General features: G+C 40.5%; 1 protein-coding gene across 1 annotated transcript; it reads left to right on the top strand.

Moving 5' to 3' along the window:
• Window positions 1–22,180: 22,180 nt before the first annotated feature.
• Window positions 22,181–30,792, top strand: FAM110C (family with sequence similarity 110 member C). The gene is made up of 3 exons (XM_040552952.1): window positions 22,181–22,284; window positions 22,414–23,586; window positions 26,930–30,792. The coding sequence occupies exon 2, from the start codon at window positions 22,443–22,445 to the stop codon at window positions 23,544–23,546; it is 1,104 nt and encodes a 367-aa protein (XP_040408886.1). The 5' UTR covers window positions 22,181–22,284; window positions 22,414–22,442; the 3' UTR covers window positions 23,547–23,586; window positions 26,930–30,792.
• Window positions 30,793–72,089: the final 41,297 nt, after the last annotated feature.

A 72,089-nucleotide genomic window follows, 5' to 3' on the forward strand; every position in this document is an offset into this window, starting at 1 on the left:
TTGCTGAGGAGGGGGAGTGAGAGAGTGACAGGATGGGCACCCGGAAGTTAGCCCAGGTCAGACCACCAAAATCATTTTATTTCTGAACATGTTCATTAGTAGAACATACATTTTCCTGGTCAATGGTAAATTTTCCTGGTCAATTTTCCTGAATAAAATGCAAGGCCCTGGTGTTGAATAACAATTTACTGGAAAGATCTCTCCAAATAAACAAATCCAATGAGCACAGTAAAGTACAATTTTGGTTAGCTGAATAAATTTGTACATACCAGTTACATTTTTCCTTTGTTTGCTTCTTAAAAGAGCTACTCTCTCAAAATTTGTTTCAGTAAGAAAAGGATTTAATTCTCAAATCCTAGGCTATATTGCAGATATATAGGGATACTTGACCAAGACACAGCTATTATTTTGAGAAAAAATTCATCTTCTACAGTACTTAGCATTCTTGTACTTGTAGCAGGTTCTTTCCTGTCCTTCTCTCCCTCTTTCCCTAAACACAGCTTCTTCCCTTAAAACATCACTAATCATTTTAATTAAGTTGCCAAGGTTTTCCTTTTCTTTTCTCTAAACTCTGCTATGCGAATCAGCTCACACAGGATCAGATTAAGCAGCAGAATGTTTTAGTAAACAGAATTTATTCTTGACCTTCAGCTCCCCATCCACTGTTACAAAACCAATTCTTCATTCCCTTAAGGCAGCATCTGAGCAAAAAGCCTCTGTATAAAAGACTTTCAGCTCATGCATACTCCAAGGGATAAGCTGTCAAAACAATGCACTGAAGAGGTTACATCCCATAATACTCATGCCTGTTCACACCACAGCAAAGTTTAGATTCTACACACAGCTCACATGCCAATTCTGAATGTTTTTTTTGTTTGTTTTGTTTTGTTTTTTCTTTTAAAAAGCAGAATTTAGCTATTTTAACTCATTACTTGATGACACTTTAGGATATAATTTTAGCTACCAGGAAAAATGAATTGGTATAAGCACCCATAAATTCAATAAGAGGTTCAGAGACTGCTGTGATATCCTTTATCATGCTCAGCAGATCAAGCAGTTATCTGCACTGAACTCTGACTCCTTTGCACCTCAAAGATCAATAGGTCTGTTCACCCATGTTTAACAGCAAGAGTTTGGCCTTGTTCCCTTCTTACCACCATAAGCTGTGCACTGTCTTTTATGTGCTATCATAATGGGGACAAATTGCCAAAAAAAAAAAAAAACAAATAGAAGCCAGGTCAACTAATAACATTTTTATGAGCTAGCACAGTGTAGGGGCATTCTGCCCTGATTTTGTATGTATCTGTGGTTTTTCTACAAGACAGGATGGGAAGTTATCCTTTGCTTGATTAACTTCTGAAAACCAAACAGAACCAACTCTAACTCATCAGAGACACTAGCAAGTTAATCTATTACGGTCATATACAGACCAAAGTACCTTAGCATTGCCCTCCACCGGAGCCCTTTCCCAAATACATACTTTGGTTATCAATACCACAAATGTGGCAAATTATGAATGTGGTCCTTGTGGCTGGGAGGACAGCAAGTTCAGCTCCATGCATATGTGCTGCCTTAGCTGGTCAGCCTCGATGCTGGAAATAGGACACGTTTAGTTTACTGGAATAGATGAAGCCCGTGAGTCTAAATCTCTTCTCCTTGGTTTTATATCCATATAACTCAATATATGAGATTATGATACGACACACAGAAAGTTCAGATTCTTCCAGCCCACTGGAACAACTCCAGTGTCTCACTTCCATGTAACAGTTCAACCATGTGCACAGGGAAGTTGTATGCCGAAAACTCGTTAGCCCGAGCCACTAAAATATTCTGCAGCTGTTCTACTTTGTCTTGTAGGGTTAGACAACTTCCAACAACAATGGGTATAAAAACAGCATCACTCCCAGGCTGTACAAAACTAATCCCTTATGCAGACCACAATTTAGGCTCAAAACTTCAATGAATGATTCATATTGATACATACAAATGGAACTGAGAAGGAGGAGGGCCTCTCCCTTTAATATTCCTCACAACACTTATTATTACTTATAATATTCCTTACAACTCTGGGGAATCCAGAGTGAAGAAGCCATCAAAGGAAAGGATGTAGTAACCTGTTTCATGTAGTAACCTCAGCTGCCTTGTTCCACTGAACACTGGGCCCAGGACAACTGGTTGTGCTCTGATCCACAGGACCTGCTGAAACAGACCTAGACCCGTAACTCCCCCATGCCAGCACTGCCCATCTCTCCACACCCCAGCATCCTCACTGAAGGTGGTAAATCTGTTTCCTGTAATGTCAATCTTCTCCTTTCACAGCTCTTCAGAAAGATATATATATATTTTTAATCCTGAAGTTTTTATTTATTTATACAAAGAAAGATGATCTCATTGAGCTGTAGAGTTCCTGAGGGCATGTAATGATATACTGATGACTGCAACCTGTGAAAGTGCCTATACTTGTTTGACTTCAACCACATGAACTGTCCTGCTGAAGTCAACAGGACTACACTGTAGGTAAATTTAAGTTAATCTGTTTTTTTCAGGGAGAGGTAATACATTTGGAGCATGCACACTCATTTAGATGAGAGAAAATTAATATTTTTCCTGCCATAGAGCAAAATATCTTGTGTGCCCAGGTACAATAAAGCCATTGTTTTTGTAATGAGTATTTTCAGTTGATCTTTAAAGCTGGTTGTTCAATATAATACAAAAGTTCAAAACGGGTGGGCAGCAAGTTATATAACACTAGGGAAGAAAGCAGAAGACAAGCATAGCCCTTCTACCATTACTCATTTTGGAGTCACCACACCCAGAGAGGTGGACCTGAGGACATTTTTCCAGAATCAGAGGAGTGCAGAGATTATAATTGTTCCTGCAGCCTCTTAAAAAATAATAATAATAATTTTAAAAAATAATAATTAAAAAAAATCCGTAAAATTTAGGACAGGTTAGTTTAATTCAGTGGGTGCAAACTGACTAAAAATAAGAACCCTGAGGTGTGGGCACTTCCAAATTTCCTAAAGCAAATAACTTTTTCTCCCTGTGCATTGGTATCACATCCAGATATGGAAAATAATACAACACCTTCTTTGAATGCAGCAAAGATGGCAACAAAAATACATTGGCTCCTCAACCCAGACATCATTGTATATTGCACAGATTTTGTTCTCTGTATAAGCTCTGAGAAAGCTGAGAAAGCTTACTCAAGTAAGCTACAGTGGTACTTTTTGTTGTCATATACTGTTGTCCAGATCTTCTGGATGTCATGTAAATATAGTTTGAGTTATTCATTCCAGCTTTTCATTTAAATAGTGTAGAAATTGAGTACTGTAGGCATTTTTTTACAGTAGCAACTGTAAAATGACAACATCTTGCTATATATTGTTATTGCTCCATTTACCATCCTCAAAATGATTTCCAGTTTTATACAATCATTCAAGTTTTATGACCCTGGTGCCATTGTAAAACACACTGGTTTTTTCTCATATGCATTATTTCTAGAAAATGAAATAACCAGCAGTTAGGTGGTCCTTTTCCTGTGTTGGTCCTTTCTTATAAATTGTTTCTAAAATTCTACAGCAAAAAAAAAAATCCTGTTAAGTACTTAATTACATCCCAGAAAGTAGTGTTGGTCTAGTTAAAGGTACTACACACTTAGAAGTGTTAGTAATAGACAACAGTCAGTAAACATACATGCCACTTTTGCGGCAGAAATTTCATGCTGTACTAATACATATTTCATTAAAGCTCACAGATAAAATTTCACATCTTAAGTGTCAAATTATGGAATTCTATATTAATGTCAAATCCCTACCATCCTACACTCCACAGCATAAAGACCTTGCCTTCTGCAATCTTTATGTGCATCCCATAAGACTTTCTCTAAAATCTCTATTTAAGGAGTTATTACATATATTTCTCACCTATCGTTACATTGTTGTTTTGTTTTTCCCCCCTCATATATGTATATATATAATTATTTTTGCTCATCTGATTAAAAATAGTGCTCCCTGGAAGAATTTATGAAAGTTTGCGTTAAAATAATAAATAATAAATAAATAAATAGATCCAGTTAAAGAAAAGCACAATGTGGGCAATCTGGAAATTAAGAAAATGACCTATCCCAGCATCTGTGCCAGGTTCCTATGTGTGCTCTCTAAGCATCCATTACTGGCCCCTGCCACCAGCAGGACACTGGGTTACTTGGATATTTTTTTTCCAATCGAGTACTGTCCTTCATATGTTTGTATTATTTATTTATATATATATATATATATAATTTATTATTTATATTTTATGTAATTTCCAACTGCTGCTTCTCCTACAACCCATCCTCCTCCTGTATTCATTAAATGAAGCCTCCTACTTTCATGCAAATTATCACTTATGTGTAACTTATATCACCATTATACCATTGTATATAACACCTATGAATTTGGCTGAGAAAGAAGCCTGGTTTTCATCCTACTTAATTATGAGATATATCATACCTCAATTTTAAGAAACTTCTAGGAAACATAGGGAAAGCTCTTTAAATATCTGACATCACGATATGATTTATGTATCTGCACCCTATTTAAAGGTGTATTTTGCGTTTGTATGTAAGAAAAGAATAAATGGATTCTCAGCGGTCATATCTAGTTAGGCTTCAGCTAAAGTAAAGTGAGGAATTAACTACCCAAAGAATGTCATTAACAATGCTGCTCAAATAAACCACGATTAGCAAACTGACAGCTCCTGGCATTCTTCTTTACTTTCTTGTGGTGTACATTCATTCAAAATGTCTAGAAAGATATTAATTACCTCGGCCTTTTACCACCCAAATCTAAATTCAAAGAACAGTGGAGAGTTGCAAATGGTATGGTATGCGAAGAAAAGGACACCATGCTGACAGCACTTTAGGATCATTAACACATCATTACGAGACCCAGCTAAACAAATGGCCAGACATAAAGGATCAGCTATCTTGTTGAGAAATATAATTTCTCTTATATAGAGAAACCATGAAGACAGGAAATAATAGCTTAAGGAAGCAAGATGTAATAATGCATTTTATATCACATAGTACATATTGTAATCAGTATGATATGGACTTCTGAAAGAGTTTTAGCAGTATCTAGGATCAAACTAGCCTGAAGAGAAAATGTTATGCTTGAGCTTAAGGCAAAAGGTAAAATTATCATTGACTGTCCAAACACTCAGCATATTCAGGCAGCTATAATCTATCCTGTATTAAAGAGTAGAGTCCTATTAGGTATATGAGCAAACCTGTGACATGTAGCATTGCTGTAACAAGGGGAAGTTGCAATAGTTATTGCTCAGTAATGTCAGCCACAATATTTGCTTTGGTTCTGATGTATTTATCCTGTGCTACTGGCACTTGCTGTTAGGAATATCCCAAGTTTCTCAGCTAGGTTACTGATAAGAAGTGCTAGATTTAGGCTGTACTGTACTGCACTCCCAAATCTCAAACCTTTAATAATTACCAGTGATCTGTATAAGTATATATATTATATAAAAATATAATTCTCCTGTGTTTGAAAACATGAGCACCAAATCATGGCAATCTATCCCTTTCTGGGTAGATTATTAAATCAGTTGAGGTGTTTCAGCCCTAAAATAATAATTAATTAATTATTATTATTAATAATAATGATAATAATGATAATAATAATTATTATGGTTATTGTTATTATTATTCTCTTTCATGTGCACAAAACTAAGTAGTGACACAATTAAAAGCAATAGCCCCTGGACTCTCACTTCCTCCAACTACCGATTTTAATTTTTTTTTTAATGTATTTGAAGCAAACGTGGATGAGTACACTATGCCACTATAACTGCCATGTGGATAATACCACAAGCAAGAAAATTGCTGGTCACTCAGTAGATGAAAGAGGAATGGCCGATGGGGCCATCATAGTGTTAGCAGCACCACTTTGTGAGGTTAAGTAGCCCTGCTGCTCTTGAACCCATCTCATGATGAAACTGAATAAGAAGGTGGAAGAAAGCCCATTCAGCATACTAGGGCAAAGAGAAAGAAATTAAGTCTTGGTGGTGGAGACGTAACAGACAGAAGAGAGATAGTTCTGTACTCACTGTTAGCGCAACATATCTAAAAATATGCGTAACCCAAATACACACCGAGATTGTGATTCTTCAAAGCCTGCCATAGGTCTAGGCAGAGGAACACAAACTTCTCTTACATTTGCTGTCAGGCCCTCGCAATGAATAAGAAGGAATACCTCAAGCCCTTTTTCATGTTCACAAAATCATTGACCATGGATCAGTTAGTCCTAAAGAAAAGTTATGCAGGAGCAGTCTTTGACTGCCCCTTCATTTCTGAGACAGACACTGAATAAAGAAAACAAAATAGAAAATTTTCTTTGAAAAATTTTGATTTGGCCACTCAGGTTTTTGTCGTTGTAGTTTCTTTCTTTCCTTCTTTCTTTGTTTTTCCAATGACCTTGGCTTCTTGTTATTCCTACAAAAAGAGCATAATCCTTATAAATTCTCAAACACAGTTTTATTTTCTCTGAGGAGTTCTGTATGTCACTGACCACTAAGCAGAGTGGCAGATATCTTGCAGAAGCACAAAGCCTGAAGATTTCTTAGAGCACCCCCCTTTATGAGGAGGTGGTCCAGAGTGATGTATTTGTGCAGATTCTCAGGTGGACAATTAGCTCAAAAAGTTCTTTGTCTCATTTAGCATAGTGAATTTTGGAAATGAGTGAATGTGTGCAAAGCTCACAGGATACATCCACACAGACTGGCACCTTAGCTCAGGCTCAGTACCTCAATAACGTGCTTACACAAATTCCAGAGAAGAGCTAGTCTATGTCTGCCCAAGCAAGTACAGACAGAGGGAACGAGGTGCCCACTGATCCCATCAGTTCAGACATGCACAGCATAGGGAACAAAATTGTGCAAATGGAGACACCCTTACTGTGCTATTCACACTCTAAATTCACACCTTGGTTTTCTATAGATAGCCTTTTCCATGCAGGCATAACCTTTAGATGGAGAAAAAAAAAACAACACTCGAGGACTTCTATGCTGGTCAGCCATGGCTGGAAACACAGGGTGGAGAAGGATGTAGGCAGTAGATTTGAAAGGCCTCAGCTAAACATTACTATTTTAATACTGACAAAGTCCATGGGCTGCAAGACTGTGTAAGAACTCAAATTGTCACTTCTTCTGTTTTAAACTCTGGATAACCCAGGACAAATATATATATATATATATATATATATATATATATATATCCTCAACTATCATAATACTGTTGTTATGGTTATGTGCTGAATCTTACAGTCCCTGAATATATATATATATATATTTTTTTTTTTTTTCAGCAATTCATGGCAGGAGTGTACTAACCATGCCTGTGCCACACCCTGAGTGAACTTGGCAGCATTATTAGTTGAGGACATGCAACAAAATTGCTAAAAGTCCTGGCCAAAGGGCAAAGTGTGGTTACATTACAGGAGAGTAGTGTGGGAGCAGGGTGTGACTCTGAGAGACTTCCTGGCATAACACCAGGGCTGCACCCAGCATTACCTTCTGCAGATTTCTGCACACATTCTTCTAAAGCAGGCGTATTCACACAAAAAGCTGCAGATATTTGCATACAAGCCCATCACCTGGGCACCAGTGTTGCAATGAAAGAGGTATTCCAAAATACATGCACTAATCAATTGTTTCAGACTATCCCACTCTGTCTGAAGGCTCACTGGAATACCATGGAGATATAGACAAAGACTATGGTATGTATTCCCCCTTAGTTTACATGCCAAGTTTTGCAGATCTAAGATCAAACACGCATCCCCTGTTCAGAAAGAGCTAGTTTGCACATCTGGCTTGACAACACAATATACCTTAAGTGGGTTTTGCACAAGTCCATCAGATATTACTTCTACTGGTTGCATTCCAGCAGAGCATACCACATGGATAATAATGCATTGTTCAAAAGAGAATTAAGCACTTTCTGCTAACCTCAGCTATTTTGATAACAGTTAAGTGATAATCTAAATAAATCCAATTGCAATATTTTAATGTTAAAAAACAGAAAACAACAACAAACAACAACAAAAAGTGGCAGCAGACTTTTACACTTACTCCCTCTTTTACACTTAGTCCTTTCCAACCCCCACCCTTGGGACAACTCTTTGTATGTGACAAAAATGCATTGTTTCTTCTGGCTCACAAGGAAGCTGGGACTGGGCCATAATGCAAAGCGTCGAGAGAACCTGTGTCTGTTGTCCTTGGTGACCACAGAGCAAATGGCCCCCATGTGCTCTACAAACTGCACTAGAGGCCAAGGATGATCAACTTAAATATCCTCTGCTTGATGGTTGGACTTGATGATCTTATGGATCTTTTCCAACTTAAGTTAACTCTATAATTCTAAAACTTCCCATGCCATGTTTTTATACCAGATCTGTTCCCTGGAATGAATAACCTGACAGAACTGAGTAAAGAAACCATCTTGAGGATGAACTCCATTGCAGTTGCCTTGAATGAGATGTTCCTGGCAGCATCCATCAAGTAGAGTTGGAACTGAGCTGCGGTGGTGTCTGGGAAGAATCTAAGATGCACACATACACAAACACATGTTTGGACAAAAGAGGACAAGCTCTGTCAGGAAGCCTGAAGTTAGAGGCTGAAATTCATTTTTTTACTACCATCTTGGGGAAAGTCAGGCTAAGAACGTGCTGCTCCAGGGCACATTAGGGTAAGGTTAGTGGATAGAACATATACGGACCTGCCATCTACGCTGGACCCGGTACCATTGTCTTCCCATTAGTAGCTGGGATGTATTGTGGTCAAGTCTAGTTTTATCAAAAAGGATCCAGTCAGGAAATCTAAGATCACTCTGCAATGCATATCAATGTGCAATAAAAGGACATGATCAGGAGGAGATTTGGCTGAAAACCTATATCTGAACTGCGTTAAAATTGATGTAGACGCAGCAAAGCATTAGCACTGTTAACTGAGTTGTATGGGCATGTGAGGGCACTAGCAAGAGGATATGGCTCTTTTCAGTCTGTGTGTTGCTATTTAAAAATGAAAAAGCCATTTTCGTAGCTGTCTTAGTTCTTTGCACTATTCTGCATATATTTTTCGATATAGTTATTGTCTGTTCCTTGAGGGTTCCTGTTTCAGACACCACAACCAGGACACATCTGTGTGTTTTTGTTCCGAGAGACACAATGCAGGACGACACTCTCCCTGCAAAGAAGGATTCAGGTCAAGGACTCCAAGCGTCCCGGCCGGTTGGCACTGAGCACAAGCTGCTCCGTGACATGGCAGCGATAACGGCTGGCTCTTCTCCACAGGGGAGCTGGATGAACATCTGCTCTCCTCCTGGAAAGAGCCAAGAGACATGGAAACGGGAGAGCGAGCCAGAGTCCCAGCTGGGAAGCCATACGCCGCAGGAGAGCACGGAGGGGAAAGCAAATGCCTCTCATCAGGCCCCAATTAGCACAAGTGTGATGGGGGAGGCTGCTGGCCCTGTGGGTTCCTAAAGGCTTGGCAAAGGACAGTGGAGAGGCAGCGGCAGGGGGAAGAGAGAGAAAGCGTCAACAGAGAGGGGGAGAAGAGACAGAGAAGGGAGTGGGAAAGATGGACAGTGCGGTTTATGTGCTCTGACAGAGATAAAATCACCAGTGGCAGTAAAAGCATTTCAGCCTTCCCTGGCGCAAAGCTGTCATCCAATGACATTGCCAATAATCTAATAGTCCTTACCTCTGTCTGCAGCCACACAGTGCAAACCCAGGGATGAATAGTGTTACTGGCAAAGAAAGCAAAACCCCGCTGCTGTTGTGTTAGTGAATGCAGCCCCCATTTCCATGAGCACTGCCATCATTTCTCGTGTTGAGCTACAAAGAACTATGCACTGTGTAAACTGTGGTCTCAGTCCAGGTTTCCAGCATGTGCCGTGTACACCATGGCTCTCAGTTAGGACGGAAATATTTCATGTATAGGGTCTGGGTATAAAGTGAAGGGGAAGGAAAATTCACATTCATGTTGGAGAAAATGCATTCTTCAGTGTAGAGGTCAGAGGTGCAGAGGTGGTTTTGGTGGCATTTAAGCCCAGTTTGGAAAGTAAGGTGGGACTGATGTGTTTCAGTGCCTTCATGTTCTGCCCTTCTCAAAGAGGTGATTTTCATTAACGCTGTATTTATACACACTGACTGCAAATAACGAGATCCGAACTAGATAAAAGCATTTGACAGCAGAAGGATTTGGAACTGTCACCACTTCAGATTATGTGTAAAATGATTTAAGTGTTCATTAAGAACATCGCCTATTATCTTACTTCTTTGTCTGGAAAAGGAAAGATTTTGTATCTTTTTATTCTTTGCATACTCTGTGCAGCAGTATGGAATTGAAAGTTGATCTTGCCAGCAGACATCCTTGCCAATCACCCCTTTTCAATCCCCAAAATCCTTTAAATCATGTTAGGACAACTAGGTGAATGATGTCTAATCTCAGCCTTTTCAAAGAATATCATGGAAGCATGAAAGAAAGAAAGTTGACATTAAAGCTCTGAGAGGTAACCTAACTCTTTGATATCCATTTACATATTCAGTGTTAGAAATGCTTAGATAATATTTTCAAAATACAGACATCTCTCAAATAAGACAACAGTAAACCAATGTGTGCATTCTTTGTATACAATATTTTAAAGCTTCTAAAAGGTTACCTTGAGATTAAATTATTCTTTAATAATTCATTTAGTTTATTTTAGAATATAAAATAATTACAATTAGTTAAGTGATAAATTAAGCTCTTTACAATACTGGTCTCCTTCCAAGCACCTTTGTAAAGGTTCAATGGGCATTGATATTTTTGGATAGCTTAACAGGATGCAAGTTATTTTTATTTCTGGAGTGATTGTATCTCTGAGCAAACAAACTGGCATGGTGCTACACGTCCTTATCTCTGACTGAAGACAGTAGGGAATGGAGATGTTGATAACATAAGAGCATGAAACAATACTTCGCAAAGTCCTCATTTTTAGATGAAAAGCTATGAGGAGAACACACTGTAATTTTACACCACCTATAGCCTTTCTCTTCATCCCTGCCATGATCATATATTTTAACTTGGCTGAAGCAGCAGGCCCAAGAAGGAAGGAAAAGAAAACCCAGGAACATTTTGATCTTGCAGATGACTTTGTGTTCTCAGCAAGTCTGTGCAAGTGTCAAGTGATTCACAAATGGTTCACCAAATGCTGGCTCTGCCGCAATCAGATCAGAGGGCAGTTCCAAGCGCCACAAGGAAGCACATGAAGCAAGAGCCAGGGCTGGATTTGCAGGACTCTTCCTTCCTCCTGTACTCTGCAGGTGCCTGGCCCTGCAGCCCTGCTGACACGTACCCTGGGCAGCAGTCACGTTCCCCTTCCTGACAGCTAGCACCCTCTGAGAAAATGGGTGCAACTGTTGGACTTTGCTGTTCCATCCTCAAAGGGGTTAAGCTCTGGAAAAGAGATGTTGCTAACCTGAGTACTGCACCATGCATCAGGAGCTACAGCGGACGACGCAAAGGGACACTCAAATGTTGCATGATCAAGTATGTCAGCACCCATCTACACACCATCTCTCCCCCTTGGGAAAATGCTTTAGTTCAGTGTGGGTGGATGCTCTGACATTGATACAAGACTGGGAGGATCAAATTTGCTCTGTAAGTAGGGGTCATTGGGAGAATCCCACACAATGTGCATGAAGATCACAGAATCACAGAAAAATCACAGAATCAGAGTGGTTGAGGTTGGCAGGACCTCTGGAGGCATCTGGTCCAACCCCTGCTCAAGCAGGGCCACCCAGAGCAGGCTGCCCAGGCCCATGTCCAGGTGGCTTTTGAAGATCTCCAAGGAGGAGACTCCACAGCCCCTCTGGGAAACTTATGCCATTGGTTTGTCACCTACACAGCACAGAAATGCTGCCTGGTGTTCAGGTGGAACCTCCTGTGTTACAGCTTGTGCCCATTGCTTCTTGGCTAGGAAATTTAATTCAGGGCTTCGGGATTTTTTATTTTTTCCCCCTGATAATCTGAAATTCAAATAATGAGAAGGTTGGACATGGTGGTCTTTCAAGGTCCCTTCCAACATGGGCTGTTCTGTGATTCTATGAAAACTGCCAGTTCATTTATTACTTAGTACTGGTCTTAAACCAAAGGATTAAGAATTTTTCTATAACATGCTACATCAGATGAGCTTGTTTATTAATCCTTATTTTCTTCACTTTCCTAAGAAGTTAGACACAGATTCTGAACAAGTGATTGGATTAATTAAAATTTATTCTTGTTGTGTGAGAGGAAAAAAACAGTTTAATCATTACAGTACTTTAATGTGGTTTCCTTAGGGGGGTGAGTTTTTTGAGAGGGTTAGAAAATGTACTTATGGAAGCTATTTTTGAAGAAGAAGAAATTTTGTAATTTGCAGTTACTCTTTAACTTTTAATAGCAAGAAATGAGTTCTGCTTGGCCTACATTACGGATCTCCTTAACTTCAGTTGATACTAAAATAATTGAGATTTTCTATTCAAAACCAAAGAACAATAAACAGAGGTTATTTTTCTCTCCAGTGAAGGCTGACTTGCACTGGGGACAAATAATTACTTTAGACTGTGAAAGTGGTATATCACATTTCTTTGAAAGTCAGTTGATTTTGATATTGCTATCATTTCTTTATTTTATGCCGAAAGACATTTTAGGTATTTTGCAAACCAATTTAGTATACAAAGCAGAAACCTATAATTAAATTTAGAAAAATATAGGAAAAAAAAAAAAGGATCATGGTAAAATGAAAATGAAAAAGGAGCTCTTCAAGACCATCTCAAGTTATCAGGTATCAACTTTTTTTTGACTTATCCTTATTTTTCTGCAAAATCTGAATGGTCTTTATATAATCTTCCCTTGCAATACTATTTTTATTTCTAGGCCATGACCTGCTCTGATCTCACAGCTGCCCCTGCTTTGAGCAAGAGCTTGGACTAGAGACCTCCTGACGTCACTTCCAAACTGAATTTTCCTGCAATCCTATGATCTGTGCAAATTCCACTCTTTCTCCTTTTTTGAGCCTCTGCATGCCTGTAGGCTACATCTCTGCCAGTGAATCCCTCAGTTCACGGGGTTGTCCCCAGCAGACAAGGCAAGAAGGTCTGTGCACCACCGAGTGCAAGGCAGACCTCCTGCACCCCCACTACAGCTAAAGGCAGACAATCTATGCCTATGCCACGTCCTCCACTCATTTGTGTGAGCAGAAGAGGGGTCATTTAGTCCAAAATATCTGAAAAGTGAGGGTCGTACTGTAGTCCCCCATGGTGAACTACCCCTGCTTGACAGCACACCTCCAAGGGTGCAACATGCAGGGCACCGAAGCCAGAGGGCAGAAGGAACCAGACCTGGTGCAACCCTGGCTGTGCACCCTCTAGCCAGCCTCTGGGAGTGAAATCTCCTTAGCAGCATCCAGGAGAAACGCCAGTCCTGGAGAAGAGCAGCTGTAGGCCCCTGAGGTGAAGCCAATGTGGGGATGAGGCTTGAGCCAGCAGGTCACAACACATCCCTTGTTCTACCTCTCCACTACCTTCAGCCTCTGTAATATTAGCTCATCATGCTGTGGGGCACATGCCTGCCCATAGCCCTTCCTCCTACACAGCAGCCTTCACAGAAATCACTCCGTATCTGAGGCTTGATGCAGTGAAATTTCACTCAGTTTTAGATTAAGAGATTCAACAGACTTTCCCCCTGTGCCCTCTCTAACATGCAGCTCAGAATCTAGTAAGACTCCAAAAGCCTTTGGCATCTACTTTAGAAAACTAGAAAGCTTTTCACTTTTTGCTTTTCTCTAAAAATATGTATCTTAGAAACTCTTAAACATATGGGCTTTTTATAGAAAGAATGCCATAAGTAAAGCTCCTGTGCCAACGGCACTTGCAAAGATAGAAAACGATAAGAAATAGGTAGAAGTCTATTTCCTGGCAGGTAAATTCCTGGTTGGATACTGAATAGTCACATGGGATAAACAATTTAAATCTCTAATGCTTCCAGTTCCTTTCTGTGTATTGAATCTTCCGTCTCGGGGAAGGAGATAAGGTTCATGTGTGAATCCTCACAGCTCAGCAGTCCCCAGGCTTGCAGGACCTGCACTTTCCGTGAACTTTGGTCGTTATCACTCATGCTCACCGGGCAGCACGGGAGTGTTACAGGAGGAAGTAGCAGCCAGGTGTTTGCCTAACTTTCCCAGAGAAGTGCTTTCCTTTTGTTCCTGCCAGAAATCTGAAGTAGACATATCCCAGCTTAAGCCAGGGCTGAACATCTTGATACCACATGAGTTAATGTTTGTGGGTTAGGGGTGGATCTGTTTGCTAAATAAATTTGGACCACTGATTCCCACAAAACCCCTGCTGTATGAATAACTGTGTGAGCCTGTCCAGAGCAGTTGCTTCGACACCAGCATGATAAGAGCTGACTGAATCTGTAATTTTGTTTAATGTGGCTGTTACAACATAAACCTAATGAAGCTTGAATACTGGGGCTTATGTTTACTTGTTTTGTATAGCTTTGGAATTAATATAATTATACAGAACGGCTAAGCCATTTTGCTTTCATTATCCAAGATGTTATTTAATCTTCAATCAGATTAGAAGAAATCTGTTATTGCTTTCAAGATAAATTCCTGTAAATCAAGACTCTGTAGTCAGGTCATTTCAAGAGTGTTGGGAATCTTCTTCTGTTATTATTCAGAGCTCAGCTGATGCTGGATTGTATTTAGAAGGACTCTGAAATGCAAAGGGAAGGGCATTCATGAGCTTTGTTGCACATGGCCTGATTTCACAATGTGAAAAACTGTGTCAGAGAGCCCAATTACATCTATGGTCTCAGATTGATTGTCTGCTTACAAGACTAAAACAGACATGATTTGACCAAATCTACACTGTTTATCTCTCTTGTTAGCCAAACAAGATAGTTGGGAATGGTAAATTGCCTGTACTAACTCCCAAAGTTAGGCAAAGGAAACACAGCCTATATATCGTCTCTGTACATACATACAGATCAGACTGCAGGCTCCCCTTTAAGCTTGGAAAATATTTGGCCGTTACGTCTGAACTGAACAAAAACCCTTAGAAAATGACAGGACAAAACACCACACCTTCAGAGACATCGTGACTGATGGCCATTCAATGCATAGGTTTGTCTTTGGCAAGGGAACTCTTGATAAATTAGTTCATTTTTCCCATCTAAGCTCCACAAGGAGCTCTTAAGTCAGAGAACTCAAGGAGCCCAGAAAAGCTGCAAGAACACAAGCACATTTATCAGCTCTCCTAGATTTGCATACTTCTTGTGCATACTACACTAAAAAGCAATCACCCTCTGGCGCCGTTAGATAGCCTGTACTTTAGCAGTCTCCTTTAGCTATCACAAGTCCATCAAAAACTGAACAGCTTACCCATATATTAAGGGAAAGACTTTAAGCTCTCAAAAAACATAGAAAAATGCCAAGCATTTTAGCAATGGCTACTTTTGTGGAAAGGTGACATACAGACCTTCCTTGGCCAGTAACTCTGCTAGAGAGATCATGCAAAATCTCTTCCAAATCTAAATTAATATATAGAAAGTACAGGTACAAAATTGTCTTCAGTCAAGTCTTCATAGATTACATAAGGAAAGGGGCTAAAGTTTCCAATCACTGACAAGAAAGATTGAGAGATTGCTAGCTACGTCTACAGATTAACTATTGCATAGACACATAAAATTATCATCCAAATTATTATTATTAAAATCATAGTAAGCAGATGACAGATGTCACATGTTACATATGCTCATATGGTACAAGTTCTACCTCTGCAGGTAATATCAGTAGTATTTTGGTGTTTATCTGATAGATGCATTTCTTTAAATGTTAGGAGCTGTGCTCCTGTGAGATAGACAAATTTATTCAGTTATGTATAAAAGAAGATCGATGTTTGGCTGTGGCTTTTTGTGTGTGTTGCTGTCTTCCTGCAACCAGACAGACCATGAGAAGCTGTCCAGCCCAAAGCACTGCTGGAGCTTATTAGATACTGAAAATGTAGAGTGTCTGCTGCCTTCTCAGAGATCCATATGGTCATTTATGAGTCTCTTCCCCTGGAACTGGGAAGAGGACCTATGCTCAGCTGTGGTGGGAAATACTGCAGTGCCAAGGCTCCCGTGACCATTCTGTTAAGAAAAATGTGTCAAAACGTAGGCCTTAATATAAATATTTTGGGCTTAATCACCTGTTACTATAAAACTTTTCATATATTGTACAGAAAATGAATGATAAAAATAGGGCAAGGCATGGGATTTCCAGCAGTCAGTGTCTGAGCAAGGGAACACTCACATAAGCTGGTAGGACATGTTCAGATGTCCTGTGAAGCTTAGACTGAAATGGAGATTTTAGAATTCCTGTGTGTCATTAGGATTTTCAAACATGAATATTATCCTGTTGTTTGATTTCTAAATTTGAGCTTTTATCATGGAAAATGAGACTAGGAGAGATTATAACAGCCTGCAAAGTAGAAGAGCTGAGGTTGTATTGTGATTTGAACCCACATCTCCAGAGAAGATTTCGACCCTTGTTGAAAGAGAGACTTTTTCAACCTTCCATGCTTAGATACTTACACTTTGCATGAGTAATTGAAAATTCACTGGGGATCTCCCTCTTCCTAGACGCATGAGCTTAGGTTTTATAATTAATATCTTCTACTTACTATCTTTAGTAAATTTTAATTAGGCAAGCAGAACAGTTTTCAACAGCAGAATTGGAATGATAATGGCTTAGAGTAGCCATGTTATGGCTACTATGTTGGGAAGCAGGAAATCTCATTTCACGTCTTGGCTCCATATCTGGGAGGAGAAAATGGCCTCTCACGCTTGCCAGCCGAGTACCCCAACTAGCAGGATGCAGATTATATATTACAGACACCTGCCAAGCCTCTGTCGGACATCTAGTAAATCAATGACCTTTCATATTCTTCCTAATCTGGTATGTGCACTCATAGAGAGCCCAAGTGTTAGAAAAAGCAGAGGAAGACATGGGATGCAAGTATGTGCTGAGTCTCTCAAATTCTTGACCACACACAGCAAGAGATGTATGACAGTGTTAGTGTCATTGCTAGATGTGATGCCTCAGCACTGTAACAACAGAAATTTTGTACTGGTTATTTTAGGCATCTACACAGCAAGGAAACAGCAGAGAGAGTTTTGGTGATCCCAGTTACACGTACATGCTGGAAGTTCCCCAGAACATCAGGAGCTGTACAGCGTTAAAACCTGTATGGGGTTTAGCCTTAGGTAATATGTAAGGGATTTTCCATGAGTATGAGACCAGTCTAACACTACTTCCCTATAGGAAAACTGTACAGGTAAATATGTTGATGAGTGAGAGGTATTGCAGCAATGCTGCCTATAACTTAATTACTTAGAGAAGAGCACGGACCCATCCCTGTGTGGGGTGAAGCAGGAGCTGTGTAGGAGCTCAATTGGTTTGTAAAGGGTTTTGCAACCACTGAGGGATGCAGTTTCATAACTGCAAGCTATGACAGTGGTTACAGAAGAGTGTGGGAACATTTATCCTACTTACACGGGACAGAAGCAACGGTAGGAGACTTCTGCTGAGTGCAAAGTTTATTTTAACAGGTGTAGCATGCGTTCATAAAGGCTTCCCTCTGCAACATGGTAGCTGTATTTCATTGTGGAAGTTATAGCTTTTTCACATCCTTGTATACAGTACTCAGTGGTTTTGATTCCTCAAACAATAAAAAAGTCATCTTTTTTAAATCAATATATTCAATCTCAACATTTTAACACACAAGTATATTAGGTACCAAATTTGGGGTTGGATTTTTTATTTTTGCATGTGTTAGTCATGCCAGAGGTGTCTGAAAGGTGTCTGCTGGTCTAGGCTCAGTTGCACTGCAGGGCCAAAAGGACATGAGAGGGGAAGCGAGCATGTCATGGCTTGTGTCTTCCCCATTAACACTGCCTCGTGTAGTATATGCTGCATTTGTCCTTCCTTTTGTCTTTTGCTCTCATTCTGCTATTCCATTACTTTTTTTTTTTTTTAAAAAAAAAAAAGCTCTTTGTTTTTAATAAGTTTCCCCATACATTCAAATGAATCGATGTGCTATTAATTGCACAGTCCTATTAAGATTTGTAATGGTTCTTCAACCTAGCAAGCGGTATATATAGGGTTTCCAAATAATTCTACTTAAATACAAAGATCACTAGTAACAATAATGAACAAGCTGGATTGATTTTAGAAGGATGTTGTTTTCTGGCCAAGATGCTAGATTGTTTATGAACCAACCAACCAGGAATTACAGGAGTGGGAAAAGATGCTAAGGGAGCTGGCACTGGCAGGAGAAGCTAAAACCCAGAACACAGGAGTGAGGTAGGACCGTCTCTACCAAAATCTTTGCTGTCCTGGGACACAGCTGTCTAGAGGCATCTCCAAAACTGGAGCATCCCATTTCTCTAGGATCTTTAGCTCCCCCTTCTTGTGACCTGTCTTCTCCTTGTTTTTTACCGCCCGTTGCCGTTCTGTTACTGCCAGCTTCATTTTTGCCCTTTGACCACTACAAAGGGTCAAAGGCGTGTCACTGCCACTGGGAACTGGGTGGGAGCAGTAGACAGCAATGACCTAAGCATTGCACGCATTATAGTTTTTACCTGCAGTCACATTGCTGCAGTTCGTATTTACTGGCTTTCCACTCGCCCGCAGCAGGAAAATGTGTCCTGCACACCTTTCTTATTCATACAAGCAGAGAATTGGTTTGTGTTACCCCCCACAAAAAGACAAATTCAACTGCTTTGTATTTAGCAATAACTTTAATTGACATCTGACTTAGTGTTTTGTAAAACTTCCACTGAGTGGGGAAACTCTTGCTGTCAGATAAGGGTTAGGGTGTGCAGGATTTGCTTCTCTTGCCTTTGCTTAATGTATCACTGCCAAAGAGAGACAGGATGGCAGCTGACAGGCTGAGGGAAGGGGGCTGCTGTTTGCTTCCATTTTAGTGTCTCTATGCCTCTGCTGGGCCAGGGGCAAAGCTTGTTTGCTTGAGGCTCTTATAATGCACAACATCTTACTCCACTTTGCAGAAGGAAGGAACACAATGCCTCTCTCTTCTTTGAACATTGTGAGAGTGTATCCATAAATATAACAGCTAACTTCAAGATATTTAAATATAAATATTTCAAATAATCTTAACAATTTTTAAAGATCATAAACACATGACCTAAATATATTTGAAATAACACATAGCTGTCTAGCTGCTATACTGATGTACCTTATCAAAGGGGAGACAAGCTCAAACAATTTTGTTGCTCACAATATTTCCTGGCCTTTGAAAGACTCTTCTCCCACTTTAAATGTCATTATCACCACCTAGGATTCACAGCATGCAGGGAAAAGTATTTCACTTATGAAGAAAGGTGAAAAAGGAATAAGACATTTCTTGTGATGTGCACTTTGTGGAAAATCAAAACTCGCATTTCACTTATTTTCAGGCAGAGGGAGAGGAAATTCCTTGAAAGTAAAAAATGTTTCATCCAAAATATCCTGGCTTGTCTCCCTTGTTCAAAACCTAAACTAAGCAAAATAAAAGGAAAATTTTCCTTTTTTTTTTTTTTTTTTTTTTTAATGTTTAAAAAACTCTTTTTCATCCAAAGCAGTCAATATTTTTCAATTGTGTTTTGTATGTCAATTCTAAACACAGAGCTATTGTCCAAGGACAAAAATGTGTAATATCTGCTTTTGCTAGTGGCTTTTGTATATAGCAAGTAGAGCACAGCAGAGTTTTAATAAAGTCATGAATTGGAATTGCTTAATAAGACCACTTTTGCTGATACTCATGTATATTCATTCTTCTAATTATTTCAAATAAATGCAAACGAATCAACAGTCTGAGATTTTTTGTAAGTTCTTAAAGCTCAGAGATACAAGGTACAAGAAATTGGAAAAAGAAAAAAAAAAAAAACACCAAGATGTATGGAGGAATGTGAAATTATGTTGTTTCACTATATAGTCTTTGAACTCCAAATGAAGGAAAGAAAATAAGACAAAAATTGTCAATATGGGGATAGGAATGAAACTTTAATCTCATTAATAAATTCATCACATCTTTTGGCTTCCTGCTAAGGTTCATTGTCAGAAGAAATAGCCTTCTCCATAAGCGCAGCCTTCCACGAAGCATTTAAATATGTAACAATATTAAACACACTCTTGCACATTTTTGCATGAGCTGCTTTAATAGTGAAGGGCTCCTTAGTAATCAGCTGTGCTTATACCATCATTACTGCCTCTTACTGTTGAGAACATTAATTTTTAGGCATGCTGGTCTGTGAGGCAGCTCTACCTGTATATGCTCATTCTATATATCCATGAGAACTACTCTCAAAGCAATGTCAAAGTACAACATGAGTTTCAGTCATGCTTATGGCAGGCATCTCTTCTGGGATTGTTGCCGGGAATAGGAAGAAGTTTGTGTTATGAGGCTTCCTGAGTTCAGACCCGCGTGTCTAGGGGCAATGAGGATGTAAAACAAATGTATGGAAGTTACAAAAGCAGGTGCAGAGCCATGTTGGAGAGGGAATATTTCTGTTCACTGCTACTTCGAGCAGGTCTTCACTGAAGTGTTAGCCTGGGCTCCTACCCCAGGGCAACCCTTCCCTTGTCACAGTGGGAACATCTCACCAAGCCTGATGGCCTTGTCCAGGGCATTGGGCTAAAATGTGGGCAATGCTTTCAGCATGACTGATGACTCGTTGCTTTTCATTGAGGGCACGGATGAAACCACTCCACTTGTAACACTCAAAAATTAGCATACATTTCCTGCACTGCCTTAGGGAAGTTGGACCGTGACTTAGGTGGTCCCTTGACTGACAGTTATAGTGTGGTTCCAATACTGCGAAGAAACTATGGGTATATCCCCAGAAAAGCCAGACATGCCCAGAGGAGTGCTGCTCCACTGAAAACACAGCTGCTCAGGTCACAGTTTAGTACCTCGTAGTGGTTTATGCTTGAAGGAGGATAATGTTAGTGCCAGCCACACGGCTCGACCCTTTGGTGATGACACAGTTTCTGGCCACAGCCATCAGAGCAGGGCTCCATTTATATAACACTTTTGTTGTTGTTGTTGTAAGCACAAAGGCTATTTCTTTCCCATCCCAGAGCAAAGCAGCTCCCTGTACCAGAGGTTCCCAGACCCCCGCTGTCTGCTTCCACTGGGTGCAGGATTCATACCCAACTGGGTGCATTCATACCCAATTCTTGACCTACGCTTCCTTGACATAAATGGTGCCTAGTACTTTTTTTTTTTTTTCTGTGTTCCATCTTTCCCTTTGCATTTCCAACATTTGGTGAGTGTAAATACTGAATATGAGTTGATCACCACAAAAGCATTCTGATATTATAATCCCAAAGGATTAATAGGCAATTTAGAATCATAGAACCATAGAATCATTAAGGTTGGAAAAGACCTCCAAGATCACCTGGTCCGACCATCCCCCTACCACCAATACCACCGACTAAACCATGTCCCTAAGCACCAGGTCCAACCTTTCCTCGAACACCCCCAGGGACGGTGACTCCACCACGTCCCTGGGTAACTTGTTCCAATGCCTGACCGCTCTTTCCAAGAAGAAATTTAAAAAAGAAATGAAAAAAAAATGGAAAAAGAAAAAAAAAAAAAAAGGAATAAAGAAGCTCTCTCTGAAAGCTCTCTCCGATTCAGTTACCAGCGACCACGGGGCAGACCCATCTCCCACCAGGCTCCACGAGGAAGAGCCGTGCTCCAAGCCCGCCCCAGGTGACTGCCTCCACTTTCGCATATTTAAATCACAGCAAGCAGCTGCCCTGCCCGCTGGGAGCTGCCGGCACGGGGCGGGCGGGGGGGGAACCCTGCCCTGTACTTCTGAAGGGCAAAGCAGCGCAGGATCCTCTCGCCGCCGTGTCGCCGCGTCGCCTTATTGCCGACACCCCCCCGACAGCACCACGCACACCGGCCCCAGCCTCGTGGGGTCCCCCCACTACCCGCGTCGGAGCCCTGCCCCGGTGCCGCCGGCCGGGGCCGTGCCGAGCGCCGCTCCCCGGCACGGCGGGGCCGGGATTGGCTGCGGGGGCCGGGGGGGGCCGGGCACGGCCGCGGGTGGGTGCGCGGAGGAGGCTGCGTGGGGCGGCACAGCGAGAGCCCACGGCGGCGGCCGGAGGGAGCTGCGGCAGGGGGGATCTGCCCACGGAGGGTGCGGAGCCTAAGGGTGGGTTTGGGGGGGATTATTATAATATTTTTTATACTTTTTATTTTATTTTATTTTATTTTATTTTATTTTATTGTTGTTGGTGGTGGTTTTGTATTTTATTTATTCTTTGGTGCCTCGCCCACGCAGGACGGGAAGCGGGGAGCCTCGCAGCTGCTATGCCCGCCGAACCGCTCAGCCGGGCCGTGAAGATGCACGCCATCCCCGACCTGCACTCGTCGCTCACCGTGCGGCTCCTCAGCAAGGGGCCCGAGTACCTGCGCAGGCAGATGGGGGCAGGCACCCCCAGCAGGAGAAGTGCGGTGGAGAGGCTGGCAGCCGACAAGGCCAAGTACGTGAAAAGCCAGCAGGTGATCGGCGCGAAGCAGGAACCCGTCACGGTGCTCAGCTCGGCCTCGGAGAGCGGCAGCGAGGCGTGCTCGGTGGAGAGCAAGAAGATCAACAGGGACTTGGGGAGAGGGAAGGGCGCGAAGCCGCTGGAGCGGGCGAAGGTGACGTGCTCCTGCCGTGCCCCCCTGCAGCACGGCCCCCCCATAGCCAGGCGCAGCACCCCCAGGAGGCAGATGCGGCCAGACTCACTGGTGATCTACCGGCAGAAATGTGAGCTGGGGAGAGGCCAGAGCCAGGACGGCTCACGAGGGAGTTTGGTGAGGAGGCTCTTCCAAGGGCCTGGAAAGGAGAAGCAGCTGGCCTCCCCCGAGATGCCCAGAGTCATTATGGAGGACACCGCAAGCGCGGAGAGCAAAGAGCCACCCGTGGCAAAGCACAGTGACCACAAGCCAAGCAGCCATGGGGCTGAGCAGACTGCTGCTGAGAGCACCAAAACCCCGGGGCTGTGTACAACAGAGCTTGAGAGACCCTTAACATTGACTGTAGCTGCTGAAGAGGTCAAGGAGGTGAAGAGGAGAGGTCTCCATCGTTCCCAGTCAGACATCAGCTCTCGCTACTCCAAGTCTTTTGCCGAGTTTGATACGTTTTTTAAGTACTGTGGCCTGGAGCAGGAGGTCATTGAGGATCTGGGGAGAGAGAACTTCTCAGTGGTGTCTGACAATGTCTCCTTCAAGATTCGCAGCATCAGCGTGGCGACATCCGAGAGCGACTTCACAAGGCACAGCGGGGACGAGGGGCTGCTGGAGGACGAACTTACCGAGCAGGTCCCAAGCAGCACCTCCGTGATCGAGCGCAACGCTCGGATAATCAAGTGGCTGTACACGTGTAAGAAAGCCAAGGAGACTAACAAGGCGATCCAGGAGTTGGCATGAAGGCTTCTTTCAGCGTGCATTGCAGCCTGGCAAACTCAAGGTGTGTGCAAAGCCTCGCCCTGTTGATTTATACATTTCTCTTTCCTCTTTAGCGAGCACTAGACTTTTCATAATTTATTTTAGTCTTTTTATGAACGGTGGTGGGAACCTGTATTTTGTAGACTACTTGTCACAATACACCATTTTTTCAAAGCAGAAATCTGGGGCATTGCAAAGAACAAAATGCAAACAAACGAGTACAGCTCGCCAGACTGAGATCAGACCCCCTATGAGAAATCAAAGTGTCGGTGTCTATGAGGGCTGTCTGTCTTTTGCAGACTTCTGCCTTGTAAATAGTTTGTTTTCTGCATTTCTGCTATATTAAGTGCTGAAAAAAAAAACTTAGAAAAGTATTCAACCCTTAATTACAGCAGCTTATATAACAGACTGAACTGAAACTATTAACAATTAGGAGTACACTTTATTTATACCGTAGTGCTACAGCTTCCCCTCCTTACTTTCCCTCACTCTCTCCTTGTTCCCTTCTTTTGCTTATATATAGGCACCCCCAAGTATCAGGCAAGCAAAGCAGAGCCAGTACTACTGCTATCAGTCTTCTTGCCGTGTGGACCGTAAAAGTTTGCTCCAGGTGATCCCCTAGCATATGTTATCTGTCCTGTTTGATTGTAGTGGATTTAGCTCTTCTGAAGTGGGTTTTGCCGTGTGGCTTGGTACCGGTGGCTAGAAATGAGTTGTGTGGTTTCCTTTGTATAGAGGGGTACTTGTCTGTGTTAAACTAAAGATAAGTAATACAAATGTGCGGTGTCAGGGTTTGGGAAACAATTACTTCACACGCAGAAGTAGAACAAATTTAGCCCTAGCGAAATCTGATATCCTGGTTTTAGTCAAAGCTGTGTTTATTTTGCATCTGATCTCAAAGAGCTGTGTTCCTGGGGCCTTTGGTACTGATGGTCTAGTAGACAGTTTTTTCTCCTTCCAATACGCGAAGCCCTTCGGACAAGTACCACAGTATGGTCTTTACAAATTGCATGAACAGTTCTCAATGTGAAGGATTACATGTATGTTTTCTGACAGTTTGTAATTGGTGCATGAGAAGAGCATCGCTTAGTGCAGGTACAGCTGTTGAGGGTGAGTGTGGGCCTTATGAATGGGGAAATTTGAAATGCTCGAGCCTCTTTCTTATGTGGGTGTGGGGCTGTCACTCCAGATTCCTGTAATCTATGAAATGCAGAAATCCATGTATTTACTTAAAATAGTTTTAATTCTGTGAAAAGTGGATAATTTTTAAAATTTGTATTTTTCTTGAAAAGATATTTTAGCCCTGCAAGTAGAGCAAGGAAGGAGAGAGAGACATTTTTGCACCACCATTTCAAGCTGATTTAGATAAGAGCAGTTGTCAGGTGTCCGCCTGACAACTTAAAGAAGCGTTGTTATGTGACAGATCTTTTCCCAAATTACGTCAGAGAGAAGAAAGGGCTCTTCTGATCATTCCTCCTTGCTCATACCTCTGTGATAAAAGGCAAGGGAGACACACAAAACAAAATGGTGCAGGTGGCCAGTCGTGATGCTTGCTGCCACTGCTGGCCTCACAAAAAACTGAGGACGGATGGCACAGCTCGCTCTCCTCCACTGCAAGCAGGAGCCACGTAACAAAACCAACCAAATTTCCATGAAGGGAAGCAAAATAAAAACCTGTCTGCTCCTGCATGGCCTTGCCAGCAGTAGGCACCAGGGCCAGAACAGCAGTCGTCACCACAGGATGCCAGAGCCTGCTCAGGAGGGAGCAGTTGGGCCTTTCCCCATCCATTTGCATGGTGTTGAGGATGTCCAGCACTGCAGCTGAGACAGGAGATGTTGGTGACTACCTCAAGGAGCATGCAGTCTTCAGAGGCTGAGGACAAGAGGGTGCTTCACCAGGGCAAAAGCCAGGGCAGGAAGGGGAAAGTTGTTATCCAGGGGCTGAGCTGGTGCAACTTCACAAAGGCTTGGTCAATGTCTATTTATTTATTTTTTTTTAACACCTAAGACAAAATAACCATTCAGAAAGAGTGCTAGCCTAACAGTGTGGTTAAAAGACCTCCATGAAGTTCAAGGGACAAATATGATAATTCTGCAGTAATTTTAATTTCTAGAAACCACATGTTCTAGGACAGATTTTCCTTTAGCTGTTCTGTACGCCTAGCAATGGTGCAGTCTCCCATTTAAAGTGACATCAGAGTAGAGCACAAGGGAATGCTTTACACTGGCAGCAATTTTCTTTGGCACCAAAATTCTGGCAGTCTAGGAAACATTAATCCACAAGGTTCATATTATAAACCTAATTTTAAACATAATACTAGAGCTGACTCTCAGCTGATACACCTCAGTAGTAGGGCTATGATTGTTTCCAGGTTAATTTCTGGACACTTTCTGAAAAAGAAAATACCAGTTAGGCCACAGAACCAGAAAGAGAGGTCAGCTAAAAATATCAGGGCACAACACCTAGAATAAGGGACAGGAGTCGCCAAGTTTTACCATATGTTAAATATTATAGTTACCAGGCTAAATTTAAGCTATCTTCATGTGATCTCAGGTTGAGTCCTCTAGTTATGGTGTTTACATTAATGTATACTCAAATGTTCATCTTTTCATTCAGTTCTACATTTTCTCTGACAATGCAGCATCAAGTTAGATACATACATTTTTTACAATATCCACATATTTGGCTTTGTGGCTCAGAGACACATTCTTGAAGGCACCTCATTTTACACAGAGGCTTGAAAAGTGTTACAGCTTCTTTGGAGAAAGAAGCAAAAGCTTGTTTTCCTAAAATCTAGCTTTTATTACATGTAAAACACCTTTTGAGAACCGCATAGCTTGTATGGGCCAGTGAGCACCTCATTCATATTTTATGTTCTCCATTTAATTTTTCATGAGCTCTCTAGAGCCTGGTGGGACGCTGCGTAAGTAAAACAGCTACCTGAAGGATCAGGTTCCCTGACACGTCTCATCAGAGTGATGAGTGCAGAGTCTGAACGTGGGCTGTGGGCTTCAAAACACAAATTTCCTCAGTGAGATGGGCATTGCTGTTTCACAGTAGGATGTTGCCTGAATTCACCTCTGCAGTTCACTTCTGCTGGCTCCTCTCGCTGTCAGCTCTGCTTGACTCCAAGAAAGGGGTTCACAGGACATCCTCTTTCTTGGCTTGAATCAGGATTATTCAGCCTTGTGTTTCAGCATCATTCTTACATGAATGTTCATTATTCAAGTGGAGATCTCATGGGAGGGGAATTTACTATGTTGGCAATAACTGTAAGCAGCTGGATAAAAGCCTTGGAGTATCACCTAATGCTGTTTGATATGATAAATAATAAATTACACTTTTTTTTTTTCTCTTTCATCAGAATCCTTGACTTGGAAGTTGAACAAAACCAGACACAGGAAGAAACTCTTCCCTCATCTGGCTCATGGCTATTTTGTCCAAGTTTAGCATTTTCTTCTTGCCTCCTTCCCTCACCCCCATCCCCTGGCAGCCTCACTCTTGTCACAAGCACAAAGGGTGTCCGAGAGCATGACGACGAGCTGAAACTGTGAACTGTGCCACGGCAAGGAAGCAGGAAATGAAAGCTCCTGGCAAAGCAGAGCATGCTGTTGGCAGAAATATCCAGCATCAAGTCACCGCCCCAGGATGTCGCTCCAGGATGTGGCAGAAGGTCCGTGTCGTGCACCCGTCTCTCCCCAGCAATGAGTTTGTCACCAGGGATGGGAGGAGAAAGTGGGGATGAAGTGGCAATGAGCCCCAGGTCAGACCTCGCCCTGCAGGCCAGCTGGCTCCACCCAGCCGCTCAGAGGCCCTGTCCCACCAGGGCTGTTTGACCAGGGCCCATCCTGACATCAGGAGACATTGTTTGCCTGGCTGGTGAGGACTGTGGCAGCTTTATCTCTTGTGCTTGGCAAATGTGCTGTAAGCTAAATCCCTGCCAAGCCTCTCTTTAAGGCTGTTCATTGCACACTGGAGTACTTTTTGTCCATCTAGCTTGCTCTGTCGCACAGCCTCCTCAGCCTACAGGGAGGAATAGCTTCTAAAACACTGCCTGAGTTTTTCTCAGAAGCGCAGTTCTAAGAAACAGGTAGTCAAAAATTAGAGAGGGTTTGACATTGTTTTTGCCGTGCTGCAGAATTGTACAATTCACATTTACATGGGCTCCTCCACTGTGTTTGCAACCTATTTCTGACTCTACCAGAGAGGGTTTCGTTCCAGTGCTTGGCAGCTGGTGGCTCAATACTTTGTGTTTTATGCACCATGAGTGGGCTTACAGAATCACAGTAGGAAACTATCCTAGGCTATGCAAGGCCACACTTCCCTAGTGTGGGTCTGGAGTAGAGCTGTACTCAGGATGTGCAGGCCAGCATCCTTGCACTGTGACATCTCGCAAGAGGATGCGCTGTGGCACAGGCACAACCATGCTAGGTAGATGTTCTGATGGGAAAAGATCCAGTGTAGACAGCACCTCACTCAATGTCATCAGTGAAATGCTTCATTTGAACTGGCCAAGAGAAATGTGTTTCAAAATCTGATAAAAAGTACTTTGGATCATCAGTGTAGGGAATGGTGCCTTCTGCAATAACTCATGGACCTTGCTGGCTATGCCCCAGATACTTAATGCAATCTGTCGTTACTTAATAGAGAATGTATGAGACTAAAGCATTTCTTTGTGGATATTACAAACCACAGAGTAAATAGAAACCAATGTAGGCCCATTGCCCTTTCAGTCACACCAAGGCCTATCTGACAGCTGCACAGCAAGGACTCCGATGGGGCGTACTGCAGAGGCTAGACGTGTGTTGCCACAGGCATGGTGTCCTGCTTGCAGCGCCAGACTTCACCTGGCCCTTAGACCTGAGCTGTGAGGAGTCCAGAAAAAGGAGCTTTCATTCTCTGCATTCCTCTCTGCTCGCACACCGGCAGCTCTCGTGGTGCCTCTTGTGGCCCAAAACAGCTGCCAGCACAGCTGGGTGGAAGCAGAGCCCAAATGAGCACTTGAGCTACATTTTTAAAGTGTTTGTTGCTCTCAGTAAATAAACCTGTAGGAGAGGAAAGGGCAAGAGTGAGCAGCAATACTCCTAGAAAACATCCGACGTGGGAGGCCCAGTTTCCCATTTGAACTTAACACAAACTCGGCACGCTGACAGAGTCACCCCTGAAGCGTTCATCAAGTGCTGCAGTTGACAGCAGTTAAATTCACAGCAAGATGGCTGGGTTGCATTTACATATGTTTTAAATGTGCCTGTCAGTCACTGGATAGTTAGTTCTCAATTACAGCAACAGTTTGAGAATGCAAGGCATTTGTCTTCTTTTTCTAGTGTCATATACTAAGGACTGCGTGTCTGAAGTTGTCTAGATAGGCAGATAACACTTCCCGATACAGTAATTTTTGAACCTGTTTTAAACTTAGGAGAAAACCAAATAGTTTGCATGAGTGAGCTTCTGCAAATGTAGAAAGAAGCTAGCACACAGGGATATCCTTGTTAAATAATGAGATTTCTGTGTGCTTCTGTTACATTATTATTTAAGGATGATTCTCAGAAAACTACAACCCAAGATGCTGCTAATATGATTTATGCACTGAAAGTGCAATTTTTAAAGAGACAGACTAGGTTTATTAGTCATGAACATAACCTGCTATATCTGTTCTTTTCATGCTCACTTTGCAAAGTGTTTAGGTGCTTTTGTCAGAGGTTGATACCTGCTTGCCTTTGAAAATATGAATTGACTGTAGATGGTTCAGAGCCCAGGAAAAATCTTTTGCATTACAAATCGGTGCCCCACCACAACACAAGGGAATTATTTTGTTTGGTATCCAAGGAAGATTTTTAGTTTCATTTTCAAACTTCTGTTTGTTTTCACTTTTTCAGATGAGCGGCTCTCAACTTTGAAGTTAAGATTATAATGCTAGGAAAAAAAAATAGAAGATGCATTGGTAGTGTCCTTTCAACGGTAGAAATGTTCAATTGGCTTGAAGGTACTGAACATCAGCTTTTGTTAAAATCAATGAATGTTTCCTGGCAGAGATTAGTGAAACCAGAACTGGCCCCATTCTGAATATTTTTTTAATTCCTTATTTTTATCTTTGTGGACAGTTTAATGTGGTCGTGATGACTTTCCACATTTATATGTGGGAAAATTTCCCTTGCTTTGTTCAAGCTTTGATAGGAACCCTGAGCCCTCTGAGGTATCATTTATTCCCGAGAAGATGTGGACCTAACTAAGATCTTACCCTGGTAAGCTATGGATTCCCTTTATTTAAAAATATTTTCTGGATAAGCTAATAACCTACTTTTCCCAGTATGCCAAGAAAGGCAGTAGATGACAATCATTCTTTCTCCATACCTCTTGTGAATGGATGATTTGGTGCTTATACCAAAGATTGGTACTTCATTCAGCTCCTGTTACTGTTACATGGGATGGCTTTTTCTTCCATCTGTTGGGTGTTTCACTCATATCCATCAAAATGAGAAAAAAATGCTACTGTTAGTCACTACCTGTCTTTTCCCAAAAGAAGTCTTCAAGATGTTTTTACTACTTTGCTGTAAAAGACAAGATTTGGAAGGGCTGTTTTTTTCAACTTTAGTGATAAAGTGAGGTAAAGCAGGCCATTGAGGTAAATCAGAAGTTTGGAAATGGGTTTCTGTTCTTTTGGGAAACCTAAAACTGGGGCTGAGGGCAAAGACAAATCATAAATTGAATGATTTTGTCAAATGGAGCACAAGTGTGCAGTGCTAACTGCTATTTACACCCAAGTGTTTCAACGTGCTCCAACCATGTGACGGGACAATATACGCAGCTGTAGCATAACATGTGAAAGGTACAAAATCTGATTTTTATGGCCTAAACGTTAATATTTGCAATAAAGACATCAAGTAGAGACTGTAATCCTTGCAATATATTGTAAATATTACTGTATAGAGATCTATATGTAACAAATACAGATTGTTCTATTATACGTGTATTACTTTTCAAAGGGAGATAGCCCTCGTGTTTTGTGAATTTGGAGAAGCATTACAACGATGGACATTAAGCAGAAGCTTCCCTGGGAGGAGGTTGACCTGTCATTGCCTCATATGAAGTTTCTTACGTCTTCTTTGAATCTTGTGAAATAGAGTACTGGTCAGATTTGGTACACAAGTTCCTACGTTTCTGTATTTATAGCCATATAAATGTACCGTGTACTATCGAGTGCATACAAATAAAAATAACACACTGAGAGTTAGTTTGTTTTTTTTTTCTTGAAAAAGTATCCTTTTATTTTCCTTTTTCCATTAGCATACCATTATTTTAAAGCTACTGTCCCACTACCCAATTACTTTCTCTGAGTGAGGCTACAGATGTGTTGGCTATACCAAGATCCCTGGATGAGAACCTAGGGTTCTTGGTAAATTTGAAATACATGAGGCCAGGGCTGTTTCACAGTAATTTAATATTTTCATTCTAGAATATGGCTAAAAGATGTTTCTGAAGGGCAGTATTTTTTCCCAGACTTTGATAATATATTTGATTTTCCTCACTGTCAAAAACTACCGTGTGCTGCAGGCAGTACCACATCCATCACAAGCAAGCATGGCCAGTGCCCAAGTAGTGAGTCTGAAGTTCTACTTAGAAAAAAAACATATCTCCAGAACCTTAACAGGTTTTCCTTTGACTGCATTCCATAGGAAGAATTCAATGTATGTGATGTTAATTCCCTGTGCATGCATTCTGTGAAGAAAGCAGCAGAAATAATGATTGCATACAGTGAGCTTTTACCAGAGACCAGCATACTCCAGCTGTGTAATTATCATTTTGGCATGGCCTAACCTGCTCAGGTGGAAGTGTTTCATTGACAAGAGTTTGAATGCAACTGGAGGTAGAGCTAACTGATGCTCACTGTGTAGATTAAGCTCTTCCACAAAAAAAAAAAAAAAAGGGCAACATTTACCATCATTGACATAGAGCCTTCCCAGCATAAGCCCTGTCTGACCTGTGTCAGTACAGGATAAAAAGCAAGTCTAGAACAGGGAGACAATTTGTGCCTCCCCCTTTCTATGTGGGTTAACCTCCCTTAGCAAGCCTTTGCCAGTATTGCTGCCTTTGGGAGGAAGGAGTCATCATAGCCCGTGAATATCATAGAAATCACAGCATGGTTTGGATTGAAAGAGGCCTTAAGGATCACCCAGTTCCAACCTCTCTGCCATGGGCAGGAAAACCTCCCACTGGACCAGGTTGCTCAAAGCCCCATCCTGCCTGGCCTTGAACATATCCAGGGATGGGGCATCCACAGCTTCTCTGGGCATCCTGTTCCCATGCCTCACCACCATTACAGTAAATAATTTCTTCCTTATATCTAATCTAAATCTACTTTCTTTTAGTTTAAAACCATTACTCTTTGTCCTATCACTACAGTCTGATAAAGAGTCTCTCCTGTAGTCTCATCTACAGTCTCATCTTTCCTGTAGGTCCCCTTTAAGTACTGGAAGGCTGCTATAAGGTATCCTTGAAGCTTTCTTTTTGCTAAGCTAAATAACCCCAACTCTCAGCTTGTCTTCATAGGAGAGGTGCTCCAGCCCTCTGATCATCTTTGTGGCCATCGTCTGGACCCGCTTTTAACATGTCCATGTTTTTCTTGCGCAGGGGACTCAAAACCGAATGCAGTGCACCAAGTGGGGTCTCATGAGAGCAGAGCAGAGTGGGAGAATCACCTCCCTCCACCTGCTGGCCACGCTTTTTTGATGCAGCCCAGGATTCTTTTTCTGGTCTTCAAGTGCAAGTTGCCAGCTCATGTTGAACTTTTTATCCACCAGTACCAGTATCCTTGGGCTACAGCCGAGCTTAAGAACATTGTTATTAAATGAAGACCCCTCCTACAGTCCTATTTTACATAGGGCGTTTGTACCACATTTTGTGATGTCCAGTGGATTTCTTCGAGAAATAAGGATTTGCAAGCTCCTGTTCTTGGAGTGTCTGGTGTAAGCAACCTCTTAAACTCCACAGCTTACTGATTCACTGCTTCTCTTTTGATTCATCTGTCAGTAGTAAATAGGTGTTAGAAAGAAGCTCTGCAAAGACTTAGAGACTGGAAAAAAGCCTCTTCAGGTGTCTTGTAGATGTTGGTGCATTCTGAACACACAACTGTAACAGTGTCTGCAAGAGCTTTTGACAAAGAACTGTCAATGGCATCCAAACAAGCAAATATAGTGTTTAGCATTACCCTCAAAGAGATGCCTCTGAATATTGGAGGGGTTTAGTTATATTTACCCTAGATTTACCCTGATGGAGTAAAGGGTAATAGATCAATTGACCTAAGTGTAACATTGCAAAATGGGATTAGAAATGACCACTCTTCTCATCTGCAGGTAATGATGTAAGAGGCAGTTAAGTCCAGGGAGGTCTTCATGACAAAAGGCATTGAGAACTTTGATAATTTACACTCGCTAATAGAAATGGTGATATACCAGGGGAAAAAAAAAATAAGCAAACAAACAAGCAAACAAAAACAGTTTCAAAGACAAAACAACTTCTGGATCAAAATAAGTCACATACATCTATATCCAGAAATCAGTTTAACTCCTCAAAGAATATAAAATCCTGTGAAATTAGTTTGCACATTTGTAGGGGTGTTGGATTGCCTCAGTGATTAATATGTTTAAAAAAAAATCTAAGAGCTTTGGTTGTTTGTATTTCACAGTTTGCCAGCCAACAGTCCCATGGGTGTACCAATTTTATATTCTTTTTCATTGGCTACAGCAAGAGGCAGAGGGTGGTAATCACTGACAGCTAGCCACAAAAACACATTATTATTCATCAGATGATGATCAGCATAAAACAGTGCTGAACCAACCAGAGCCAAGATGTAACCCCTCGTACAAAGATACAGGCACAACTGAGCAAACTAATGGGAATGCTGGTCTTACTCCTTCCTGTCAACCCAACCTCTTCTTGCATCACTGTTTTTCTCCCTGGTGAGTAGGAGTCTTAGCAACTTCCACAGTTACTCACCAGTTCGAATTGCTCATCTTGTGCCTTCTATGACGGTCCCTTTCTGTGTTTACTTTTCCACTGCTCTCATTCATGTGTTGATTATGTTACCCAAGGCACTATTCTATCTATCCTCATTCTTGTAGTCTTTTTTTCTGAATAATGTTTCCAGTTACAACTTTCTGTTCAATCTTTATTTGCTCCTACCCCAAGGAACAGGAAACTAAACATGCAAACAGATGAGAAGTGAATAAGGTGCATAGTTAAGCAGCAGCTTACTATGTTAGAGGCCAAGTCTGCCATCCATTTTCATGTACACAGCCCTTCTTGCATAATTTGGCATATCTTTTCTTCATTATTTTCCCTCTTTTCGTCTTTGACATCTGTTTGTAACATCACCCTTGGCTTGTCTTTAGCTCCCTTAAATAAGTTTCTCAGAGCTGTTGTGTGACATTTTATTTGTCTGCAAAGAGCTCTGAGTGCACCTACTGCAAAAGCAAATGGCAAATCACAAATCTTTTCAACGTAAAATGTAGTCTAAACTTTCTAGGAACTTCAGTGTGGCCAAATAAAAATAAAAATAATAATTAAAAAAAAATAAATCAGTCCAGTTCAGGCAAACTGGGCAGGCTTTGCAAGAGTAGGACTGAAAGCATAAATGAACCTGAAGTGGTTCTGTTTGGGACCCAGTTGCAAGGTATCTTCTGAACTTGCTGGAAAGACACAGCTTGCCTCTCATCAAAACAAGTGCTGACCAAGGACTCCTGATTTTAATCAACATTATTTTATGTATCTATCAGGGAAAAAAAAAATACCTCTAATCTTTTGATGAAAACCTTTTTCATGGTTCTCTAAACAAAGTTATGATCCAGATCAAAAACATCCAAACATTTTCAGCTGGTTCAGATATTGAATCTGGACTAGAAACAGAAGGATGCCAGTTGTCCACTTTACATTTTGCTTCAAGCCTGGTCTTCATCCAAGCTCACGGTTCAGTGGAGGATGCATGAGTGTTTCAAAGGACTTAGAGCACGTGGTGTGTATGGCCATGGGCAAGTACTGTGTTTTGTTGTAGGTGTATATAGTATGTAGCATGATAAGGTCCTGGGCATGACAGCAAAACAAAAACATTGCTCAGTACAAATATCCTCTTTATTAAGAACCCCATTATATTCATTTCCTGCAGCTTTCTCTTGTGCTTCTTTTTGTTGTGACTGAACTCGAAGACGTAGCTGGGGACAATCTGTTGGTGGATGAATAATCAGGGTTACAACTTTGCCACTATGACAAAGTATGAAACATAAAGCGAAGAAAAATTCCATCAGAGGAGGAAGTAAATATGGGCAGTTCTGAGTGAAATCAAATGGAGAAAAGATGACAAACAGGAAACACAAAATATTCAACCAAGTGGATGTTGTCCATAGGGAGAAGTGTTCAGCATAGCACCAAATCCATCAGAAATAAGAGAAAAGACAGCGTAGCTGGACAAGAAGGTGAAAACGAAATCAGTTCAATAAGAATTCTCAAACAGTTAGAAACACAAGGAATGAGGTGAACCAGGAAGCTCCCAGACCGTGGAAAGAATAAGATGTAGTTGTGGTGATGGGGTTTTCAGTTGTGTGGGGGGATACAAGAAAAATGCATCAGGGATAAAGTGAGAGGTCAGCTGGACTATTTGAATTCATTATAGATAGTCACGATGGGTCTGTTATTGTGCATGAGTCTGATGAGCTTCTGAGGTAAAACAGAGCTGACGTGAGAAACCATTTTAATGAAGTCATAGGGACTAGACATTGCCTTTATATGATGGTTTGCTTCTCAGGCTCAAAGGTTGCCAGTGTGATTCACTAACTAATTAATGGTGGTACCTGCAGGTAGAAAGAGCCACATGTTACTGTGGCCAAGAGGAGGGCCGCTACAGTATTTGGTAATAGCCTGAGCTCTTTGAAATGGTGTAACATTTCAAAAGCACTCACAACCTTGCAGTCATAACTCTCTTTATCAGAAGTATCTCAGAGCCACTTTTACAAACAGATGCTGGTACTGAGGGTTCAACCACATGACGAGGCCTCAGCAGTGTAACGTGCCAGCTCTTGTCCTTGAGCTGCCGTGCCTGTCCAGGTGCTCCCATCGTGGAGTGATGCAGCCTAGCCTGTAGGCAGTTTACAGCTAAGTCATGTTGCTTTGTTACTGGGGCAGGCTAACACAAACAATATCCAGCAGCACAACACAACTTACCTGTCTTTAACCCCCTAGCCTAGGCTACTCACCCCAGCCCTTTCTACAGTCAGTGACACATCCCATCTATCTAAAGATTAGGAATACTATTAGGAATGAATCATTTCTGGAGCTACCTATGTTTCATTGCTGATTGCATCAGGGGTCTAGATGACTAGATTAGACTAGACTACTATCCTTTGGCAAGTTAACATTAGACAGGAGGAATCCTACCCTCAAACGACATTCATAACTTAAGAGGTCATCATGAATTCAGTGTCTGAAGCCATAATGCTACTGGGATTTTTAGGGAGGGGTTGTGATTTGTTTTTTTCAGTCTTTTATTGAGATATAACTTTTTGGTCAGAGTGGCTACTGTTTCTGAAAATCCCCATCAACGTGTGACTGGGAGTAGCCTGAGTATGGTGAACCCAAAATATTTCAAATCCAGAGTTCCCCAGAAGAAACGCTGCAGAAACAGCATATTAATTAGCAGAACATCCCCATGTGGGAAAAGAAGTTGGGTCCCTCCCAGCTAGATGGGGCTTAGGAAATGTGGGATAACAGTTGTACCTTGATGTGGAGAGGAAGTGTAAAATGTATACGTACTTCCTTAGGAATAGACATGTTAGTTAAAGATAAACTCAACATTTGGTGCATTGATTAACTTACAGAGAGTGTGGCTGTCTAGTACAACTTCTTAACTGCTGCTTTCAGTCTCTTTTCTTTAGGTCATTTTAAACTCTCAACCTGCGTTTTAAGATGGTGCTAACTGAGCCGTGGTGACATTTGGTATATCCCTTTGATACAGCACAAGACAGGAGACAAATCTGAAAGATCAAGTGGTTTGCTACTATCTCAGAAAAGACCTGGGCCTTAAGCCAAAAAACAAAGCTATTGTTGGAAAGGCAAGGAAAGTCAAGGCAAGGATTGATTACAACCGCCTTTGTATTTTTCAGAATGAAAGAGGAAAGAGCCGTTTGTGAAAACAATAGTAAAGGTGTTGAAAATCGGCAGGGGAAGGATGTGTGAGTCATTAGTGTACATAAATGTAGATATCAAAATGGTAAGGCTGATAAAAAATCTTCCAACAGAAATATTTCATTTAAAAATGTGAGTTTTACTGAGTTCATGTTTTTCACAAAAGTACTGAATAAATTTTCCCACCAAATTTTTTGATTCTTTCCCCTAAGTTACAAATCTGTGCAATCAATATATATTTGCCAGGAGGAACAACTGCAGGTCAAAACAAAACGTCACAGTACATAGTGGAGGAAGCAGTACACCCAGAGTACATCCAGCCCAAAGAGAAATACATTAATTTAGAACAGTTTAGAATGACAACAACAACAAAAACAAATCCCATTGAAAAGTTGAACATAATTTGTTATCACTTTTTCAAGTGAACTTCAAAGAACAATAAATATTTTGAAGGGGCATCCAATGTGTAACATTTTTTATTTTTTTTTTTACAGATAAGGACCAGAACTGCTGTGACAAGGGTTTTAGAGAGCTCTCATTTTCTCATTAATGCAAAAGACTGTACTACTGAGTGTAGGCACATTACCCCATTAGTCTTAAAACCTCAACATATGAATATACATTCTGTAGTCTGTTAATATTAAAGTTTAATATCTGTTAACAATCCAGTCAGAGAAATAACTTATAAGCCATTGGAGTGCTATATAAAGATTCATTTATTTGTCTCCAGGAAAATTTTATACTGCTAATTTCAGTGGTAATGCATTGAAAAGGAAGCTTTCATATTAACTCTAAAATTGGATAATATCTTAATATGTGAATGTACAACTACCACAGCTATTAATGTGTAACAAAGTGAAAGACACTTTGGAACAAAAGTCTTAATCTGTTTGCAGTTTTCACAATTGTACTATAGTCAAAAGGAAAGAAAAAAAAAAAAGACAGGTCTTGTGATTTACGTGTGCCATGATAAAACATGTTAGACATGGCTTGCATCAGACAGAGAAGTAAAGGCAATTTCACCTGTAGATATCTTTTTTTCTAACAGGTATAACTCCTCTCCATAACTATTGCTTTATCCCTGCTTTTATGTCTGTCATGAAACACTCTTAAATCATCCAGGAACTTTTTAACTTCCCATCAGACTATCAGGAAACACTATATTTATTTCCAGGTGGAAAACTGAGGCAAAAAGAAATGAAAACTACATCAAAATGGAGAAATCACATGCAGATGCTAAAGGGAAAATATTTGTATCCGCAAAAGAAATGTAAGGAAAAATAGGGGAAGAAAGAATGTTAGAAACAAACAAAAAGCAACACTGAGAAGAAGGAAGAGAAGGGAGGGAGGCAATATCAGACAATATCAGGCTGAAATAAAAGTGGCTAGAAAATAAAAATCCATAAAATACTTTAAAACAAAGCCCATGACTTGTTGGTAGCTCGAGGGGTGTCATATACCCCATTATCCTCTCTGGCAAATGATACTCTTCTGTTAACATTTCCTAAAGTCTTACTTACATGATTTTCATAAACTGTTTATGAATCAGTTATTTTTGCTTTGCTCCTGAATTTGTCTTCCCCTAGCAGTCTTTTCCCTTGGATTATTTCATTGGGTTTATTATGAAAATAAAGCTGTTAGCAACGTTATGCAATGCTCCCCATGGAAATGCTAGGCGCACCTGAAAGTCATGCACTGTATTTGCCTGAGGTATTAACTGCTCCTCCCATAAAGGGGCAGAGATTGCATCTGTTTGCAGATGAAATCTATATTATTGATTTCCAGCCACCAAAGTTCATGCTGTTTGTTGAAACCCCAAGGCAATGTATGAATTGCAGCACCAGAGAGACACCAGACAATTTTGCTTGCTTCTGCCACTTCCTTGCACTAGCATATATATCTTTTATTTTGACTTTCCGCTTTGGAGATATGCCTACCTTGCATTTCATATAAATATGTTTTGTGTTCTGAGATTTCTCCTGCTCTTCTCAATGTAGTAGCGCTCCTTGCTGTAGCAGTCGGTCAAAGGTGATCAAAGGAGCTGAGAGGAGATAATTTTAAAAGGGAGTTGCTGATCAAAGGAGTGGAGAAGAACATTTTGACATATGTGACATTATGTCATGTGATGATTGGTACAGACAGAATAATGGTCTATTTTATTAGAGAAATAAAGGTTTGTAATAATAATAGGCTACTAAAAATCAGTCTAATTCCTTGTATTATTGTCTAATAAGAATTAACCAGTGGCTTTCTGAGAGCTTTTCAGCTCTTTTCCTCCGCTCTTCAGACCTAAGGTCTCTTCTCTTTATTATAAATTTAATTATTTCTCTGAAGTCTTTTGAACTGGTTAATTTTGTAGTTTTCTTTTGTTGGCTTTACAAAACCCATGCACTTTCTGAGGAAGAGAAATCAACTAAATTGGCAAAGATTAAAAGCTGTGAAGGACAAGACAACTGTAACTGCAACAGGTTTCAATACTTTTGTGAATAAACCAGGCAGCCATCTACTTTGCACCAGGCTTTGTGCTGTGGCTAACATGTAAACAAAACTCAGATTACACCCAAAGCTGTAGGTTGCTGCTCTCTGCACCATGCATGCCTTGAAACCCCATCTCCAGAAGTGCCCATGCTGCTTAATGTTGCACAAATATGAAATAAAAATATATTTGCAGTGAAAGTAGTTTGCGTTCTACGAGATATAAAGTAATGACAGATAGCTACAGTAAAGCGAACAAGCACCAAGTTAAAACAAAGCCAACACTTTCAAAATACAGCTAGATACCTTAATCTGTAGTTGCGCAACTTAATTTCTCAACCATAGCCCTCATAAAAGGCATGAACTGTTGTGAAAGTTCTTCCAGTTCTGGAAAAAAAAAAAAAAAAAAGGAAGGGTCATATTTTAATGCCTCAATATAAGTGTGCGACAAAGATTTTTGAAAGTTAACAGGGATTCGTAGTACATATGGTTGAGAAAGGCCAAATTCAGAGGCATCTGATGGCCCATTTTTTTGCAGAAGTAAAGAATAGGACTCCTCCTTCTTGCAGTCTCTCTCTTGTAGCTGGTAGTTCAAAATCCTGAGAATTTTGGTTTGGATTCCTGATCATAAATACCATATGTGAATCTATGGCCTTAGATGCATTCAATATTTAATATTCTGGGCAGGCTTTCACTATTCTTTCAAAACTTCTGTATTAGCATTGCTAGAGGGAAAGTACGCTATGTCACCAAATGGTTATATGGATTTGAACCTAGCTTAAAAAAAAAAATCAATAAGAGCACAGTTCACAATGACAAATATTTTCAGTCTCCTTCTGATAAGATTCATTCTTTGAAGAGATCCAAGCATGTAACAGAGTTATGAAATGCATCAACATTTCTCCCCTTTTCCTTTATTACCTTTCATTTATTTATTCTTTTTGGCAGACCCATTTGTGAACATGCATCCCTCATCCAATTTCTGATCTATCAACCAATAAAAAAATCATGCAATCTAAAAATACTGTAAAGAACCTGAAACAAAACACAGCCACATGCAGACTCTATTCCCTTCTCCAGAACTAGGAATACCTGTCACTTTGTTGCAGAGCAATATGGGCTTGTGAAAGAATAGACAGGCAGAGAGGCAGACCAATAGATAATATTAAAACATGAATCACTTTCTAAATCATTAAATGATGCTTTTATCATGACTTTATAATATCTCTATCCATTCCATTGTACGCATGGCTCAGTAGGAGCAATTTATCTTTAGAATTCCTCAGTGACTTTCCTAGGAGAGTTTCACCACCATAAGAGAAAAGCAGAGAGACCTATTACAGTATCATGAATTTCCCCTAATTAGCACTGTCTAGTTAGCAATTAAAATGAATATCAGCAACACAAACATTTCTGGGGATTACAGACATTAATGATTTAATAATCACTTTGATATGTATAGCCACTTCCACGTGTTTACATAACAGAAGCACCAAAGCCAGCTGATGTGGAAGATGATCAGAGGAATGTTCCTAATTAGGCAGCAAGCCAAAGAGAAAGGTCACACTGATGAACTCTTCACAGTATTCATGTTCTTCTTAAATTACAAATAATCACAGGATTGCTAACTATTTGTATAGGATACATCACACTGGCAAGACAGTCAACACTTTTATATCAGAAAATAAAATATTCATCTTAGGAAAAGAAAATTTTCACCATGTATATTGAATGGATATGAAATGATTTTTATATTTTGTACAACATCAAAAAGCTAGAAACACTGAAATGTTTAGTTTCAATGATTTTGAAAGAATTGACAATTTACAATCTAAAAAGTAGCAGCACAGTCTGTGTCCACAGAGGCTGCTAACCCCACTTTATCACTTCAGCCAAGGGAGAAGTAGGACCACAATTTGATTTTTTTCCGAGAGAAATAAAAACAAATGCAAAAACCGCTCTCTGGAAGGGACAAGAATGACCATGACTAGGTGGCCTAATATTGGATTTTGCATTGTAGGGATCCCCTCGGTGTCCCATGAACTCAAATGAATTCTACACACTCACCAGCTGGGATGTTGGAAACAAAATGTTCAAAGGTCTTTTCTAGAGTCACACAAGCCATAGACCTAGCTAACAGTGCTCTTCTGAGGACGACTGATCTTGCTACAGCTGAGCTACCACAATCCTAAGAACACTCAGCAATGCAAACGGGTGCCAATCCTTAGTCCTTGGTTAGGACAGAAAATGTGAAATGGGAATACAGCGTTTTAACTCCACATTTACTTGGTTGACAACTTCCCCAGTCCCTGGAAGGTGTCATCAAAATTCTTTTTTTCTCTTCTGAAGGGCTGTGGGATTTGATGTGTCCTTATCACAGCAAAACAAATAAATAAATAAATAAATAAAATAGATAAGTAAATAAATAAATAAATAATTTCCCTGGTATAATAGGAAATGCATCTAAATGTCTTTGAGAATTTTGGTGTTTTGTTTGTTTGTTTGTTTTGAGAATTTAGGACATTCCAAAATACACTGCCAGTATCTCAAAATGATGTTTAAAAATTCCCTTTACTCCTTGGTATTTTTCTTAACCATTTAAAGGCCTCATATGTATATTGACTGTAAACAAGAAAAAACAACTATAGTACAAAACCTAGGTGCAAAGCCATACAGTGCTTGCTTACTATGTTAGATGCAATCATGTTTTCCTTTGAATTTTTAACTAAGAGGCGATATATCCTGATCTAACTACAACAGTCACTACATTTTGTATCCTTTGGGTGCAGAAAATTCTTCCAAAAACCTGAAACATGATGATCCATCACATTATCAGTGAAAATTCAGGATGCTCAGAGCTTTCTGGCCTGTTCTTCCAATGCAGCTGCTCTGCTTCTGCTGATGCTGGGGACCAGGGGCTGCCGGCAGGTATATGGCACAGCGAGCGAGCTGTGGCTGCATGTACCTGGAGCACATGGTGACTGCTACTGCAAACCCTTTGGTATGAAACAGTTGAGAAAATGTCCATTGGCAGAGGGCAAACACAACTAGGAAATATTTCCTTCAGCAAGATGATGGAGTTCTTGCTCAATCCTCTTGTTATTCAGTGAAGTAGCCCTTCAGAGAAGGGATTTTTTTACTCCATTCCTGTGAGAAACTGGAAATATACAAATTCACCATACCCCACAGCAAACCTGGAGTCTGTGTTATTTGGCTGGAGCCATTTTTAGCTACCACAAGGGAAAACATGATTTCATAATGCCTTCACTTATTCACTCTCTCTTAGCAGCCACGGCTCGTGAAGCAATTTAGGTCACCCAGATAGCTGCATTCAATCTTTCCATCAGCAGAGCTGGTGTTCAGGAAGAGCTCATCGTTAATCATGCCATGTATTATTCAGGTATGTGCGTGTTACAGCACAGTCAGTGCAGTCCACAAACATGTGCAAACTAGTCATGGCTAACTAATAGGAGGCATGTAAGATAATTAAGAAATAAAATACGAGGCATTCAAATGAGATCAATGATATTTTGGAGTGTTTTGCATAATCTGGAAGAAATTACAGAGCCTTGAATAACATAGGGAGTGCAAAGCTATTCAGAAGTTGCACTGTTAAATTATCTTTCATACCTTAGATAGAAAAGGATAAACATGTAACAATTATGATCATGGTTATACACCTGTACTGATCTCTTAGCTGAGCTCCATGGACTGCACTGGACCCACAGGGACCCTGTACTGCCAGGCCTGCAGGTATCCCAGATCAGATGCATGTTGCATTGGGTCCCCAAGGAGGAAATCCACACTTGCCCCAAAGATATAAGCAGGGAGTAAAAGCTTTTTCCTCCACGCAATTCAAAGCCTGAGAACTGGGAAGAACATCTTACATTATTGCCCCTGTGGCATACCCTTTGCAGAAAGCACGTCACTTGTTGTGCTGGCACACAGAAGGAGACAAGCATGACTTCAGCCAGGGCACAGAGGGCATCCCCAAAACATAAATGACTCAGTAGGGCATGCGGGTCTGTGTCTGAGTGCCTCTATGAGAAACGTGGCCAACCAGCAAGAACTACTACCCCTGTAACATCCTCATCACGGCAGGATTGCTTCACCAAGGGTCTGGCAGTGAGTGCAGTTCAGGAACTTTGGTCAGGCAAACTACACAACCAGAAATTTATTTCCACATAGGCAGGTGTTTTGGATGAGAGTTAATACTAAGAAAAGACTCAAAAGTATGTTCACTCTATGTTATGGCACTAGATGGGGAAATCATCTGTCTTCAGTTACGGAGAGAGGACAGAAAAGTTGAGAACTGTTTGACAGTTGGGAAAAGTAGCTTGAAAGAGGTTGGAAAAGAATGGCAAGGAGGAAGGACTGAGTCTCAAGCTCATGTAGAAATACCGGTGTTAACAGGTGTAACGTGGTAACTTCTATCTTGGACTATGAGGGAAGCAAGGTAACTTCTGTGATGTATACCTAGATAGCACTGGTTGTCATCCGTAATGGACTATTCAATGCCCATCTCTTGCAGTACTCAGTTTGGAAAGCCTCTATGGTGTCCTCAGAGAGTTTTCTTCAATTGGTGTACACATTCTGTGTGGGGCAGAGAACCAGATGCAAGTCTGTGTCCTCTTCCTCAGACAATCTCAGCATCCATCATGAGTTTATTTCTGGAAACTAGCCTTTTGCATCTTATAGTTCCATAACAAAGATTGAATTGATCCAACAAGTGAAAGCCTCCAGAATTTCAAATGTGCTCTCAATGTATTAGTATTGGTCCCTGACATAAGCACTGCAAAGCTCCTGGGATGTCAGATTTGTCTGTTCCCTTACCTAAAGGTTTTCAAAACAGCTGTGCTGTGTCTCACCCTTTCCCAGCTTTGCAAGTTCCTGTTACACAGGGCAGTTTGTGAAGCAAGCACCTGGGGCATGGGGCCAGTGCCAGAACAACCTTACCGGGAGTGCCAGAGTGGCTTTCAGAAAAAGCTTCATACCATGCACAGGCAACATGAATTATGCAATATTTTGCACCACTGTCCTGGATCCTTGAAACAAGACCCCAGGCAGGGAGTAAGGAATGTGGAGGAATCTACCATGCCTTCACCTTGCCTCCCTATCTGTGACCAGTGCCTGTAAGGTTTGCCTCATCATCCTTTTCTGGGACTTCCCAGCAGAGATCTGGCTGCCTTTGCCCACTGAGGATTACCCAGTTCAGAAACAAGAGCTGAGGAGGGGAGGTTATTCTGGACCTCATGCTTACACAAGTGGAAAAAATACTTAGGAATGTGAAGGCTGGGTGCAGCCTCGGCTACGTGATCATGAAATGGTGGAGTTCTGTATACTGAGAGAAGGAAGCGAGACAAAAAGGATCACAACCTAGGGATGCTGCTGGAGCATGCAGGGATGGGGTTAGGAAAGCCAAAGCTCACCTAGAGCTAAATCTAGTGAGGAATATACAAGGCAACAAGAAGGTCTTCTACAGGTATATTAGCAGCAGAAGGAAGACTAGAAAACATGTGGGCCTTCTGCTGAATGGGGCAGGGCAGCTGGTGACAGAGGGCATGATTGTCAACAGGATGAGGTACTGAATCTCTTATTCACTTTGGTCTTTACTGGTATTAGCTTTCAGCAATTCCAGGACCCTGAGACTGGAGAAAAAGGATAGGCTTTCCCTTGCTGGAGGACGATCATTTAGGAAACATGTAAACACACCAAACAGACACAAGTCCATGAGCTCTGATGGGATGCACCCACAAGGAAGCTGGCCAATGTTGCTCTAAGGCCACTTTCAGTTGTTATCTTAGATAACATGTCGTTATCTTTCAAATGTCATTGCAATTGGGAAAGGTTCCTGAGGACTGGAAGAGAGTAAATATATTACTGTCTTCAAGAAGGGTGAGAAGGAGGATATAGGGAACTACAGCCCAGTCAACCTCACCTTAGTCACAGGAAAGGTGATGGAGCAAATAATCCTGGAAAATGTTTCCAACCATATGAAAAACATGAAAGTGGCTGGGAGTAGTCCACATGGATTTGCAAAGAGGAAATTGTGCTTGACCTGATAGCCTTCTACAATGAAAGAAATGTCATGGTGGTTGAGGAGGTAGCAGTGGGTGTTTATCTTGACTTTAGCAGGACTTCACACTATCTCACGCATCATTAATGACCCAGATCTTGGGACAGAGTGAACATTCAGAAATACTGAAGGAGGAAAGGTTGATAGCAGTGTTGCCAGCAGACTGAGAGAGGTGATCCTTCCCCTCTACTCATCACTGGTGACACCACATCTGAGCAGCGTGTCATGTCCTGGCCTCCTCAGTACGAGAGAGAAATGGACACACCAAAGAGAGTCCAGTGAAGGGCCATGAAGATGACAAAAAGAGCATGTGCCCTAGAAGGAGAGGCTGAGAAGGCTGAGACCATTCAGACTGGAGAAGGGAAGGTTCAGAGGGATCTTATCAATGGATACAAATAGCTGATGGGAGGGTGCAAAGAAGTGGGAGGTCAGGCTACACACCTCCAGAGGTTCCTTCTAACTCATCTGTTCTGTGATCCAGAAGGAGAAAGCAAGTGCAATTTTTAGTCTGTCCACCTGGAAAATAAGAAATTAGAATTCCAGTTTTCATGGTAATGTCTAGCCAATTAGTTCATCCATTGATTTTAGCGTAATGCTCAGAAGAACATGTTTGGCCCATCATTCTCAGAAAAGTATTGACTGTCACTTCAGATCTCTCAGGCCTTTCCGCTGCTATAATGGAAATGACACCACTGAAGTGGATGTGACTATAAAATAACTGGTGGTGTGCTGCTCTGCATGGAGGAAAATAAAGCAGTATTTTAAAGAATAATGCCACTGAAAGCTGTGATAATAAAATTGAAAATACTTTTTATAAGAAGCGTGTCTGAAGAGAATGCCAAAGAGGGGTTAAAATTGCTCACTTAAATACATCTTGTCTCACTCTGTGGTATTTATCACCTTTGTCATCCAGTGCATCATTATACACTCTGAAGGTCAAACTTCAAAGTCCTGCTTTAGGTTCTTTCATGTGCTCAGAAATGTCTTGTCTCTATACCCTCTCTAGAATTCCCTCCTGCAGAAGTTTTATCAAGCATTTATGAAATTTATATTTGGCCTGTAATTTTTCTTTTCTAAAGCTGAGGGAGATACGAAAGTCATCTAATTTTGATTAGTACTTTAAATGGGTCATTATCATATCTGAAATATCTGAATGAGGTTCTTGGAGCTGGCACATCTTCTCAGAGGGTGGCATATTCAGATGCTTTACATGACGTGGTTACAATGAAAGAGAGAGCTCTATAATTTTTCCCAAGCTGGTGTAATGCAGAAGGCTGCATATTAGATGAGAACTCCCAGGGGAGACCCTACTGAGCAAGAAAGTGCCTATCACGTCCACACATTGCAAAGACACTTATGTTTCTTCACTAAATATGCAGAATGTCAACAAAAGATAAATAAATAAGAGGACAGAGGCTTGGACTTGTGCCTCCCACCAGAGGCTAAGACAGAGCTCTGTTGATCTCCTTTGCAGCCACCAGGAAGGAGAAGCAGGCACCCCAGTTTGTTGCAGAGGCACAATCCTAGCCACCTCCTTCCAAAAATGACTTCTTATTGCCAGTAACATACAGCAGTGAATAAACCCTAGAGGAAGCAGCCCTAATAGCCTTTTCGTATTCCTCCTGCACATTGCATGTGTTTTTCTTCTGCTACTTTTGGTCTTTTCGTGGTGTTTGGTCTTTCTCACCTTCCTGCTCTCTGTAGAGAGTTAATTTTCTGTGCCAGCCTTTGCTGAGGGTTGGACTGCTTTTCAAAGTCCTGTTTCAAACACCAGGCAGTAAGCAAGCAGCATCAAGGCTGATGGTTATGCCTTCCTAACATAGCCTGTGATGTCCCTTTGGGAAGCTAGATCCTGGCACTCTACTCTATTTTTTTTTGCCCATGTCGGATCCCCAGCTATGCAGCCAAGAAGGGTTAAAAATGAATGGGGAGACTCGCTATCAGTGTAGAAAACCTTCCGCTGCTTGACTCCTGCCAGGTCATTTCGTTAAATGAACAGTGCGTTATCCCCCCATGGTCTTACAATATTCTGCAAAGAACAAGTAATTTTTAGGTACAAGAACTTATCTCATGTTTAATTACTGGGTGGCAACCTCCAATATAATGTGTTGCCCCTGATAACACAGGCCAGCAAGGCTGCATACAGACAAGAGTAAATAGTCTGCTTAGTACAGTCCCCTGCAGCTCCGTGATAAAAGGAAACGAGAGCAGAGCTGCACCTTGACCAGCTGGAAGCTCGCAATGTGTTTGCAGGAGCTCAGGTTGCAGCCTGCATAAAAGCTTTTCTTGTGTGGTGCTTAGATTGAGCACCAGTGGTTCACTGGTGCATGTGAAATTAAAGCTAGTGACAGGTTAAAAAAAAAAAAAAAAAAAAAAAAAAAAAGAGAGAGAGAGAAAACACATGGGACAGAGCAAGGAACAAGGGCGCTGTTGATGTTATCTCTCAGCTGGCAAACAGCAGGACTGGGAGAGGGGGAGGGCTGCTTGTCCTGGCTAATTCAGTGCACTGCATATTCAAAGAAGCTCTGCTTTCCTTTTAACTCCAGTTCCCAGAACAGTGAAACAAGGAAGAAAAACAAATGGAAGAGAATTGGAGGTGAGCAAGGCAAAATACAGCAACGGCAGAGTGTCCTAAGTGAGTGAGGAGAGGAAGCCATAAAGCATGCTTTTACTCAAAACAGATGGTTCATTTTTTGCCTTGGACAGCAATTACCTGTTTCTTTAAAAACAAGTTTAGTGGCATTCATGTTAGGGGTGGTATCACCTTCAGCTTTCTCCACATTTACCTGATTTAGAATATACAAGACTAAATAGTAATTAAGATTTCAAACCTGAACCCAGCAAAGCACTTAAACACAGCCTTAAGTTGAGGCGCATCATCAGTCCCACCAAAGTCAACAAGCTGTTGATTTAATTTAAATTTCTCAGGTACTTGAATGCTCTGCTAGACCGAGATCTCCCAGACACTTTTATTTACTGATTCCCCAAGGTGCTTAAGAAGTCACACGCAGTGTCCTCCTCCCAGGTGGGGTCCTCCTGCTGATCCGTGTTCAGGCTCTGTGAGACATCATGCACATATATCCGTACACGTCACTACGGGAACACGTCCTCACCTGGGGGTTATTGCCCTCTCACATCATGCCCGTGAGAGCTCCCTTCTACCTATCACAGCTGAAATGAGCCAGGGTTGACCCAAACAGTTTAAATACAGAAAGGGCCTTGATAAACCAGCTCACTTTGACTAATTAAGGTCACAGACTCAGCACTGAGCCAACAGATTTAGGAGGATGGCAGCAGCTTCTGTCTTGGCAAGGGTGCTGGAGGTGCCAGCATCTCCATCCCATGGGTCTGAGCCAGCAGGGCATGAGCCCCAGGGAGGGGCGTGTGAGCTGCCAAACTGAAAACATCTGTGGCAATATTTAATGTTTGTTTGATCTGAAGGTCATGGGAACAAAACACAGATCATTCTTTCTCGTGGGCAGAGAGCACCTTCACTCTGCCTCATGATTTGTTTTGTGTCACAAATTGGCAGTAGCTCCTAAAGCACAGAAAGGGGATGTGGGTGCCCCCTCTGCAGGTGTACAAGCAGGAAAAAATCTCCCCTGTCAGAAATCTCCCCTTTGGAGTTGAGCCATGAAACGGAGCCATTATTTCTGTTTCTTCTGAGATATTTTAATGCTCACATATAACAAAAAAAAAAAAAAAAAAAAAAAGGAACATTTCCCAACCACAAGAAAATTACTGTAGGTGCAGACAGAAATTGTGAGTCCCATTAATTCACAAGGCTGCCTGTGTATAACTAAGCTGTACAGTCCCCTTAAGCTATGGGTGTCCTGAGCTTCAAAGCACATGCAAGATACACACCTACAAAAACACATGGATTTCTGAAGCCTCAGGTTAAATATGTAATACATGGCTTATTGACTTGGCGTATTATGCTCAGTCTAGTAATTCTGTACCATGCTATGCAATTAAAAATGTCAAGCTGATAGGGAAAATCTAAACTATCCTTCCCAAAACAATACTCACACTGTGACTCAGAACTGGCTTTGGGTAGGGGCAAAGTAGGAAAGAAGACTGCTGGGGAGGTAAATCAGGGGTAGTTTAGCCATGTATATAAAACAGACTTGAAAAATCCTTAAATATGGGCTGAATTTTAGATGTTTTGGTTAGGGTGAATGAATCCAATCTTACAGGAGATGTCATAATTACTTGTCTCCAGTGACTATACACGGATCTGGGTTCTGGCACTCTGGGCAAATCTCTCAGCTCTCTGCTAAGCTCAGGCACCCCAAATTGCACTGCCTACATCTGTCTTGTGGAGGGTGTGAAAAATTGCTGTTGAGGGTGTGAGGATGTGGTAAGCCATATTTGTAACTTTTTTCAAGTAAGCAATCAAACAGAAAAAAAATATTGGTAGTTTACTATGAAACTGTTGAGAAAATCTGGATTGTTTCTCTCTTTGGCTGTTAAACTTGATTAATATGGTCGAGCAGAAGCAAAAACAGCTGTAAAGTGTTTAAAAAGTGCTGTTCTCTTCTCTGTCATTTTCCAAATTACTTTCTTCCTTTCCGATTGTATTACTCATTAGACTGTATTTCAAAGACCACTAATCAGCCTAAGTGCCTGTGGCTTGCCCGGAAAGATGTGGTGTAGGAAGCACACAGTGTACAAATACATTTCAACGAGGAGATGAGGTGGGGCATTCCAGGTGTGAGCACATCCATGGCTCCTCAACAAAAAACGCATGCGTTTCTTTACATGCTTACTTTAGAGCACTTGCACAAGGCTTTTGGCAGGCAGAAAAGGCAATTCTGGAAATGCATTTCATCCCTCATGGCTGTTCCTTCTCAAATCAGACGCTGCCAGGATTAGAGGTGAGATTGAAGAGAGCACAAAGGGGAGTACGGACCTATCTTTGCCCACCAGGCCTGTGGTCTCTAACCTCACCTTTGCTGTTGTACCATCATTCATTCAGTGGTCCAGTTCCCATAGCAGCAGGTACTATAAAGGTAGAGATGTGTCAGGGATGTACAGAAATATGAATCAAGACAGCTTCTCTAGCTTTTTTCTTGCAAGTCATATCATGATACAAACCATTGTGGAGCAGACACACACGGAAGAAGGGTGATCTTCAGCCAGATGCCACTCGGTCTGTTGCTTGCAGAAACAAATGCAAAGAGGGTTTGCTTGATGTTAGCTGTTTGCTTACCCAGGAGCTGTCAAGAACTGTTTGGACTGTCCTGTCTGACTGAAGTAGCCGAGTGCTCTGCAGGGCAAGATACATTAATCTTCAGCACTTCTAGGGTGCTCAACATTTTACTGTTGCTTCACAAATATGAGCTGAAATGCCGTCATAACATTGATATGTGAAGCAGCAAGCTGAAAGCAAGGTAAGATAGCTAACGCTGCTTTCCCCTTTATACAGATTGATAACACGGACTGACTCAGAAACAATAGTATCAAAACAAGTCTCCCTGATCATAAATCTTGACAGTGGTCTGAATGCAGCATAATGGTGCCTTTTCTCTGGTAAAAGTCCCTTGGGAATAACAACAGAAACATGACTGTCTGTGGGTAAAATGACCTTGAAAAACAGAAGCCCAGTGGGTGCAGAGGAATATATCTCCCAAAATGCTTGCAGAATCATATCAGCCATGGGACAGCAACAAATGAAAGAGAACAGAAAGGCAGAGAGATGTTCAGTCCTGCAAAGGTATATGATGCACACTGGGTCTGGGGCTCTGCAAAGCTCCACAAAGGTGACTACGTCTGAATTTATCCAGCTTCTGCAAGATGTTATGTGACAGCCTGGCTATTCAGATGCAATTGTCATAGGGCAGGAGCTAGGGTAGCCTCCTGAAGACCACAATGGCTAAAGGGACACATGAATGAGAAAGGCTGAAAGATGAGAGTAAACACCCTTCTGGAGGGTGCTAATGGGGACAGCAATGTGAGATAGGTGCTTCGGGCCTCTCTTGGTAAATTCATACCTGCAGAATAAGCAGGAGCTGGGGATCACACTGGTAATATTTGCCAATAAGTGTGTTGGCAAGATGTCTCAGTATTAAACCAAAGAGTTAAACCTGTAAAGTTGAATACTGACAACTGTCTCAGGTGAGAAAGTTTCTGTTTTTGTGATCCAATCCATAGTAGTAATGCCCACAAACAACCTGTCAGATGCAAAAGCAGAGAGAACTAGCTTAAATTTTGTGTTTTATTATTGATTAAAATAGCAATTTAATCATCATCTGTAAAATAAATTTTTTATTATAGGCTTACTCTTTTCCTAATTTTAAGGGTATACATTTTTAAAGCTTTACTGTAAAACCATTTGACTAAAGTATCTCCAGTAGTTCTGAAGAAACCCCAAAAGATATAGAATGAGGCAGACGAGCACATTATTGTAGAGCACAGTTAAAATCAGCCTCCCATGTCTGTGATACTGAACACTGCAGCAAGAACAGAGTACTTTATTGTCACTAAGCATACAAAAAGTCACGCTGCTCAGTAAAGCAGGCTGCTTATCCATCACACAGATTAGAAGGGATGCATCACATCTGCATTTTGCTAGGATGGAGGTTTAATCTGACTCCTCTAAGAATGTCTAAATAAGCTTCTTTTTACTTGTTTGTTTACACTGCAAATGGAATATTCTTGTGTCAACTCAATTAATCCTTCTGTAAGTAAGTGTAGGATTCATCAAGTAGTCACTATGATCTGGTAGTGATTAAGTCCTGTGCCAGGCTCCTCATGAAATTAATCCCCAGTTCCTTAGGAGTTTCCAGATAGGATTTTGCTTCTGTTTTCTCTCATAGCAATGCTGGGCTGATAGGAAGCGAACAGGCACCAGTTCTTTATCTAAATCACATTACCGCTGCACCAGCATGCAAGGGAATAGTACTTGTTCAAATCAGACAAGCAGGCCAATTAAACCAGTAGATATTCCTACTTGGCAAAAGCTGTTACCAAAATTATTTCTTTAAGTCACAAGGCTATGTGCTAAGTGAGATAAGTCCATCTAGGCAGTGGGTCTGCTTGTCCTGTTGAGATATCGGTATGTTTCTGTGAAAGCATGGGACACGGGTTCTTTTTAGCTCCTTTTTCTCTTTGCCTCTTCCCTCACATGTAAGATCACTTCACTTTACTTGCTGGAGCATGCACTAGCTCTCTTGCAATTCTTGTGAAGGAAATAGTGTTGTCAGATAGCATGAATGGTATCACAATATTTAATGCTGTACTTAAAAACCCAGTCCTCAAGTGATTGTGGAAATCTCAGCTCATTTAAAAAATAAATATTAGCTTAATCAGCCCTCACTGTTGTGAATGAAGGCTTGAAAATGATTACCCAAACATTCAAAAACCAGGAAATAAGTAAAAATAATTCAGTCTGTGCTAGCTTGTGCTTTTTAAAAAAAGTATAATTCAAACCCCAAATCTCCATAATAAAAATGCATGCATTAATTTTTCATTTTCAGAGAAACCTCTTGAAATGCAAAAGTGACTGTGCTTAAAAACATGAAATACTGTTTTGTTTTAATTGCAAACTAGTAAGAGTGTCACATGTATTCTTACACTGGTATTGCTACTCTTGATTAAGAAGTGAGGTGTGGCACTGGAAAAACAAATATCCACTAAAATGTTTAACGTTCTATTTTTTCCTTTCTTACACTTCAAAAAATCAGTTTAATTTATGCATATGTCTAGATTTTTTTCTCAAAATATTAATTCAACTATCTTTTTTTTTTTTTTTTTTTTTTTTAAATCCTGCAATTTAATACCATTTCCACTTTTGAAAAAAAGTATCATTGTTCTTTATGGACACTCTGTTTCAGGGGACACAAGGAACTCTTTCTAGCTCTCTGTACAGAGAAGTTTGAATGAGGAAAGAGCTGCCACAAGAACAGGCAGGAGGGTCACATCTGTCCATATGCAGCTGTTCTCTGCTATGCCCTTTTGCCAGTTTACCTGGCAGAGACCCTGCCTTCGGTTTCAAATCTTTTTTTTTTTTTTTTTTTCCATGTAGAGAGGTGTGACCACAGAAATACCTCTTACCAGACCTTATTACAAATCTTTTCTTCTACAGTATATTTTTCTCCAGACCTGACTCTTCAAATTTTAACCTTTTTTTTTTCTCCTTTGTTTCTTCCAGCCCTCTCACCCAGCACTTTTCACACATTTTAACATCGCCCAGTAGTAGCTGTCATCACAGTTCATTGAGCCCATCATGAGTCTTTAATTTAACATGGCCAAACTGCCTGCTTTGTGACTCACTTTGTAGCCCTAGGAGCTCACATTTGCTGGTACCTGGAGCACATGGAAAAGGAGGCCAAAATCTTGTACTCAGTGTTAAACCTTTGATTAGTAACTTAGCTAGTTACTTGTGTATAACGAGCCTGAGATATATATTGACAGTTGCCTTCCGTAGCTGGTACATTGACAAAAATGCACCTCAGGGCTGTTTTTAAAACTGCCTATATTTGGAAGGACACTAAAGGTGAGTGCAGTTATTAAATTCATCCTACATGGGCATCGTACCAAGACGTTTTGTTTTCTTACAACCACGGGTGACAAGTCAGCTCCAACAGCAGGTGACAACAGAAGACCATCAGGGAATGAAAACCGTATCACAAAGCTCAAAAAAAAAGACAAGTGTAAAAAGGCATATGGTTGTCTGGGGAGGACCTTTCACACACTCCTAAAATCCTATAAAACTTGAACATAAATAACACGAATTCAACATCATTGACATTCTGAGACAGAAAGTCACTCTAGTGATACTAATCTCTTTTAAGGAGTTCCTGTTCTTTTTCCTTCCTGTTCCTTTGGTTTCACATAAAGATGTCTAGCCTAGGCAGGACGCAATTACCTTTAATGGGTGTCTTAGCTGCAGCTTTGTAAAAAGTACTTAGATAATTTAACACAGAGGTCAGCTTTAATAATGAATCAGTATGTCTGCAGAACAGTGAAATATTTGTGGTGAAAACCTGTTGTGGTTTGTAGTGGAAACTCTAGCAGAAATCCTGTTACGTCCTGCTCAGCTGCACATATGCTGTCCCTGCAGCAGGCTGATATATCTGTTGATCTCACTGAAAGCAAAACATGGGTTCCTTGTCCCTGATAAGGGTTCCTCACCCCCAAAATAGGCAGACTGTCTCCAGGTAAGTTTTTCCAAGCAATTATCAGGACTGGTTTGAAATAACATGAAAAAAAATAAAATAAATAAATAAATAAAAAACTTTTCCACACAATTTCTTCCTCTTAAGGACTGCAGGTAGCCTCTCACCTCTTACCACTCTTACACAGTGATTTGTTCCAAGAGGGTCTCTTCTGCATGCTTACTTCTCCAGCTCAGAGATGCCACCTGGGCAGAATGCGAAGATTCATTGCTTTTGTCCATGACTTCTGGCTGGCCCACCATACAGAAACCACAGAGAGGCTCTTATGGGAGGAAGGTTACTCTTCAGTACTCATTCAAAAGTTTGTTTCTTTGGGTAGAGGGGTGATTTTAGTGCACGGACTTCACAGACAATCAGTGTTTCTGCTGTATATTTGACATGCTCAGAATGTCTAGCTCAAAAAGATGTATCAGTGCCTGGTGCTGTAGGTTTGATACTTCCCAGATGTATTCAGGCCATTAAGTACATACTGCACAGAAGCCCACAGATATTTATGTCAAGAAAATCCACAGTCCTTTCTCTGGCACCCAGCACTTTCTCACAGGTCAGAGGCAAAATCACCTGAGAAAGCTGTCTCCACTGGGAGAGATGCTGAAGGCCTCACAGCAATTTTAACATGCTGGGAGGTAAGCAGGAGCCCTCCAGAGGTTGTGTCACATTCTCCCGGCCCTGTCCACCAAATGGGGGCAGCTGGGCAGAGAAAAAAAGGTTTTACTCAGGTGCTGTCCTGAATAGCTTCATGAGGTGCCACGTCATTTTCAGCAGGCAAAACAAACCTGGCTAACCACAAGGTCTTTATAAAAATAATAATAATTAAAAGAAAAAAAAAAAAAAAGGCAGACAAATGTCCTGGATTCTGGAGAGTTGATTAAATCACATGCCCTGTAATCTCTTATTATTATAATCACTTCTGATACACACTTTGAAACACTCACCTGGCTTTCATCCTTACCTCTGTCTGTTGTTTGTGTCTGAAAAACAAGTGACATTTATTCTGGGCTAAAAGACAGCTTTGTTCCAGACCAGATGTCTCATTCACTGCACATATGTCAGCCCTGCAGGTGCTACAGCAGACTCAAGAAACAGCAAGTTCTGTAGCAATTTTCAAATAACAATGTAGTGTCAAGATATTACTTAGACAAAATAATAAAACACTTTCTGTGCCACAGTCATAGCACTTTTTTCTTCCCAGACACTGAGTTAGATTGTGCTTTCTTTTACATTGCTATAACTGAGAATAACTCCACTGACTTCAGAAGACAGTTTCATGCCTGTGCCACTAAGGGAAATTTTAAACTGGTACATAGCTATTCTGCATGTCTGAGAGATTTGGCTGGTTTAACACTTTTTTTTTTTTTCTTCAGGGACTTGGCTTCAGATTTTTCTGTCCCTGTTACAGTGAAATCAAATAAAAGCTTTCAGTGAGTAATTAATGATTCTCAGCATTTGGGAGACAATTTTTCCTCCAGGGTTTCACATGACCATTATATCATCTAGATATAAACAGCAAAAAGTGTCCTTCTATGGTTAATCCAGCTGTTACATCACATAGCATAACATATCTAGGCATACTGCTCACATAGCAGATTATTCCTCTTCGTAACGTGTGTGACTGTGCCTGGAGCACTGTGGAAGGGTCCAGTACAGGAAAGAAATCAGTGAACTGGTGTGAGTTCAGCCCATGATGGCTGGGTAATGGAGTGCTTGTTCTGGGAGGAGAGACTGAGGTAGCTGAGCATGTTTAGCCTGGTTGAGAGGTGGAAAAAGGAAATCTTGTTGCTGTCTGCAGCTATCTAATGCCAGGTTATAGAGAAAAGTAAACCAAACTTCTCAGAAGTGCACACTGATTGCACAATAGACATCAAGCACAAGTTGCTGAAAGGAAAATTCTTGATAGAAAATTATTTATAGTAGAGAAAAAAGAAATCACCATTGCAGTGGTCAATCACTGGAGCAGGTTGCCCAAAGAGGCTGTGAAACCTCTACTCTTGTTATTATTCACAATTCAGACGGACTAGGCCCTATGCTATGTGAGTCACAGCTGGTCCTGTTTTGAGTGGGAAGTTGGACTAGATGATCTTGAAAAGTCCCAAGCATCCTCAGTTATTCCATGATTCTATAAAGTTCATTATTTATGAAGATCTAAGTTTTTCATGCCTGTGTCATGCCATGGCATCATGTATAATTTTTATAGCTCCAAACCAAATGCTAGTAGTTTGGAAAGTTCCACACCAGTAAACAGCACTGATGGTCCCAAACATGGTCCAAAGTACAAAAACCCATTTTCAAATGCCTGGCTGTGATGAAAAACCTTAAGCAAGCTTGGACAAAGTAAATCTTATAGTGAACTACTTATCTGTAGCCTATATTTTAATACATTTCAGCTCTTGGCTGGCTCAAGGGAGCACTTAAGCAATTAGAATGTACCTTATTATCGATAACTGGACAACGAGATCACCTCAAAATACCAAGTGATCAGGACTTGAAGAGCAGTTGAGCTTGAAAAGATTTAAGGATCTTCCTTGTGTCTTTTACCTCTCACCCATCACAAAAGAACTGTAAGATCCTGTCGCCAACCCTGGAGGTCTTTAAAAGACATTTAGGTGTAGAGCTTAGTGATGTGGTTTAGTGGAGGACTTGTTAGTGTTAGGTCAGAGGTTGGACTAGGTGATCTTGGAGGTCTCTTCCAACCTAGATGATTCTGTGATTCTGTGATTCCGTGATCCTCCTCTTTGCTTTATTAAGACATTTCAGATACCTGATGATTTTTTTTAACAGTGACAGCTCACTGTCATTGCAAATATGGGTACTTCTCAAATATAAATTGCAAGTGATCCACTTGAATTTCTTTAGAAGTGGGAACTGTAAAAATCTTTGTTTATGGATCTGAGGCACAGGACAAAACAATGCCTCTTTATAGCTGTGTTGCTGGCCCTGTGCTAGATGGAAAGTAAGATTTCTCTTTAAAAAGTTGTGTCTCTAAAAATAACCATTACAGAACAAAAAAAAAAAAAAAGCCAAGAAAAAAATCCCCAAGCCCTGCCACCCACCCCCAAAGCCATAAAAACTCATAATTTATTGTTATCCTCTCTAAAGTGTTTTCCTCTTGACACAGAAGAGCAAACTGATAATATTGGGTAATAAATCCCAGCTTTTATGGGTTTTTCTTTGGTTTGTAATCTGTTTCCACAGTATATAAGTGGAAGAAGCAGATAAAACATTTTTAAGAAACCACAAATAAAAGTTTTCTTTTTTTTTTTTTTTTTTTTTAAGGCTTTAAAAAACAATCAGACTCCTGTTTTCTTCTGTGTGTGATTACGTTTTAATTTTTTTGATCTCTCTTCACTTTATCTTTGACTACCAGTTTCAGGGAGCACATGATGTTTGAAATGTTAAGCCAAGAGAAACTCATTATGTGATACCCAGCACACAAATTCACAAACCAAAAAAATGTATCCACAGCCCAAAACAAATAAGAGTTTATTTTTTGTCTTTCATGCAAATGTTTAAAAAACATTTTACTTCACACATCATTAAATTAACAGAAATGTTGAAATATGAGTACAAACATATCATTTAGAAGTAGTTCACTTTTCTGAAATATGTATATGGAGCTGGGATCTGCTGCCGGCATGGATCAGATTCTTCTGCCTCTGTTTCTCTCTAGTGGAAAATGAGGACATGTTCAGCCAAACAATTATGTCCATAACTTTAAATTTTGACACATGAAAGAAAAAAGTACATAGCACAGTGAAGGGTGGACATACTTGTGCTGCCTTTAAACTAGATAACAAGGGAAAGCAGTAATACAGCCACTGGAGGAAATAAGGAGGAAAATATGTCATGTTCAATGACCACAGATGGTTTGTATTCTGTTTGCTAGTCCATACCACATTTTTACAGTTATCTTCTCTTCTCCTAGTAAAATGAATTTCGTTTGTGATTACCTTTAATTTAGACTGTCACCTTCGTTTGCTGTGTAGTAGCCATAGTAGATTAAGGCACATGCAGAATGAAGTCTTTGCTGAATTAACACACCTGTGTAAGTAACTTGCTATGCACCCCCTGGATTAACTGAGTATCTGTCTATTCGTGCACCATGTTGAGATTTTTATCTCTAAACCATGTCTTTAAAATCATTGGGACACTTATTGCAAACAGGTACAATTTCAGAAATTCATGACTGCTATCCAGAGAAACACAGCAATAGCTTTGAGTTACCCTTTAGTAGTGTTAAGGAGACGTTTTATCCTCCACTGTGGATTAACAAATTATATAGCTCAAGAAATAGATAAATACATACAGTTCTAGGGCTTCTAGTCATTTCCTATAGTGCAGATAGTCTCCACAGTCTGACAATCAGACTATTTCTTATTTCCAGGATTTTTTTACAGTGTTACTTGCTCAAAAATTGATGAAAGATTATTTAGAAAGGACAACAGCATTATAGTTCGGAGACAGAATGCTTTCTGGACATTTTATTCCTTCTTTTAGGTACTTTATTTTCCTGTTCTTAGGAAACTTTATTTAGGTATTTTATTTCCTGGCTGAAAATGTCAAGGTGCAGAATGGTTGGTTAAATATTCAACATGATGCAGAAATATTAAGAGTGTTTCTTAGAAAACATAACTACCTATTAACAACCTAAGATACCCACCTCTCCTGGAAAAACTAATTCTTTCTGATTTTAATTAACAATTCTAAAACCAGCATTAAACATCCTAAATCAGCACACATTAAGATGAACAGTACATACAATTAGTTCAAATTCAAGCTGCAGAGCTGTAGGTCACACATATTCTTTATACATTCTTTATCCTATATATGTCTATAATCAGATGAAGGTCAAGGGAATCTGTACAAATCAGAACTTGCTCGAGCACAGCTTCAGGTTTTATATTCCTTGTACAACAAGTATAAGACTTGCCATGTGTAATTACCTATAGTCTTAGTGCTTCAAAATGAGAGATGTAGTCATATATCTTTCATAACCTCCCAAAGTTGTGTGTAAATGAATAATTGGTACAATTGCCATGACACTAGCAAGTGATTCTGTTTCTGAATCTGGTATGATCCTGCTCTTCATGGGTTGGTAATTAACCAAACAAGCTTCCCACACGAAAGGTGAAATCCTAGCTGTACTGCAGTAAATGCCAAAACTTATGTCAGGATTGTCAGCATTTTATCTAGAAAATTGGATTTACTTTCTTAAAAGAGAACATATTGAATTTCCTTTCTTAAAAAAAAAAATAATCATTTACAGTACAAAAGTTATGTAACATGCAATATCCCATTCATCAAGACCTACCTGGGGCTACCTTACCAAATAAATACTTTTAAGAGGAAGGAAAGAGCTGAAAGCAACCCTTTGTTTGTGATGACTGTGCAACTGGAACAAGAATTAACAGAACACAGGGAAGAAAAACAAACAAATCCTCAGGTACATGACTGCTCAGGTACAGTCTGGGTCACTGAAAACTAGTTTTCATACTAAATCAGTCAAATAGAGGATAATGTTTCTCCCGATGAACCTTGACAGACTCATAACCTTAGACCATCAAAGCTTCTACTAAATACTGATAATAAAATTCATTGGTGTGTTACCCGAAGGTTGACTTAGACAAGGGAAGAAAAGTAAAAACAAAGAAAGAAAACACAAAACTTGTCACATAATACTTATAGGTTTCATCACATATATTTTAATGGAGTTCATTCACAGAGTGATAAAATTGTTTGGGGTATTTGTGTAAAAAAAAATATAAAATAAAAAAACTTCAGATTTTCAACCCTACTTGAATTTTCAGTGAATACACAACATGATGTTTATAGATAGGCACTTTGATGTGAGCTACAGACTGTTTTTAACTAACTGCTAATGCTAGCCTCCCCTTCCCCCAAAATGTCACCAGCAAGAAAAGATATAGTCTCACTTCATGGCAAATAATTATGTCTATTGTTTAATTTTGGTGGCATGCAATGGGCTTATCAATAAAATTCATACAAAAAGTGAGATTTTCTCCTGATTTTAATTATTAGTTATGTTTCATTTGGATATTCCTATTGTTGGATAAACAAATATAAAATGTTAAAGTCTGCATAAATCAAAGTTAAAATTATTGTCCTAGGAACAAATGAAAGGTAAGAACCATCATCCATCAGTTAGTACTAAACAATGTAAGAGTCCAGGTCCTCTCCATCTCATCTTCAGAAGATGAAACATACTACCAAATAGAAATGGCAATCCTTTTTCTTTTTTTTTTTCTTCCACTAAAGGTACAGCTTCTTCTTACTTTGTCTAAGGTCCATTGACTGCTGAAAAGCATTTATCTTCTCAGGTAGGCTCAGTAAAGCCTCACATATTTCCTTTCACTCAGTCTCTAGGTAACCATGAAAAAACCTGTATACTTGACACTGGACCAGAGTTGTTTCAACTGCAGTGGAACATATTTTGTACCATCTAAAGCCTGTAGCATATCACATCTTGGAGGAAAAGGTGATTTTAGAGCTAGAGGCCAAAAGTGTGGAACGATTTTCTGTACCAAGCCTCTACAGAAATTAACTCAGGGTCCAATACTGAAGAAAGAAGAAAGCTGAATTTCAGTGCATGCTACTGCAATTAGGATCAGGCTTTCTGTGCCTCCACAAGCAAACCAAAACTTTCTGCTTAATTTGCAGGAGTTCAGATCCAGCATTGATGAAATTAACAAGAGATGAAAGAAAACATTTTGGCAATTTCTAAAGCAAACAAGAAGTCACGGTTTGCTCTAGGAGGCAGACATACCCTCTTACTTTCACAACAACTTTACTCAAGGGAGAAGCCTTATGTAGCCAAATATGCGATCATACGTGTTCTTTCCCATGCCTCATTCCAAAGTAACTGTGTATTAGATACATTTCCAAGTTGATACAAAGAGGCCTCATTTCAATTTCAGTGTTTTTATTGAAAATTGTCCTAACTTTTTTGGCAACATGGCAATGAAGCATTTTCTTTTTTATTTTATTTTATTTTATTTTATTTTATTATTTTATTTTTTTATTTTTTATTTTTCCTCTTCCCTTCTCCTTTGCTCTTACCCAAAGTCACTGTATGTTGACAAATCCAAGCATTAGTGGTACTTTAGCTTGGAGAGAAAGCACGTATTGGAGTACACTGACAAAAGCTGCTGCACAGGATTCAAGTAACTTGGAAATGCACATATCAGGTTTATATCTACAAGGTATCACCAACTGGGGTGAGTATTTTTTTAAGTAAATAGACCACCACTGGGACTATGTCAGCACCATATCTGAAGTGGTTTCCACTTTGCACTATTGGACACCCCCATTCCCCTGTGTCTGAGTCTGATCCTTTCTTCTGCACTCCATGTCATCTGGACCAGAAATCAGGAAACAAGGGACAAAAACGAACTCAGGTTTCCTCACAGAACACAAAATAATCCCTTTTGGGCCAACATTTAATGGAATTCATTTTACACAGTTTAAGTCATTTCTGTGAAGACCAATTTCCTCAGTTATGTTAATAATAATCATCTAGAGTTCTGAGATGCAAAAAAGGGACTTTAATTTCTCCTTCATGGAGAAGACACTTTGGGGTTTGTTTGTTTTGTTTTGCTTTTGTCTCCTCTGGATTTTTTCAAAAGCTGAAAACTTAGCTGATTTGAAAATGCGTAAAGGTAAAGACTTCTAAAATACTGTTTTGACCAAAAAAATAAGTGCACTCATCCTCAGTTACAAACACTAGCTTGCTACTAGTCATTACTCAGTGACATGAAGCAGTATTAACGTTTCAACCTGACCTCAATACAATGCAGCAATTACACTACAGTATAAAGTTACCATCAGGAGAAATATGGAGAAACGAAAAGAAAAGGTAAGAATATAAGACAAACTGCTTGACCTTGAGAGATCAAGCTGGAAAACAGGTGCAGGAATGCTTTGAAAGTATTTCAAATGCTGGAGAACATTAATGACGCCAATATTTCTAAATGTATGGTATGACATGGCATCCTTTCCTTTGTATGCAGCATAAATACTTGAAAGTTCTTATGGGCTGTGCTCTGTACACCAACACAATTCCACCAATGTTTGAACAAGATTTATTTCACTTCATCTTAGCTATCTAACCTGTCAACTACTTCAACCACCTAAAGTTCCTCTTCTGGAGAGACAAAGTCTTTCTGTAGTGGAAGGTGACAAATACTCATCCACCACCTATACTAGACAAGATGAGATCATCATTTTCTGGAGGTCATTATTCTTCTTTGTTGATTTTAAGGGGTTGCCTGCTTTTCCAGAGTAGATATTTCTCTCCATTGAATATAAAGAGAGCTTAGACAGCCAGCTAGGGGGAGATGACTGGACTATGTGAAGTTTCATCTTTTCATGTGAATCCCATCCTCTGTGCCTCACATCAGAGCTGTGTGACTGACCAGCAGCAGCTAGCTGAGATTGACCGGATGATATTCCTCCTCTAACGCCTAATCCATTTACTGAAAAAGTATTACAACACCATGGGAAAGCTTGCTGATATTTGTCCAAATAGTTCTTTTTGCTGCAATTTTCAGTGCTGATTCCCAGATATTCTTTCTGCTGTAATATTTATTTCTAGGGAAAAGGTTTCCTATAGATTTCCCATCTGTACCATTATCTAGGCTTGCAGCCATTATACTGCAACTGTCCTACTCTCGATAAAATTGCTCAAGGACAGCAAGAGTCTGAAAATTTTCAGAGAGGTCATCAAACAGTTTACAGTCAAATATTGGATTGTGTTTAAATGCTTAAACTTAAAAATAAGCCATTTTATAATTATCTTCTGCTTTTCCATATCCAAAATATTTTCTAGATACACCATTTCCAGAGGGCTCTCATTAGATCATATAAAACAGCTTCATTCTGTATGTTCAACTTTGAGCGGGTAACAGCTGTTCTTTTGTTCAGTAGTCATAAAACCTGACTTTTTATCTTTAAGAGAAGGACAGATTGACTGTATCATAAAATATTATCATGATCACAAATTTCATTACTTCAATCTGTGCATATATTGTTGAATTTATAGTTAAATTTCTCTGACAAACAATTCATTACCATATAACCGACCACAAAAATCAAGCCATCTACATAAAACAATCTGCACTATTACAGTTAAATTGTGCAGCAGCTGGGAATGAAGGCAATTTAGATTGCCTAACAAATGGACAAATTTAATTAGTACAATAGCAATGGAACAATACCTAAAAAAAAAAAAAAAAAAAAAAAAAAAAAAAAAAAAAAAAAGGAAGAACAGCAACAACAAAGCAGTTGTAATTCTTTCCATAAAGAACTCGCATTAAAGACAGTCTGCTCGGGAGTTTTGCTTCCCTTTAAGCAGAGTCCTTTTGTGAAGTGCTGAGCAACCCCAGTTTTCAATGAAATCAGGAGGGGGCTCATGCAGCAGCATGGCTTAAATTTCTCATTGACTGCAAACACACACAGGTGCTCAGTCTGCTGTGGAGAAGAGCCAAAACGTATTTCTTTCTCTGGTAACCAGGAAGAATTGGAAGAATATCTGCTGGGTTGTGGATTCACAATCAACTACAGCAGGACAAATGGCAAAGATTTTAATTCACAGACAGGACACAGCAATGGCAACATAAAATGCAACATGTGGAGATGTAGCTGAAATCCAGCCAGGCTGATATATAAAGCAGTGGCATCACAAATCAGCACCATTCAACTTGTACTGACAGGAGTGAAGTGATGAAAGGCAAAAGACAGTATAAATTTAACCATACGTTACCCTTTTGCTTAAAAGATCAAATGCAAGAGTCAGTTCCCTAATTTGTACACAGTGTAAAGTCAAGCTGTGGGCTTTTGTCTTTTCAACCTTGTTCTTCTGCTAATATCCTTGGTTATTGAAGGGATCCATGAAGAGGCTTTAGCTAAGTTTAGACTCATTGAAAGCAGCTCATTAGCTGTGCTCATCCCTCACTGTGAATTCCCAAAGCACAAAGAAAATCACTCTGCTAAATTTCAGAGGTGTTAAAGATAATCCAGCCAGCCTAAGAGGCATTTTTCTTTCCATAGAATAAAACAATGCAGTATAGCTTTTGTTGCTATGTAATTTATGGCAAAGCTACAGACTGACTGATTGCAAGGGGGATCCTTACAAAGGGCACTCTTCTGCCAGCCATTATTGCTTTGCCCAGGACATGCTGCACCTGCAGTACACACAGCATGGCAGGTAGTTCCTTAAAAAGGGTGCAGGCTTTCTACAGAGCTTCTGGAAGAAAAGGTGTCATTCAGATGCAGCATAAAACTGCTCATAGCCTAAGCATTTATTACAAAATAAACCTCTAAAATCTGAGGTTACAAAGCCTCTTGGGCAGCTCTGTTGTTAGAGTACTGAGGCTAAGGTATCCTGCCGATATTCTTGCTTCTCTGGCTGTATGAGGAAAAGGGATCAGATGTTTGGCATCTCCAGCTTTCTCTGTATCGGTGAGTATGATGGGCCAGGGACTGTGGGCCCTGGGGCTAACTGGCAGGGCACACCTTGCATCCTTTGCTCAAACAGTTTTTTAGGAACAGTCTCTGGCAGATGCTGTCATCCAGATTGTGCCTGGGTGTTCCTTGGGGGAGAGCTAGTTGGTGCATGCCAAAACCATGGCAGGGGTTATGCGAACAGCAAGTTTGGGCAGTCATGTGCCAGTGCTGAAACTTGTGCCCTAGCCCTGTTTTATTTACCATTATAGCCTTAGTCTCCGTTTCTCACTGCCAACTCAATAATTGTAGATGCTGTTCTCTCCTCTAAATGGGATGAACTCTTTAGCAGATGGAAGACAGAGATCACAGGGTACAGCGCCAATTCTGTGACTAAATAAAACTAAAATCAGACCGTGAGTCAGTGCCAGGGAGGAGTGGGTATGATCTCCAAAAGCAGAAGGAGGCACCTGTGGCCTCGGCTGTAACACTGTCACCCGAGGCGCAGAGCTGGGTTGTCTGGCTCCAAGTCCGCTCTTCAGACAGGGCAACCATAACTTTCTGGAGGTAATTTCAAAGCTCCTTCCCCTTCAGATATTTAATGTCTGCAAACACTTGGGCAGAGTAGTGACAGTGAAGGCGTCAATGCAGCATGACTGTCTGGAGCTTGTAGCTGCCAGAGCAAAGTAAGCACAAGGCTACCACTGGACTGTCACCATTCAAAATCAGACCTTTCAGCAGGAAAAACAAAACAAAACAAACAAACAAACAAACAAAACACCTTTCACTGATTTCACTGAAATCAGAATCCCACCCCTCCAACAAGTCCTGAGCAACTGATACTTGAATACTCTTTTGTAAATAAGCAATCTGTTTATTGTCCAAATAAAACCATGGCTTGGTTGTTACTTTTTGAGCACCCAAGACCATGAGCTGGAGCAAGTTATAGCAGCTCACTAATTAAGGTATAATTATTTCAGACTACAATTACTTTAATGAGGGGATCACACTGCTCTTCTCCTCACAGCAGTGCATCACAGCCATTAGTTTAGAGCTGCAAAAAGGCCGGTTCGGCAGCTCCTGATGCCCTGGGGACTTCACACCATTTCGCAGTGCTGCGCTCGGCCCAGCTGAACCACCTGATGACAAGCAACAGGCATCGACAGCGAGCAGCGGGCCTGAAGGGCATCCTGGCTTGTATCAGGAATCGTGTAGATGGCAGGACCAGGGAGGTGATCGTCCCTCTGTACTCTGCTCTGGTGAGGCCACACCTCAAGTACTGTGTTCAGCTTTGGGCCCCACAGTACAGGAAGGACATCAAGGCCCAGGATCATGTCCAGAGAAGGGCTACACAGCTAGTGGAGAGCCTGGAACACAAGTCGTATGAGGAGCAGCTGAGGGAACTGGGGTAGTTTGGTCTGGGGAAGAAGAGGCTCAGGGGAGACCTTATTGCTCTCTACAGCTACCTGAAAGGGAGTTGCGGGGAGCTGGGAGTCGGCCTCTTCTCGCAGATAACCAGTGATAGGACTAGAGGGAATGGCTTCAAGTTGCTCCATGGGAGGTTCAGGTTGGAAATTAGGAGACATTTCTTCTCAGAAAGAGCAGTCAGGCATTGGGATGGGTTGCTCAGGGAGGAGGTGGAGTCACTGTTCCTTGGGGTGTTTAAGAAAAGGTTGGACCTGGTGCTTAGGGACATGGTTTAGTGGGTAATATAGGTGGTAGAAGGACAGTTAGAGGAGATGATCTTGAAGGTCTTTTCCAACCTTAATGATTCTGTGATTCTATGATCCCATGTGCCGAATCCCAAGCCTACGTCACGGGCATGGTGGTGACAGCCCAACAGGGCATGTTTCACAAACTCACAGTAAAACTGTTAAGTTCATCTACTTGGCAGATCCTGTCTTGTTCACAGACGAGTGCGGATAACTCTGAGGTCTTTGGGCTTGAAGCTGAGCTAATGCTTATGAATACTGCAGGCTGCCTCACTTGCTGCTCAGCACAAGACCAAGCCTGAGGGCAGCAACCATGCAAACTTCAGAAGCAGAGCTTAAATATTTCATCCCCAGTAGCAGAGAGAGCAACCCATGGTACTGAGGACATGCAAGCAGACATTGCTTGCCACACAGCCGAGCTGGAATCTTTGAAGCAGAGCACTACCTTTGAAAGGCAAAGGATTCCAACTCCCTCGAGCATATTATCTTTCAGCTGGAAAACTACAGCCTGCTCAGTCATTTAAAGACTGCCAGCAGCTGCCTTAGCACACACACACTGTTGCAGGCCCCTGCTCTCAGCCATATATGCTTATCACCACCTCCCTGCTCTTGGCTGCTCCCCACTTTTTTTTGTCCTGAAAGGATGTGGGGTGGCCACACAAGCTAACCAAATTTAGGGTTCATATTCTCAGGTGAAAATCACCCGCTGTGACAGCTTAACCCCTGATTTTCCTAGCGTCCACCTGCATGCATTGTTATTGCTGCGGCAGCACCATCCTGAGGCTGAGCCATTTCATAAAGGTCATCCTGTCCGTTTGGCTAGTGAATTATTGCTATCGTATCTTTCCTGTCACAAAACCTGCCTTTGGAACATGTTCTAATAACAAAGCAGCAACCAATCTTCAGAAAATCCCACTGCTAACATTTCTGTATGCCTAATTTAAGTTGCTGCATCCATATATAGCCGGTAAAATGAAATGGCCTGATTTTCAGAGATGTTCAGCTCCTCCATGTAAGTGCCTTTGCCTTTGCAAGACAGATGATTTACAAGGCTGTGCTGTAAAGCTTGTTAGCTGGTGGCTCTAAAGTTTAGAAGACTAATCTAACCTGACAGAAATAGGAGTTTTGTGGAGGGACCATCTCAGAAATATTTTATATGAATACACACCTCATGTAGAGAGAGATTGTTACCTGTCCTGGACTTTTGTTTTTGTCCAGGGTTTGGAGTCCTACAGATGGTTTCTGCTGGACAGAGAAATTGATAAAGAAGCCAGACACTTCTTATATGTGGTCCCATTTATTCTCAACAGCAACAACAAAAATACAAGCACCTGTGTTCCCTTCACAACATTGATTTAGCAGGGAAGCTAACAGACGTACAGTCCTCTTTCCAGTAGCCCCCTCCAGTAAAACATGACCTCCCTATGACTCCAGAGGAGGAACTGCTCATTCCCCTCCATCACAACTTTGTCTGCTTTGGAACCACATGTGTGAGGGGAACAAAGCTTCTTTTTCCTTGGCATCAAGCTTCTTTCCTGCCTGCTAGTAAGCCTTGCATATCTCTTTTTCATAGTGTCATACAATATATGCCTTTTTCTTGTCTTTTCTCTTTTTGATTTTCTTCTGCTTTTTTCTCACATAATCAAATATGTATCAGCATGTACTCTTCTTTTTTTTTTTTCCTGGAAACTGTTTATTTCCACTCTTATCTGTGCTCAGAGCATAATTATTTGCTATCTGAAATGAGTGGTGCCCTTCTGCCCACAGAAATCATAAGAAAGGTTCTCACAAGTTTTTCTGTGCCCTAGATGAAGACCTCCTTCCAGAGTCATCCTTTGTGTGAGATGCCCTTCTCCCACAGATTTCACAGGAAATAAATAAATAAATAAATATTCCGTAGCAGCTGTGAAACTGATTCAGGACCCAAAATCAGTGTAAAAACATAATTTTCTGATGAAGCAAGAATTGGGGAAAATATCATAAATCATTCAAACTTTCCATTTTGGACAAACTCTCTAAATCAGAGGGGAATGTAATAAAAAATATGGCTTGAGTGGGGCATTTATTTCTTCTTAACAGCTAGGTGCAGAGACTGATGTTGACTTTGTGATAAGGAACATTCAGCAAAATACTGATTTTAGTTGCTGATGAGTAACTATTCAATACTGTACTTGCATGCTCTTCAAAATTTTAATTACTCCAGTGAGTAGACAGAATATAATTTACTCTTCCCGTGAGACAGAAAATGAGCAAAAGACAGACAGCTAGCTCTGTTCTTATAATTCATTAACTCATTAATCTAGTAATCTATATTCCACATTTTTGCAAATCAAATTTTTCCTGTATAGTAAATATAGCCTGGCTAGACTTCACTTGAGTATATGTGATTTTACAAATCTCCTTTCAGAAATCCTTGACTACTCTGCTTTTTTTCCAAACATCAAAGCAGAGATCATGGCAGCTGCCTTTTTTCTTTGCCAGGCTGGAACTGAAAAATCCCATGAGTATATACTGTGAAATAGAGATGCTGATCTGACAGATTTTGAGATTCTGTAGTCACTGGAAATCTGGCAACTCACATGGAATCTGTATTGCAGATCTCTCTCATAACCTCATTTTGGGGTGTATAATAATATCTTCCATACACATCCTTCATTAATTTGGTGGGGTTTATGTTTTTTACTTCCTTTGAGTCCCCTCTACAAACTATAATATCAGCCACTTACTAATGTTTTCAGACTTGTTAAGCTTCTAAATTTTCTAATAATCTAATGTGCATTCAGTGACAGTTCTTTCCCTCTGTTCATCCCATTATCCCATTAATGCTACACTTTTTTGGGGGGAAAAAAAAAAAAAAAGTAAAGCCATTTTAAGGAAAAGTGCAGTTTCTTGCACTGCTGGTTATAGGAAACCTTGTAGCAATTGCTTGTGAACCCAAAAGCCTTTTCTTTTCAATAGCAGCACACGTTTATTAGCACAAGAGGCATTATGTCTGCCTGTATTCAGTGTTTTTAATCTGCTTGTTCAGGAGCACAAATTGGCAAAAGAGCTTCCCATCAACTCAAAGAATAATATAGCACGTGTCAGGGTTAGGACACTGAGTATGACCCAGAGCTCCTACTGTAGACGTTCTGTGACTGCCGTGGTCACTGTAATTTAAACTACTTTAAACACAGCTTCAAATCACGCCAAAAATCCCTTCACAGTCCAAACAAAATCAAGCCTTATGCAGCCACATAAAAGCATTTCTTTTCAATTGAAGGCTCCATTTTTCTGCATATGCATTGAAAGCACTACACATTTTCATACACTGTCATCTAGGGAATATGCTATGTAGCTGGGTAGCTGATTATAATTAGCCAGCTATTTCTGCTGTGTTACACACTGCTCTTTAATCTTACTATTTCACCTGTGTTTAGTATAGTTTAGCAGCAAATGTGCAGACTTAAGAATAGTAACTCTATTTTGTTACCCCAGATGACTTCTCAATCAAACAAGAAACTTCAGACAGGATACTCATATAGTCAGAGGAAGCTGTTCAGTATGTCAAAAACTGAAATCAACCCTGGCCACAACATTTGTCTACAGACAATAATTGATTCAAGCTTCTTTACAACTTACCATGTTTTTTCTACATTTCAGCTGTTAGGTTAATAGGACCACAACACATGCAAAACTCCCAAAGTGATATGAGCTTCCACGTATTTCATTTTGTATATTTCAAACACATCTTTAATAAAACTTCTTTTGGTGGCTTTCAATTTCTGAAAACAAAATTATTACAAAATAATAATAATAATAGAGAATTATTAAAACAGATTAACTCAATCAGGTTCCATGTTAAGATAATCTAGAAAATTATGATTTCTGGACCTATTTTCAGAACTAGACAAAGACAAGAAGTTTATATTTCAGCCAGGGTTCAAAGCCCATGTGTTTACCATTTTTAGAGCCCTCCATACCTGAATTGCATTTGAATTCTTGTAATCAAGCAAGATGGGAGTAGTTATATGCTTATAGCATCTAACATATTGTGGAAATTGTTTACAAGCCATATGGAAAAGTTATATTCATGAAATAAGTAAAAGAAAAATTCTGCAAAATTCAAGAACCATGTGTTGACCCAGAGCCTAAGATATCTTCTGGCATAATGACTTCATACTAGGAAATTTTTCAATCCTCCTATTTATGAAATTTCTAGATGACTTTTCTTTATCATTGTATATAAGCAGAAGTGTTAACATTGTTTGTTTATTTCATCTCCTGGTCTGCATTCAGCTTCTTCCAATATATCCTAACCACATGTACGATAGTTAAAAGGCTCGTGTGGATTAGCATTTCTTTAGACCATACAGTTGATGGGCCAAGGCAACAAATGCATGTAAATATATAAAGAATAACTCATATTGTAGTGTACCTTAGTTATTCTGCTTTAAATAATTCATCAGCTTTTAGCCTTCGTAGGGGACTTCTCACCCATTAAAAAAATATGCTTTTTACTGTATCTCACATTGGGCACCAACAGCAGCAGGCTCTCCCTGTAGGCAGAAATGGATAAAAAGCTGGACTAGATTAGATTTAAAAGATAAAACAAGAATGGGAAGAAAGAGAGGAAAGATTAAAGGATCTAAAAAAGATACCATGGTAACTTGGGCAGAGAAGGTACCAGAGGTATTTTTGGCTTGTTTCATGTAAGTGTGAAAGTCAGAATAAGTCTCAGTTCATATATTCTTCCAAATAATGTTTTGAAGTGGCCAGAACACCTCAAAACTCACAGAGAAGATGGATCTCTTAAAGGTCCTCCTGTCTTTCCCACTTTCCTTTCACTGTCATTCTTCCTCTCTTTCTTTCTACATCATATTCAGTTCAAAGTACAGATTTAGGTTCCAGTTCAACTTCTGCTCATCAAACACAGAAAATGAGCAAACGTGTGCACTTTATTAGTCCTAATTTGAACAAGGATAACTATCTGATTTAGGACTGTGAATCCCTTGTGGAAAAAGGTATACTGGTATAAATCCACCTAAGGAAGAATTAGCATTAGCTATGTTGGTATAAGCAGTTTTAAATAAATATGCCAGTCTTTACTTGGACAAAATTACTGCAAGGAAACAAAACTGAAGTGAGGAAGCCTATTGATTTCAATGGCATTGCTTATGTGAATAAGCTACTAAATGAGAAAACAGTGGAGCTACCTGTTGTTCAATATGGTACTGATTTCTTCTGACTAAAAAGAGATCATTGACTGAGTAGAAGGGTAATCATACTCACAAGCTGTCCTAATTTTTAAGATGTTAAAGAAGTATCCTTAAAAATAAGGTAATGTTTCAAAGAAAATCCACTAATGCTCCTTCTCTGCAAAATAGAACTGGATTATCTGATTGCTTTTCTGCTGCACTCTAATCTCTTCTAATTCTAAATTAATACAGTTGTCTCCTGCACAACAGCTATATGTCC

Source organism: Cygnus olor, chromosome 3, assembly GCF_009769625.2.
Source record: "Cygnus olor isolate bCygOlo1 chromosome 3, bCygOlo1.pri.v2, whole genome shotgun sequence".
Lineage (NCBI taxonomy): Eukaryota > Metazoa > Chordata > Aves > Anseriformes > Anatidae > Cygnus > Cygnus olor.

Bases quoted from the DNA above. Each gene is read 5' to 3' on its own strand.
- FAM110C (XM_040552952.1), top strand. From the start codon at position 22,443: ATGCCCGCCGAACCGCTCAGCCGGGCCGTGAAGATGCACGCCATCCCC.